The sequence below is a fragment of the Chrysoperla carnea genome, chromosome 1 (genome assembly GCF_905475395.1).
Source record: "Chrysoperla carnea chromosome 1, inChrCarn1.1, whole genome shotgun sequence".
Classification (NCBI taxonomy): Eukaryota; Metazoa; Arthropoda; class Insecta; order Neuroptera; family Chrysopidae; genus Chrysoperla; species Chrysoperla carnea.
In genome coordinates this window covers 62,659,230-62,731,318 of record NC_058337.1, presented here as the reverse complement: position 1 = coordinate 62,731,318, position 72,089 = coordinate 62,659,230, and the positions used below count along the sequence as shown (strand labels likewise).

Here is a 72,089-nt window from a genome sequence, read left to right as displayed (position 1 = left end):
ATTTTTTATAAATATATTTTTATAAATTATATCTCATGTGTTATTCTGAAGAATGAGCTATATTGCTGTACAGTTTCATTAAAAACCATTTGCTAGTTTTAGCGTGATAGCGTAACAAACAAACAAACAAACATGCTTACTTTCGCATTTATAATATGTAGAGATTGATACTCAAATTTACAGGATGGGGATATATTGTAGCTGTGAAAAATTCATGATTAAAATTCATTGAGTGAAGATGTTCAAACAAGACTCAATTTCCTAACGTGCGTGGTTGCAAAATCATGCGTTAGGTTTTGGAATTCACTTTAGCGGTACATTTCGAAATATCTGACAAGGACAAAATGCCGGTCGTAAACCCCACCATGAATATAAAAAAATTCTATTTACAGCGACATACTTTTCATTTTGTGTTCATTATTGCAAGGTTATCATGGTTAAGATTGTGATTTAAAAAAAACAGTTTATGTTTGAAAATATGCCTAGAAGATAAAACCCTCTAACGTGTTTCTTTGTGATTTAAAATGAAAATAACGAGATACTTAATCAAAATAAGAGAGAGAGAGAGAGAGAGTAAATTGGGAAATTCATGAATTGTTTTTCACATTCTTTTAAACAGTATATATGGAAATGAGGGGCATAGATAAATTTTGGTCGAAAAACCTGCCACGCAGAAACTTCTGAGATATTATGAATATTACGACGAAATATTGCATTCTCTCTTCACTCTTTCAACTTTCAATACGAACAAAATAGTAGACGCAGCAACAAATATGAACTTTTTTGCATTAAATACATTTTCCAACTCAATCAATTTGTAATCATATCTTAAATTTTTTTTTTGGTCCAGATTTTTGTAATAATAGGTATGCATTTCCCATATTTGGACGATGGTTGACATTTACGACTTTTTCATATCCATACTAATATTATAAATGCGAAAGTAACTCTGTCTGTCTGCCTGTCTGTCTGTCTGTTACTCTTTCACGTCTAAACGGCTGAACGGATTTTGATGAAATTTAGTAAGGTAATAGATGGTTACCTTAAAACGGATATAAGATCAAAATGATCACGTCATCGTACTTAGGAGGTAGGAAGTAGGCAGAAAACTGAATTGAGTTAGTGATTTTTTTATGGTTTTTGCTGGGAGTTTTGCTCTATCATGCCTAAACGGCTGAACGGATTTTGATGAAATTTAGTTAGGTGATACATAGTAACCTAGAAAAGGATATGGAATATGGGGGGAGGGGTGAAAGTGGGAATGTTGCCCAGCAAAGCGGGTAGTTCACATCTAGTATTTTATATACAACAAATTTTATTAACATTTAAAAAATCTGTTTTTTTCCACCAAATAATAGGGAATAATCATGAAATTTAAATTTGGTTAAAAATTTTTTTCGTAACTTTATTGGCTGGACATTTGAACTAAACTATTATTTTAGTAATTAATGACTTTTTAATTACTTAAAATTAATTAATAAAAGTACAAATTCAGTGAGAAAAATTCAAAATTTCTAAAACGGGAAATTGAAATTTTTAAACGGACGTGACATCAAAGTACTGGCTTGCCAAATTTGTTGACATACTGTGTGGTATCAATTACTTAATTTTGCATGGTATTACCAAGTATTATATTGATTTCTATTATTCTACGGCTTTTTATTAGAAAACTTAATGATAACGAGTGTAAATTTTGTGTTGTAAATTCATTTTTTTAAAGTGTAGATTATACATTCAAATGTCACCAATTGATAGATCACGTACGTATACGCCATCAACAGACAGCGCCAAAAAAACTACTTTTAAATATCTCAAAATTATAATGTATTTTAAATACTTTTTACACTTAAATACAGCATTTTTAAGCAGTATTTATATTTTTTACTTTGTTATAACGTTGTAAACAATGAATTAAAAATATAAAAAAATACATGAAAATTCCCTATTGCTACCAAAGTCGAATCTTTAACATTTATAGGCGTATCCCACGTAGGTACTGGTTGAGGTATCCCCGAATTTCATATAGACTTGTTGGATTAATCTACCCACAAATGAATTAAAACGTAATTATTAACTGTATGTAAATAGCTTACCTACATTTTCTGGTAAACCGTGGGAAGTATATTAAACAAAAGTTTTCGTATGATGTCAAACAATTTTAATAATTAGATTTAAGGTATATACATTATACAGTTTCTAGATATACATGTGCATGCATCTTTTTCAATTTTAAAAACTTTAGCGGTAAACGCAAATCATTTTCATTTGGTAACTCGAATATCATTTTTAATACTATAAAAGGTTAAAAATCAAAATAATTCGATCAAGTCGATTAAGTAATTCTTCAGGTTTCAAACGAAATATTAATCTTTATCGTCAATAACAATTGTTGTTGGTTGGTTTAAAAAATATATAATACATTTATTTTAAGGATCTTTTTGTTGTCTATTTCTAAAAAATTTTAGTTTATATAGTAAGAACTGATCTTAATGATGCATTTTAGAGTTCACACTATTATTGTCTTTTTAATGTCAGTTTTTATTGGTATAATTAACTTCCCGGAGGAAGTTACTGTAATGAGGCCGATTTTCAAAATCTCCAGTTTTACATATTTCCGCGGTTTCAAGGCCGCAATATACGAATCAAATCTTTTTAATGTGATGTCTGTGTGTATGTGTGTGTTCGTATGTGCGTATGTTCGTTTGGATTCTTTCGCCTCGATTATCTCGCGAACCAGTTATGACATTGACACGTGACTGGGCTTATTCAACGCGTAATCGCGTATTTATGAACTGAAAGAGTTTTCAGCAGAATTAGTTGAGCCGTTTTTAATGGTAATAAAAAAACTGCAAAAAACTGAATAAACAGAATCTGAAAAGTGGATAAAACACATAATTTATCTATGGAGATAATGATCGTTCCAGCCTAAGCTGCAGTGCAAGTTCGAAGAATAATCTATGAAGGCTAACAAGACTTTTTTTAAAATTTTTTCCCCCTCTGGAAGTTAGTCGTGTGGGTCGCACTCACACAACTTCAGTGCCACACCGACTACGCACTGCCAATTTATTATATTATGTATCTGGTATTTGTTGGGCTGTAATTGTGTAAGTTCTAAACGAATTGACCGATTGAGGTTACATGCACACCTAGTATTTTTATTGTCGAGATGATAGTCATTGTCTTTTACTTTTTGAAGGAAAATTTTGGAAACTGCATTATATTGCCACGGTGCTATGACTCCAAGAATACGATGGAGCCACGGTATATGAAATTGGCTTTCCACTAAAATCAATGTCATGACGATTGTCATTATTTTTATGTAGTTTCGATTTAAAAATTACTTAAAAGCAGCATCTTATTGACTGAAAAATACTCAAAATTAAAAGTGACTTTTAACGAATCTCTATTACTCCAATGATATGTTAGATAAAGGCTTTTAAATTTAGTTTATCAAATAACGAAGTTGAGATACGGATATGACAGGACATTTTCTACGTTTGTAACATAAAATTCATATTTTTCGCCAATGATATCTACGTTGATTCTTCAACGGATGTCTTTGGGTCCCATGAGAACCAATTTATCACTTTAACACGTAACAACTGTGTAATACGTAACAATATTTGTGGTATTTAACATTTGATTTTCTCCTAATTATACAAGAAAAATAATAAATATGCATTTAAATAATATTATGTGAAATTTTTGATTTTAATAGGGTACAATAATAAAATTCTCAAACATAATGGTTTCCAACAATAAAATAATAATTTATTTCACCTTTAAAAAGTAATTTTTGAATAAAAAAACATGAAAACACATTTTATATATTTAACTAATGAATACAAAACAACAACAACAAACAAGCACAAAGATTTTCAAGTAAAATTTACTTTTTTAAACAATTTTCTATAAAATATCTCACAAAATAAATTTTTGTGAATTTCAATTAGTTTAGACATGTTTAAAATTTAATAGTATTATTAAAATGTTATCCTCCTTTTTCAAAAGTTTTATTATATTATATTTAATAAAATAGGTACAAAAACCGAATTAAACAACCCTAATAATAATATATTTTTCACTATAAATGTTTTCTATCTCATTCTAGAAGAATTATTATTATATAACAACAACAACAACAACAACAATATCAAACAGCATCACCTCCTTAAATGATAAAATTTGTCCACAATACAAAAGTTATTATGCAAACGTGGCAACAACTATATTTAACATACAAAACATAATATTATATTTACTGCTTGTATTTTATTAATGTGCGCACCACATAAAAATTAATGATTTAGCTTAGCTCTCATTTTCAGAATTAGACTTTATCTTATAATTATTGATCTTCATTTAATACACCTGACCTCTAATCTAAGCTTTTACACATTAGTCTTATTAGTCCTTTGATAATTGACCATCTCTGCCTTGTACAATTACTCTCGCACTTTAGTATAATTAGTCTTGAACTTTCGTGTTAGACAAAACTTCAAAACATATAAGACTAAAAACATGAAAATAAGTTTTCAAATACAGTCATGTTTTGGGTCTCACCCTGGGTTTGCTCATCACTAAAACATGATTAAAATATTTTTGTTATAATACATAAGAAAAGCATGTTTCCCCAAATTTGGTAAATAAGGTGGGTTGGCATAAAATATCCCAAAACGTTGGCTAAATAAAAATGTTATATATTTAGATGCTGTTTTTTCAGCATCATTTCACAGAAAATCTACACAGATATAATACCAATGCACTTTTTTATGATCATAAGTTACATGTTTTTCCAGAATTTTAATCAATTCCTTCATTTTTCGAACGTTATCAGAGAAAGTTGAAAATGCGATTTTACTATGGTTTTATTGAGATTTTGATGTTATTTTGCGATGATCAGGGTTTGATGTCGATGCAAAAATTCGAAAGTAGTAGTTCAGTTGGTGAAAGCGTAACTAATTGCATTCGCGGTATGTTTAAGTTAATAATTTAAATAATAGTTGTGATGGGCTGGTGTAAGTGCATGGTATATGCATGAAGGAGGTAGATTCAGCCTTTCAAAATGAATGTAGAGCTGAGAAATGAAAGTATCAGCGGGGAAGGTGGTTAAACACATATATGATATCACAATGAGCTCCTAGCCTAAGTGTGTTCTTCGTGGACAGCCAATATAACATAACCTAACCTACAACGAATGAAACCTTAGCTGTCCTCCAATATTTTCCGAATTGATTATCAAAATCCGGTAGATTTACCTCATACCATTTTACCACTACTATGTAGAAGTATTTTAATAATTAACAATATTATAACATTTTATCCAGATAAAAGACATGGATAACATTAAGTATATAAAACTATCACATTTCACTTATGCTTCACTATTAATTTAAACCATGATTAAATCCATTTATGTTGATGGAAAATTTATTTGGAGCACATTTAAATTTCCATTTAAACATTGATAAGTTCTCACTTTCTAGTACACTAGCGATGGTCTTCTCTCTAAAACATTTAAAGTGAATGCACAAGGTAGAAAACATTACTACTAAAACGGCCACTATAACTTTTCAATATATAACTCACTAGTAATAGTAGGAATTATATACAAAACAGAATACAATAATAATAATAATAATAATAATAATAATAATAATAATAACAGCAGCTAGCAGGTATCTACCACTCCTATTTTGAACGATGCTCAATGTTGCTCCGTGTTGCTCTTAATGTGTTATGACAATGGTGTGCTCGTGTACCTCTCTAGCACAGTGCCTATATAACATTGTGTATTCACATTTATACATGTTCGGGAGAAATGGCCTCAATTCTATTTACTATTACATCTACAAACCGGATAAATTCCTTCTGTATGTTCCCCTTACCCGTTTTGTTACTGACTCCCCTTCACAAACTATACTAATATCATACTAATATGTGTGTTTCATACATCATTTAATAGTATGGGGGTGGTCAGTGCTGGAAGGGGTATCATATATGTATTAGGAATGGGATAAAATAGGGTGAATTAATGTGCTGGGATGAGTTGTATTGGAGAAGGGGTTTGTGCACATGAAGGTTATACAAATATATATTGTACAAGGAGTTTTAGAATAAACGTTTATTCACCTGAGAATTTTCCTGACCAATTCAACGGTATTAGTTGAAAATATATAAATCTATTAAATTCATAAAATGTATAAATCCATTTCTGAAATACGACGGCAAATATTGTTTGGCTTATGCTAATTATATGCCCCTCAAAAAAAGAGCCCGACAACATCTATAAAAACTATCTCAATCCTATCTGAACAAAAAATCGCATTTAAAAGAAAAAAAGGCTGAAGTTTACAATCTTAGCCTACTACGGATTTTAAATATTCCGATGCTGTGATGTTTTGCACTCTAAATATTTTTACAGCGTTCAATGATATTTGGGAAAGGTATTATTCAAAGTAACAATTTTATGTGAGTCCTATTGGCAAGGAGTATAATAGGTGGAGAGCAGAGCTAAATCGTCCGCAGCCTTGTGATTTTATAAAATTTGCAATAAATTATGCGTTTGATTAAAGTTATTGAAATATAACAATTAATTAACATTATAAATGTGAAAATTGCTAAATAATATTTTTAAATGTAAATTAACATAATTATTTATTTAAATTTGTTAGAAAATAGTATTAAATGAAATATATATACAATCAATCAATAGTGTTTCGTTACTCCCTGGAAAGAAACTAATTCGCATTAAGCGAATAGTGATAATCCATTTTTGGGCAAAGCGTAGTATATTTAACAACCTATATGGTATGCCTTATTTAAAACCAATTACCTTATTTTAAAAATATGATATTGTGACGACATTGTAATTGCGTTTCTATCGAATGTATGTACATTCGATAGACACGACTTTGCTTTGTAAACAAACATTACCTTAGCAACGCCTGTTGTTTGTACTCCAGATAATTGCGGAATAAATTCTCAAATATAGTTCTTTTGGTTTTATTTCGTATTTTATTTCAGCATTTTCAGATGTAAGAGCAACCTCTTACAATATCAATAGTGCTGATGGATTGATTATCTCCTTATAAAAATAAGAAAGAAGAAAATCACAACTCTCTCAATATCGCCAAAAGGGTTCCTTTCTTAACATTGCTAATTTATGTTAAATAAAAATAATTGAGAATAAATACTAATATGTCAGGAACCTGACTATCAACTCAACAATATTCTCTCGACTAAGTTCTATGTGAATACCTATAATAATAACTAATTAATGTATTTCGAATATTTAATGGTTGTATCAATTGGCGACTGTATCAATATCAATAACTAGTATAAAGTAGTGGCATGAAAATATATCGTATAAGTTGCTTTGTTTGGTGGTTGTAATGTTTAGGCTACAAATGCCTTAACACTTCTCAAACTTATATATTTATTTGCAGCTTATGCTAATTAAATTTACTTTCTAGGACATTGAAGTTTTCATATATTTTGGGTTAATTATTTTCGATAAAAATGTTTTTTTCGATACTTCTAGAACACTCCATAGAAATACGTATATAGATATCGAATTCGATGACCAATGTAACTAACCATTGAGGCATAATATAGAAAACTATGTACTATATTTGTATAAGTGTACATATAGTGTATAGGAACTCTCCATTGTGGTCAACAATATGCGTCCACAAGTATGCCGCAAGTGTTTCTCTGTATATAAATATCGTATTGGTGGTATATAACATATATTTAAAATACGCTTTTTAGATTGTCATATTTTTATAATTCAATATTCAATTATAACATTATTTGCAGTTTAATAGATGAAATTAATAATACAAAATACAAATTAAATTGACACTATATTATTTTATTGATAGTAGACAGCAGAATTTACAAAATTGAAAACTTATAATTTTCAATTTGATCTTTACTTTTATACAAATGGATACCAGATATTCAAGATGCAATGTTCTATTTGTGACTACAAAAAATGCCCTCATAAATTTTTCCAAAATTTGATCTGAAAGCATAAGGACCTATTCTCCTACTATCATAAAATAGGAAAAGCTCTTAAATCTATTTTACGTAGTAGTTTGACAGATGGCAGACTAGAACCAGAATCAACTTTCACTTATAGGTCAGATGAAGCTTACATATGACGTAATAATTAATACTTAAAAGAAAATAATTTCTATACGTCACATTGATCGTAATGAATCGAACGCCAGAAGTGATCAACCACAGTGATTCGATTAGAATTACCCACAGTGAGATGTTGTAGAAACCTGAAAGTTTCACCATTTTCTAATTTAAGCCTCATTTTTCACCTATTCCGACCTTTGACAATTTATATCTTACATTGGGATAGTAACAGATTAAAATGCAATTATTTTAGTTTACTCTTTCGTATAGATCTGAAATGTATTTCTTGTATTTTCAATTTTCCGCGCTTAATTTAATTTAAATATCAATTATTTTACTATTTTCATATAGTTGATTGATAGAAATTTCTAAAACGCTGAAAGTTTGCACGCTTCGTTAGATCCTACTTTGGTCTAACTAGATTGAGCTAACAAATATCGTAGCTGATCCGAGAAAAGTGCAATGAATTTTCGTTGTATTATCAATCGAAAATTGCGATTAATCCTAGTAAAAGTGGTATACTTCTCAGATTTCTTCAAGACAGAACCGAGAAAAAGGGTTTGGTCTGAAGGGTCACGATTTTACGATTTAATTATGTAACATAAAATTTTGCAAATATTTTACTACTGAACCTAACTCATTCTTATTTACACTTTTCAATTTCACTGATCAATTACACTTTTAATTTTTAACCACCATCAATTTGAAGTGATTCATATCACAATTGGTCGTGATAAGGTTATAGTCATACTGTTTCACTCAATACAATTCATTATTCCTGATTTATTTATACTATCGGAGTAAGAGTTTGTGAATAGACTAGTCTATACAGATCGATCGATTTCTTTTAACTTCTATATTTTCATCACATCATAAATCTGAAATAATAACTAGAAATTGCAATTATCATTAAATTATTTAAATGTAATCTATGGCCTTTGAATCCGTCATGGATTGATTGGCAAACAAATCAAAGAATTTGTTTATTGATTTTCCGACTGTCAAGGAGTGGATATGTTTTTCGCGCTTATCTTGTGTGAATATATGCAAATATGTATGTATGTTTTTAGGCAGGAAAATACGTATACGTACCGTCAGGCTAGGTATGTCGGTCTCAGGCGTTCAATACCGACTAAAAACCTCTTTTTTCCTCTTAACTTTACCTTACCGTGGTTCAACCGCTAGATATTACTTCGCGGGGAGGCATAAACGGCAGCTTCTTCCTTCAATTAACCTCCGCTACTAGGTATTTTTGATGCGTCCTTCCTTGCGCAGCTTCTTCAGTACAGTAGCTGCATAGTTACAGACGGCTATCCATGCAACTTATCCTGATAGCATATACCTTCACTTAAATTGTCTGGTATTTTAGTTTGACCCAGAACTGCTTCTAGATGACTTCGATGGTGAAAAAATCGCGTACAATCGAAGAATACTCCACCTGACGTATGTATGTATGTATGTATGTATGTATGTATGTATGTATGTATGTATGTATGTATGTATGTATGTATGATTTTTACATTTAAGGTATCGTTATATTTGTCTTAAAAACCCAAGTATCCAACGTTTTTTTAGTTCCGGGAAATCAAAAATCAAATGAATAATTTTTAAAAATAAAACACCCGATTGCATTTAATTAAGTTTGTAAAGAAAGAAACGTCCAGTAAAGTCCAGTAGTTTACATAGCAATTTCAACAGTTGGAGTCCATTAACATCTAGATCGGCGCAAATTTTCCCAAAACTGGGTCCCCACTGTTGAAGTCGCTATATAAACTACTAGACAAGTTTCTTTCTTTCCAGATGATAATAAATGCAGTCGGTTTTCTGATTTTTTAAGTTACTTATTTTCGTTATCTTAACTGAGCCACTTTTAAATAAATGAGTAAAATATGGTAAGTTTGTGTAACACTTAGGACTGACAAATATTGAAAAGCGGAGATTACATAGCGTGGACAGGGAAGATTAATAGATATAATTAATATAATTTAAGTTTTAATTTTGAACAGAACAGTTTTTGTAAGTTATAAATTTGTGTTGCTGTAGTTTCTAGCAACGACTACATTCAAACAGTTGAATTTCTTCTGAAGGTATCCCCGTACTTTCAGAGAGCAAGTGCCGAATACACTGTTCCTAAACAATTCAGTGTTTTTAATTATGCACATGCTTGATGTTTTTGGATAAATGAATGACTACGTTTGCACAAGATTTAGTTTCCAAATACCTCCAAAAATCTTTTACACCTATCAATAATGTTCAAAATATTTATTTACCATTGTTTGGTAATTTTTAGTCGATATAATTATTTAAGTAACTTTAATTTTAGAGATATAAAATTACATAACGTTAACTAAATAAATGTTTCACACAAACTTTTTTCATTTCAACAATTATGTTAATAAAAGAAAATCCGTTTGAAGAATGTGATTGATCTGTTTTAATTTAAATGAAGTGTCACTTATAAAACCTTAATTTATAGTATGATGTATACATACAAAGTATTTATAGTATGGTTGTTGACTTTTAATCAACAAATTTTTAGTATTTTTTCACACAAACACCTTACATAAAGGTACAAAAAAAAATGAAAGAAAACAAAATATATTTATTACTTTAAAATACTTTAGCAGTGTGTTTTCACAATCGTTTAGATTAAAATACCTTTTTTCTCACACATAAAACAAACACAACATACACACATTAAAGTTTATCTAAACAATTTTATAGATTAAAAGCATAACATACACGCGACAAACCAACAATCTAAATACAGTTTCCTATACGTTTTAGTACGGAAACTTGTTCGTTTGTTATTTTCTTTTACATATCTATGATTATAGAGTGCCAATTTTTACAAATTTCAACGAAAACAATAAATTACCTGCCATAAAAATCGTCAATTAGTTTTTGGTTTCCGAGATCTAAAAAAAAGATTTACCTGTATAAGTGTTCTATCGTAGTCCTCAACTGGATCAACATTTTCAATACGAGTTTTCATTTCCAAGCTGATTCAATCGGAATAGTTTTCAGTAAATTATATGAAAATTTGAGAAAGAGGGTGTCAGAATAAATTCTATTTTCATTTTGTAAAACAACGGATGTCTTTAAAATTATTATATTTTCATTATAGAAACACAAGGCAAAAATATTTCATTTTAAAGTTTACTTTAATAAAAGTGTCTGTCGTGATATTCGTTTCTCTGTCTGTATGTTTTAGATAATCTTGCATATGGACTTTGTTTTTATCAAATTTTGCTAGTAAATTTCGACGTTCCATTCTTATTTGAGATGCTTTTACCATTATTGTATAATTCGCATACGTTTCAATGGCAATATACCTTTATTAAATCATTTTTAAAATCCATATTCGAATACAAAAAAATTTGACACAAATTATTATAATAACAATTTTGATCATAAGCTCAATTGTGTTGTATGACGTGATGTAATCCTCAGATAAAACGAATTTCAGCGTTGTGGCGAGAAAATCGACAGTTATTTGAATTTATGATCTTTTTTTAAAGAAAAATTTTTATTCGTGTTGGGTCCAATAAATTAAAATTATGTACACTTTGACTTATACAGTTGCCCTCTTACTAATATAAAACTAGTGGCGTAGCTATCATAGAGCTAAGTGGTGTAGCGCACCAGGGTCTGGAAGGTCAGAGGGCCGTTTAACCATTGAAAAGAATGGAGCAGTATGCTCCCCAAGCTAGTACACCTAGAGGCTGCTTACAAAAACCTTTTTTTATGATGTTAAATGAACATTAACAATAACAGAACTCTTAATTTAAGACTTTCAACACATGCACCGAGCGTCTTTGATAAGCATGTGCTATTTTTTACAGTTATTACTGATAAAACATGTATGTAACATGCAGCACAAAGGTATATCTATTATAACTCACAACTTTATCGAAAGGTAAATAATGTTTTTCTAAATTCAAGTGTGAATTGACAAATGAGGTAATATAGAAACATTAATATCAAATTATGAACTGATATTGATTTTAATTGCGATCGAAAACAAGGCGGCATCAACTTTGGATTTGAGTGAAGCTATGAACGAATTTTTAAAATTAAAGTGCGTTAGATTGTGAATTTAACGTTTAGTTTTCAACCAAATTCTTTGTCAAATTTACAGTTTTCATAACAAATATTTTATATTATAATGAGGATCGTTGTTTGGAACGTGGAAAGATAGGGATGAGGCCCCGCTTCTATCTCTATGCATAAAATCTTACCAATTGAAATGTTATTAATTAATATGTATTAAAAGTAATGAGTAACGTAATGATACGATAGTAACGGGTACTGATTATTTTAGTAACGAATACGTACGGTCAATCAATTTTTTGTTCCTTTTACAGCACTATATATATGTATGCGTAAGATTTTCACTTAGCATCCCTGTACACATGTCTTATTTACAGTTTGTACACAAAATATTTCACTATATGAAATGCTTAAAGCACTACATACACTTATTTACCATACATATAGAATACATTCCAGTGACAACTAACAGCAACGACGAACATACGAAGAAACTAACGAACAACCAAACCCTTCACACCCTTTACCAACCATCATCCATCTATAATAGCTATACGAACCAACCAACATATTCGTTTTTGTTGTTGTTAGTAACTGCTTTGTGAAAACAAAAGCATTCCATTCTCAAATATCAGAAGCAGTGCTTTTATATATTATAATACCAAAAGCACTTTAATACTACCAACAAACTAGGTTTACTCAAGACCTAAAACATTATTATTAAATAAACGAAGACGAAGGTTAGGTAAATCCTAAACTAAACATGATTACATAGACAACATAAGAAGAAGTGGTGGAGAGGAGGGTAAAAGGAGGACTCTAAATGAATGAATTGTGTGAAAATCTTATGACGATGAATATTAAGGGTAGTTTACATATTTTTGGGGGTAGTTAAAAAGGATAGTAAAAATAGATCATCTCAATAAGTTTATGGTATGTGTTGTTGATGTTAGTTGATGCTAAACGTGTACTAAAGCATCATCATAAGTGCTGTAAGTAAATATCTTTATGCGGGTTCAAGTATTCTGTACCCAGGTATTGTTGATGTTGATGTTATATTGTTGTTGTTTATGATGTTGTGTTGGCAACCATGCATCCACCGTATCGTTATGATTATTGTGTATTTCTTACGAAGAAAATGTTTGTAAATTATTTATAATGTTATAACTTATGTTTACTCGTATACCTTCCCAAAATGTATCAAGGTATGTAAATTTTTAGAAAGGGTTTAGTTTCTTTTATTTTTAGAACAAGTTGTGGTGGATTTTAACCTTTTTAGACCAGATCAATAACTATACATGCCATTAGGAGTATTGATGAAAGTTATTTTGGTAATAAAAAATTTTACCTTACGTTGAATGTAAAATTTTTGGAATCCGACTTTTTCGATTTTCGATAGACTATGTATAGATAAACAAGGTGTAAGGGTGCGCAAAGTACAAATTTTAAATTTCTTGTGATTTTTTCTCTTGTCGCTCAGTTTTTGAAATAAAGCTCTTGAGAAATTAAAAATGTAATTTAAAAAAATTAAAAACACATATTAAAAAAAATATGTTATTTTTTCAATCTCTGAGGAAATTTGTTTAGCAAACGCAGTTCCTTCGCCAAGTATTTTTTTATTTGAAAACACACCTTTTTTAAACTTCAGGACTTTTATTTACGTAACGTGTAGTCATCGACTTTCGTTAGCATAAACGGTATTTTTGAAAAACGTCCGAATACAAAGGTACTTGTTTTTAATTTCTTTAACTAACGTTTATCAATTCTTCAAAAGGAAAGTAAAATATTGACGCATGATCTTATAGTAAAATAATTTTCCAATTTTATTCAGACCGTTAATATTATAATATTCTATTCTATAAAATATAATCAATATTATTCAAATATTTTATTGTTAACGATTTGCTTAAGAAACGGGTATAAAAAAGTACAAATATCAGTATCCATAAGTAAGTGCAAAGGAAAAAAACATATATGAGTTGACTTAATCGGAAATAACACTGCATTCAATTTAAGAACTATTCACTTTAAGAACAACTTTTGAAAAAGATTGATAGCATTATTCTGCAACAATCAACTTATCACAAGTACCTACAATGCAATAATAAATGAATGCATACAACTACTTATAAACGATTCGTTAGATCTACATTCGATAATAAAAGCATCAAATGCGAACTAAAAAATGTTCAAAAATCTGGTCTTACAACTTCTATATATACATATATAGAAATTTACATAGATTTTGTATGATTTTCTGCATCACATTTTTCATATGGGTAAACATAAAATTTTGATGGATAAATTTGAAAGCGGTGGGCATTTTATTTAGTTTTTCTCGCTGTCTCAATGTTTGATCTACTTTAACGATGCAGACGACCATGTTGGTAACAAATTTTATAATGAAAAAATAGTTCATGGTATTTCGGCACTATACTCCAAATAAACAATGTTAACAGTTTTAGAACAATATTAACGTATAATGATGATATAAAGTGGTTGGATGTGACTCTATAAAAGCGTCTTTACATTAATAAAGAAGAGTTCTCAGCTCAAACTGCTGATATCATCTTTTATGTCTTTCATATGTGAAAGTGGTTCAAAATCTGTTTTTAAAAATCATGGACAAAATTTGAATGAATGAAATTTAGTTATAGTCAGTGATGTTGCGAGACTATAAGAAACGATTTGAGTATACATCTTGGAAAACTTTAGGGTTCAAAATACTATTTGTTCTATCGTAACTCATTACAGTGCGATATATTTTGGGTGCTATGATAAGTAGTTACATCATTAAAAGTTAAAATAAATGAAGATTGAAGGAGTGTTTGGCGATAAAACAAATGGAGGTTGAAACAGGAATCTAATTTTTGTCTCGTATCTTGCTGGATCATTCTTATCTCATCTCGTTTTTACGTTCTCTCGTGCCAATATCTGAAATTTTATTTCTCGAAAGTTTTGAATTTCATTATGGATTTTTACAAACTTATATGGATATTGTAAGGCGACTACTTATTCATAAGGCCAACCCTGACAAAAAACAAAATACGTGAAAAGTTTGAAAAATAATGCAATAGATGGTACAGCATTACCGGTGGGATATATATTTAAACTTATATGAAATAATAGTAGAAGGCCATAATTTATGATGGACCACAATTTTTTCCACCAGTTTTGTCTGACCGGTAACAAGAAATTTATGCGTGTTACTCTATGAACTCTCTATTTTTCCGAACATCCACAGCTTTAATTAATCATGGTCCCAAGAAGTTTAACAAAATGTTCGGTAACAAAGTACAAAATAATTGTTACAACGACTACTTATGCGTATTGATCACTGTGGATTAGGACGTTACATGAAGATACGTGATTCAAGTTACATGACGAATTAATTTTTAAATTTCACATCCTTTAAGTCATGTTTTAAGTTGAAATATGGAAAATTACCCACCCATAGGCAGCAATATAGACTACAGTAGTTAATTTGTAAATAAATATACTTATTAATTTTATTTTACTTGTTGAAAAGCAAACGGGCAAGCATATCTCCATTACTTGCCTCTGATAAGAAAATTTTATCTACATAGAACTGGCATCTCATATAAAAAGTCTACGGTACAGAGGGGAATATGAATTCGTGACTAACATACTCAAGAAACTTGGCTTCATATTAGTGTAACCTACAACATTTTTATTTACGAAAACTTATGAAATCGAGGCGTTAGCGTAATAAAACATAAAGTCGTTAAGCTGACATGTTTAAGACGTAGAGAAAACGGCACATGAAATATGTATGCCAGCATGTACATTTATTTTTATGAATATAATAAGAGAGAATAATAGTGGCCTACATAAATTTAGGGGCCATTTGCTCTCCACCCCCAACATGTCGGAAAAACGGGGGTATGAAAATTTATGAACAACCGGCTAATTTGTACACAATTGTTTAATAAATATATGTAAATGTACAACTGTCTACATATTTCATGAGCCGTTTTCTTAGATCTACGTCAGTTTAACGACTATATGTTTTATTATGCTAACGCCCCAATTTCGAAAGGTTTCGTAAATAAAAATGTTGTAGGTTACACTGAAATGAAGCCACACAAAGTTTCGTGAGTGTGTTAGTCACGAAATCATACCCCCTCTGTATTGTAGTATTATCACACAGGTACAACATTTTACCTTATATTATGTGAGGTAACATGTAGGTATACAGAGGTAAAAATACATAAGTTAACATACTTTATAGACGTCAGCATATATTTTGTTTGTATAAAATAACTATATCATTTATATTGTTCGTTCAACAATTTATTTTATTAGTAAATATTACAATTCTACTTTTACCTATTATATAACAGAAATATTGTTCCCATATGAAACACAAACCTTCACATGACTCTATGAACATAACAAACAAATAGAAAACCCTACTTTCTTAAAGCTTCCAAAAATATGTATTCAATTTTATATTTTATTCCATATAGATAAAATATTCTAAAAAAATTCCATGAATATTAAATAATGAATTTATATTCCGGATTTAACGAATTTTTTACCATATTTACTACGTATAAACTTGATTGCTAATTTTACTTTGACTTTTGAAATACTATTTATATTTTTCGTTCACATCTAAGTTCTTATAATTAGAGAATTAAAACTCTTTTTGGCTTTGTTTTATATAACTACCCTATAATTTAATGTTTATTGGAAAAAAACAGTATTTACAGTATAGTATATATAATCCGAACACTCGATAATAGACTACAAGCCCTTGCTTAAATTTTTCCTGTGAAATGACCCACCAGAAATAATGTAGTAAAATATGCTCCTATATGTAAAAGTAAGATTAAGAGAGAGAGAATATTAATGTCACACTATTTAGTATCTCATCCTTTCAACATCAAATATGTACGCCGTTGGTGGATACTAACTCTGCATTAGCATTCGAAGCGAATAAATCTGGTAACTTCGGTTCCGAAAGTAAAAAAAAAAACTTTTTTATCTCTCATCAATTTTTATGCAATTTTCAGGATCCAGCAACTCCGTACATATTTGTTGGTGCAGGGGTGAGATACCAAGGGTTGTGATATTTATATTCTCATATGTACTCGCCTGTACCGCGCAAAACTGATACCATGGTGCTTAAAATTCCGTTTACATATTGGAGTACTCATCTTTTATTACATGATTCATGGTGGATCATTTCCACCGAAAAATTCCGCATACGCTTGGTGTTCATAATGCGAATGTCCAGTTTGGTTCAACACTTAACGCCTACCCTATTCACACCGCTTCTTACGCCTGTGAGAGTTCATGTATGTATTGTTCATACATGCATTTTTCTATGTATTTTCCTATAGAACTTCATGTATTTTCCTATAGAATTCCTGATACCAAAAAATCCAGTTGCCCGAGCAACCTTGGATTTTATTGAGCTCCGATAAACCAATGCCCTATATTTTGTAACAATTGATAAGGTGCATTTGATAATAATTTCAATACTATCCAAAACTTTTAATTTTTTTAAGTTCTTTCTTAAAGCATTCAAGTCTTTGTGTGTAAAAACTAGTCTTCGGAAACATGCTTTCAACATCCCTCCATACATTTCTTATAAAGACACTCTTTGTATTTAAATTTCTTTTAAATCCTTTTTTATAACTTTTATACAAATAATAAATCTACATAGTTTCATTTTTGCACTCATTTTACCTTTTTAATGAAGAACAACTTTCTTATTGAAAGTTTACTTCTATGTCATAGTGCGTCAATAAAAGAAATTGTTTTTCCCATCAAAATCTAAACATTTTTATAACTATTTCGTAGGCGTAACATACTGTAAACAAATTGTGTAATATATATTTGATTCAAAGAATACAACTTTACCGTTATATATCGAATGTAAACTTTACCGCAGCATCGTCGCTACAACAACAACGTCCTGAGGCAGCAGTAATCATTATTAAATTTTTTTGTTTTTTGACTTTTTTATCATGGTTTATGCTCGCACATGTACGTACGTTCGTATTATGTATACAAAAATAAATATAGAATAGCATATAAAAATTCTCTCTGGAGCTTTGACCGCATTAACTAAAAACAATTTATAATCGTTTAGATTGCAATATTTTTGTTTTCTATTTGTGAGATTTTTTTTGTTTTCATTGTTGTGTTTTTGTTGACAGAATACTAACAAATTAAAAACAATGAGTTTTTATCATGTTAGTGTCTCAACTTAGAATTACGTCGTTTTTTTTTTTGTTTTAAATTTGTATATATTTCAACATTTTTAAACATTTCGGTAAATATAAATCAACATTTCGGTAAAAACAAGCTCGATTTATAGTGATCTGGAGTCACGTCCAATCATGGTGGACAAATCACTAACGACAATTTACTTTGGACAATTCACACGTAAAACACCAGCCCTATAAACACAGTCCAATGAAACACTTCCGCTTTATTTTTGAAATTAGAAAATAAGTACTGTAGTTTGTACTTTTACTAATCTTTATACTTTAACATTAACATATACAAGGAATTCTGAAACATTTTCTTATCATTCTTTACAATTGGATAAATAGCCAAAATGAATACACCTAGAAAGGCAAAGATGCAGTGTCAATGGTTTAATATGAAGACCCCTCTAACTGTTCGTTATTAAATTATACAAGAGTTTAGTACTTTGTAATCGCTCGCGAATGGTATCATATAAAATATATATTTCTAAAATAAAATTATACTTCAATTATTGACAAATATATATATTTTTTATTTAATTGTTCCTCAACAAACGTTTATTTCTTTAAAACATCATGTTGTAAACCAGGATACATGCTATTATCCGCTGTGAAAATATTCAATTCATTTTTTATTTTAAATTTATGAGAAATACAACAAAACCCATCTTTATTAATTTGTAAATCAAACCAACAACGATGACATACATTACATACTTTAAAACTCAAATTCTTTTGAGCAATCTCAAAATTTTCTGCATACATTTTAAAATTAATATCATCTTGATAAAGAAATAATTCTTCTTAATCTTGTTTTCGTCGTTTCCGATCATCACCCAGGAATGATCGATTACGGTCACCCTCTTTACGACCTGTCAACGTACGACGTCGTGTCATTTTATTGCTTTAATAACAATTAATTAATAACTTTAAAATTATAATAACTATATTTAAAATTTTTTCATTACTTTTATTAATATCACTTAATTTTTTTAGTTATTCTACTGTAGAACTGCAAAAATTAATTGTTTATGTTTTGTTATCACGTTTTTTGTATTTTTCATGACGTTTTTTAATACTTGAAAGAATCTACAGATGGCCACTAAATAAAAATTAATATTAAATGTAGCCAATTATATATTAGTATTAGATGTAGCTCATAGATGGTGCCACTGTCTCTGCATATATCAATACATAGTATAAAACAAAGTCGCTTTCTCTGTCCCTATGTCCCTATGTCCCTTTGTACGCTTAAATCTTTGAAACTACGCAACGGATTTTTTAATAGATAGAGCGATTCAAGAGGAAGGTTTTTATGTATAATACATCCATATTATAGTAGAGTAAGGGGTTGAAATAGGGGTTGAAAGGGATATGCTTCAAAAACTAAAAAAGTTGTGCATCGATTAAGCTCAAATATTGACACGATATACAAACAGCTTCAAAGATCTATTGTTTTTATCTACTTTTAACCTTCGGAGGGTAGAAAGGTGTAGCGAGAAAGTGGGAAGGAATTATCGAATATGTATTTACAAATATACCTAAGTGGGGTATCAAATAAAAAAAAATGACGTGTACATTACAAAACTGTTATCCCACGCAAGGAAATTTGGAGGGAGGGGTGCAAGTGGGGATGTTGCCCAGCAAAGCGGGTAGTTCACAGCTAGTATATTGATATATACATTGTTATAAATAAAACATACTGTTGTTTTTTATTATTTATATAATTTTTTCTAAAAATAATAATTGATAACACATCTAGACATAAATATGGAACTACAACATTTCATTTCTTGTCTAAATTTTTTGTATTTTTTTTTTTGTAAAGTTTACCACCAAAAAGTTACATTTTAACCTACTAGAGGCTCGCTTCGCTCGCCTAATTATTTTTGATAATACTACACAATGCAAATAGTAATTGTTTAAAACACTGTTTATTCCTGTCTATTTTGCCGATAACTTAAAAGCTATCGATAAACAAGTATGACCCATGGTACAATGTCATTATGTACCATTGATCACATCTTAACGTACCAAGAATCATGCACATCGATTGCACCTAAGTGTGATCTCTTCAACATTTAGGTAGTTATTACAACTTGTTTAAGGAAACATAATCTTATAAAGTACATAAATGAAAGCCTTACAAGTTTCTATTTTAGGCACACTATTTTCTGAGTTCCTATCGCATCAGTATCGAACAGCATCGATTAGTATCTTTACAGACTCTATGACTTTATTCTATTAAGTTAATTTTGAGACTTCTTTTTCGTTAGCCTATAACGAATAAGCGGAATGTAATTTACATAAATTTAAAAATTAAATAACCCGACTGCGTTAAATAAAGACTATAAAGAAAAAAAACAAGTCCAGCTGTTTGAATATCGATTTTAGCAGTCGTGACCTACCAAACCGGCTCAAATCTCCCCAAAATGTAAACAACTATGGAATTTTTTTTTCTTTTCAGTTTTTATTTAACGCAGTAGGGATTTCATTTTTTTAATATATTTTTTATTTTACACTTTTTATTTAGGATTTTCAATAACTAATCAATAAAATCGATTTGTCCATTTAATAGCTCTTCAATAATACTCCACTCGTCGTCAACATTGCAAGTACCTTAATAAGCCACTCAACTAAGTGGTGGTACTTTGCAACTTAACTAAGCGTTGTGCAGGTTTTTGGACAACTGTTATAAAAAAAAAACTAGCACAAAGGATTTCCCATAAGGCTTACTCAACATTTTTGAAAATTTCTTCCATTGCTATTTAAATTTAGTCGGATCATTGAGTTTAAAACAAACTTAATATTTATAAGAAGGGTAATCGAACGCTTTTAATTCATATTACTATACACCTACTCAGTCAACATATAAAAATATAAATAAGCAGATTTTATAAAATTGAAAAAACCAAATTGTAGAATTTAAATTCCAAACACAATAAAAACTGTATATAAATAAATAAATAAATACGAAAAAAATCGTGTAGTAAACATAAAAAAAACATTTTACATTTACGAGAGAATATACATTTACGAGAGATATAAAAATTTAAATGGAAAAATACAAATAATTTTTATAATTGATAAAAAACGAAATAACCGGAAAATCTAATTGGAAGTCAATAACTTTCTCATTCTTTTGTGAAAAATATGAAAAGTACAAAAAAAAAAAACTGTAGATCGTCGTATATAAAAATGTGCTTCAATAAGATAAAGAGGAAAATATTATTTTCCTTTTAATAATTTTTTTTATTTTTCTGCATACAATTTTTTCTTTAAGGAATTGAAAATCGTATTGATGTGAGTTTAGGTGGGATATCTACAGAGTGTTAAATTAGAAAATCCTTCGTTTAGAAGAATTAACGATATAAGTGAACAACATACACAAGGCCAAAATTTTCACTGATTCGAAGTTAGCTTTCGACGCCATCACAAATACCACTAGCAAAGATCCCTGAGTTATAACTAATCAAAGCAAGCTTCTCCACTAAATGATACCACACAATAATAGCATGACATTGCCACACAATATTGGCATGGCTTCCATCACATTAAGGACTCCAAGGAAATGAAGAAGCCGGCCTGGCGACAAAAAAATTATAAACTAAACGTACCTTTACAACAGGTGGATAACAGTCAACGCTTACATATGGGACAAATGGAATGGAGTTTGAATGAGCTCCGAATCGCTATTACAATAAGTGAGAGATAATGTATGCGAAGTACCCCCGAAGTCACCAAATCGCAAAATGCAAACAATACCGCACCACTGGACTTGTCCAGCTACCTGAGAAATGAGAAAAACTTTCAGGAGGTGTTAAATACATTAAAGTCACTAAAAATCTTATCAAAAATATAATGTAGTTTCTACTATTCATTCCAGTCATTATTGTCCAAAACATTAATTCCATGTATAGTTGCTTCAAACATTCATTACATTTACATGTATACTCAGTGTTTTTGATAATATTGCTTGTAATCCAGAAGTAGCTCATGGCCATGCTGTTTATGCGCCTATTAAATAAAATTTTTTAAAACAAGTAAAACAAATAATTGACTAAGTCAATTGTTGAAATACCATGTATAGAAAGTGTTGAGTACACTGTCACATGAAACATACATACATGTCACACATATAAAACTGATATAGCCAAAATATACATAGGTACTATACAATTTGCGCATAATTTGCGCTGTCACGGGTAAACAGTGATGTATATGAAAAAATGTTGCAAACAAAAGTTTTTTATAAGGATCATTTTTTACTTTTAAACTTTTGTATTAACTCTAACGGTTTACAAGATGGGTCCTACGAACCCAAGACCCAATTAACCTATGTTTCTCATTTACAAACTCGGCCATATTTTTAACGTCCTGAGTGAGCTGTAAAAATTTCAGCTTCATATCTCTTTTCGTTTTTGAGTAATCGTGATGACAGACGGACAGACAAACAACCGGAAGTGGACTAATTAGGTGATTCTATGAACACCTATACCAAAATTTTTTCCGTACCATCAATATTTTTAAGCGTTACAAACTTGGTACTAAACTTAATATACTATGAATATTTCATATGTACATGATATACAAATATTTCGAGTTAATCGTCATTTGTAAAATTTTAAAGTTTTCAATATAAAAGTAACATATTAAATAGGTAGATTATGTGTTCAATATCAGGGTCCTTTCATAGTTCTTATTTACATAATTTGTTCTTGTATCATTATGTTTTATTTTGTCTTATTGATAAATGGTAAGTAATCAGGTGGTCTAAATTAGAACTACTGAAAAAGCGGTCCACTTCCTGTTCAATACTACAAATTTTATCGCCAGTCGGTGAGATTTATCCGACTTGAATTGAATATTTTTATTGGCCATAAAAAATTGGCGAGTACAAGTATTGCCATCTGGTAGTCGCAAATGTAGATACTGAATTCGGGACTGCTTCTGATTTTAATTAGTACGAATTTTTATCGTCAGTTGGCAAGTTGCTACTCCCAGTTATCAATCCCCGATAATAAGTATGATTAACAATAAGACAATGTTAATTATTCACTCTGTATAAATACAAACACATTTCAAATCACATGTAGATATTGAAAGGTGGTTGGTTGAAGTTTTTAATTGGTATTTTTTGTTGTACAGATTTTCATGTTTTCAATATATTCGCGTGAAAATCTTTTAGATTGTTTAACTTGTTTGTGTAACTGAATTCGAAACCTTGACGACCGTTTTAATGAATACACAGAAAACCACATAATTTATTATCTGATTCTAATATTATAAAAATAGATAGATGAATAGAATTATTATTCAATCACGTTCAAACTTAATGAAAACTTAGTTAATTCGTTTATCATTATTTTTAAAATTAAAATACAGTGTGTCATTTCCTCTATTGTGAAGGTATGAAATTCAATGATATCAAATATGTTTATAATTTTATAAATTTTCCAAATAAACTAATGATCGTCAGACGACAATAATCATAATTTGTTTAGGTATATTCCTTACAATTAACTTTCCTTCCAATCCAGAAAAAGTGTGAATATTTACATTTATTTTTGCCCTGTTTGTTTCCCTCGATAATGCCAACGTGCCAACGTTATAATAAAACGGCACTAAGCTACCAGGCATAAGAATCACAAGTATTCGACTACAACCCACTCGAGTACTATCCACTCCCAAATGTAATAAGTGTTTAATAAATCAATATTCAAAAAAAGTAAAGGAGTACTCGCAGCACTGCAAGACAGCCTATTGTTACGAAAATATATTAAATTTAGAACGGGATATCACGCTTTGACTTTTTTGTAATGTCAGATGATTTTTACCTTTGAACAGACAGAATAAACTTGTACAAATATTACATTACCCCCGGATTGCGCCGTTTCCATTCCTTATATATATATATAATATATTAGGAGTACATTAAATACGATAACAGGAAAAATATTCCAAGCTTAGACTGTTAAAGCTTGTTCAAAGCAAAAAAAATGCCTTTTAGTTCGCAAATGAGCAATCTATAAATAAAAGTAGTGCATCTTTATTTTCGTTTATCTTGCTAAAACCGTACGATAAATAAAAAGTTTTTTTATACTTTGCAGGCAGTTTCGATCTACGAGCCCACACGAAATCTACCAATATTAAAGAAATCAAAAAGGTTAATTTTAGCGAAAAATTGTGGCCAAAGACTGTCGGTTTTATAAAAAATAATGCAAACATTGACATTTAATACAGGCGGGTATTTCAACAGTAACTCCGTCAATTGTTATTTTCAATTGTTCTTCTTTATTCCGGTTTGTTTTTTTTATTTTTTTTTTTTAAATTCATCGACTGTTCCATTACATGCAGGCACGATGTTTTTGCCTTTTATATTGAGATTTCTAAACAGCGTCATACATAAATAATAAATAATAATAAAAAATCACATGAAATACTTCGATTGAAAAATTATGATTTATTGTATTGAATATAATAAAATACTTCGTTCGTTCCAACCTATACAATTTATAGAAAAATCACCAACCACAAATAAAAATCAGACTAGCCATTCTCAAAAAAAATAATCATCATTGACTCTGCGATAAAGGGTGTATAGGTACTAGGTAGGTATAAACTATTGACTCTGCGTTTCATATATTCTCATATATAAATAAAAATCTTAAATTGTTTTCATACCAAAAAAGAATGTAAACATACTCTTAGATATATTATTACTGACTGTGTAACGGATTGGTGGGTATTTCTATTTTAGTGGACCTTGTGCTCTTGGTATTAAGTCAAGAAAACAAAATAATGCTAGCCGGCAGTGCATACGAACAAAAATTGTTTTTACAATTTTTGACGTAGTAAATTGTTAACCCTATTTAATGTAACTAACAAAGCAAGAAAAAGACCAGATCCAAGGATTTCTTATGTTTACTCCCCCTTCTTGGGTTATTTTGAATTTTTCCAGATATATAACCATGCTTGAATCTTTAAAGAAACAGCAGTTATCTATTAGTAGACAATTAAAAAAGTAAGCTACTTTTTATAAGACAATTCATATATATCTACTTAAAGCCTGCTGAAATCCAATGTAAGTAAGATATCGAAGTTCTATTTTAAAGCACCGTTTATCGCATGGCCAATTCCTATTCTTAATAGTACGATTTTACAAAAAGCAAACATTAACTACCATTAATGATTGAATCATCACTCCAGCAAATGTCGAACTGTCCCATTTCACTCAACAAACCAGTTTTGCTGGTTGAAAAGTTAATTTGACATTAAATACATCTTTAAAAAGTGTTAGTTATATCTTTGTTTCAGATTTGATAATTTTTTCTATGATGTTATTTAAAAAAAAAAAAAAAAAGAATATTTAAAAAAAAAGATAATCTTAAAAATACTTGTTGTCACTAGTTCCGGAAATATGTACGAAATCGTATTAAAAGTATTTCAAGATCGTTAGCTCTTTAAATGATTTCTACAGCGGCTGGTATAGATTAGATGTTAAGAACGAATCAGTGAATTGACCAAATACCTAAATTAATCACAAAACTTAAAGTTTCAACGCTTAAAAAATTGTATTATATTACTTAAACCACCCGCTTCGCAGGGAAATTTCAATTTTTAATACAAAGGTTATTGTGTTTTAACCTTCACTTCAAATACCGTCACTTACCCTCCTGTTGTTCGCAATTTCGTCGATTTTATTATTTTGGAAAAAGCCCGTGATACTCGCCGATAATGAAGCTTTCTATATGTGAAAGAATTTTTCAATTGGGTTGAGTATCTAGTTTTTCGATTTTTCTCGTAAGCTCTCTCCTATACCCAGTGTCAAAATAAGCAGTTTTTAATCTTTTTTTAAATTAAAGAAGTATGTTTGATAACCTTGGTTGAACAGATTTACAAATTGCATGCCCTTCACCCTGTTTTATGAAATGTCAAAACAATAAATACATTTTTATTTTTAAAATATCTTTTTAAATTATAGCTCGTGTGTTAGTCTGATGTATGAGTTATATTTTTGTACAGTTACATTAAAGCCCATTCGGTAGTTTTTGATTGAAAGTGTAACAAAAAAACCAACAAACAAACAAACAAACAAACAAACGAACATCCTTACTTTCACATTTATAATAAATAGAGATAGACAAATGGATTTAATTTATTTATTTGTTTACTTTTTTCTGAATCTGAAAAGAGAGCTCCCAATCGCATGGTTTTATTTAAATGATATCTTTGTGTATGTTGGTTTAAAGAAATAATATATGAAATCAAATCAAATCAAATTATCAAGCGATGGAGGTAATGAGCTTCACACAGCTGTTTAAAACAAAGAAAAATAGCTCTATTGAGCTTTTTGAACTTGAAAAAAAAAACATTTATCAAACAGTTTGACTTATATTGAGTCTGTATTTTCGATCGTATTATCTTTTTCATATTTTATTGTTGAATGCCATACTTTTAAACTCTCATTCTGTACACACACATATGTATATCTTTATCTAACCTATTCGATCGTACGTCATATTATGAAAATATCGCATATATCTGATGAACCTTAAACTACAATACACATAACAATATTGTACAGTTATATTCATTGGAAAAACATTCAATTGAAATTGACTTCATTGTGAATCAATTCATTTTTCTTTATTATATTGATGCAAGTGGAGTTGGTGTATGAATGTATATGTTTTTATGTGTGAGTGTATAGAATGATGTTCTGCTGCTTAAACTCAATGATTGTGAAGACTTTCTTCTTCATCGTTTCATCTATTTCTTCAGGCTGCTAGCATTATATACAGAATGTTCGATTTACATCTAGGCATATAAATATCACGAGTATGACAGAGTACATGCGTTAAGCAATTCATCTAAGTAAGAGGCATTCTAGTTGTTATAATAAATTGCAAAGGTGACTTGTATGGTGGCTTATCTGTTGTAGTTAATCTGTCATACTCGTGATATTTATATGCCAAGATCTAAATCAAACATTCTGTATATACACATTACACACACACAAACACACTAGAACGAAGTATTGAAAATTTCAATGTATGAGATGTATGTGTATGTATAAGCGAATGTTTTCTTTTCTTCAGAATCGTCTGAAAAAGACATTCTAAGGTCATCTATCATTTGCAATTTATTTATGTAAGATATACAGAATGATTACGCTACATGTAGAATTCATGTATTTAAATATCACAATAATTTGAAGCACTGAAAAATAACACAATTTTTCTCATTATTTCCACCTTTTAATTCATGAGATAATCAGGAAACTGAATGACCTTCATCGGTTGGTCAAATTGTCATCAAAAAGAGCACGATGAACTTGCCTTTTGAAAAAAAATTTAATAAAAAATACCTTTTAAAAGACAAGTCACTCATACACGACTATTTGTAAAAGCTTGAGGCGCACAGTTAAAAATTTCAAAAATGAATCGTAGAGAATCGCCAGTTACAGTTGTCATCCAAACTTAGCGTGCATGCAAAACTTCAGTTCAATCAGTTGACGATAACTGCTTCAAAATTGAGTTGCCAGATTCCGACCGGACAAAAAAGGAAATCCTTGTTGTAGCTAGTACTTCAGAGTAATTTAAATTGCATAGAAATTTCCAACGTGCACGTGCACTCTGGCGCGCGGTTTAACTGACAGCTCTAATTAACACTTCTTTAGCACTATTTGAGCTTACATAAAAATTTACAACGATCTATCTCAATTTAGAGTAGAGATGGCAAAAGTCCTTTGAACAAACGGAACGCAGATATTCTTATAACATACCTTGAAACACTCTCGATCAAAGTTTCTTTCAAGAAGAAAAAACTAAATCGAAATCGTTTCATTTGTCTAGTAGCTACGATGTCACTACCACAAACTGGCACGCAGATACGCAGATATACACGCTTACACATGCCTTATTTTTTAAAACAGGGTCAAAGTTTCCCTCTTTTATTAAATGGTCTTTTAGTGATTTAAAAATCATTGTATAGATATTTTTTTTTAAGATATACAAATGATGTAAAAATATATAGTTCATTGCAAAATCATTCTTAGTGAAGAGTTGCTATCAACATTCAACATATACATCATAGGTACAATATAAGTATATGTATATTATAAAACTTCATATCTATGCTATTCGCAACTGTATGCATAGGTATAGATAGCTATTTCATTTCTTATAATGTTAGATATTGAAAGAGAAAAATCCTTATATAAATGGGAAGAAAATGTAAAAGCTACGGCTCTTTCTTAGCGTCGTTCATATCAATATATGGGTGATAGTATATTCTTACATAAAGTGTTTACATAAGGCAAGTTTATCGAACATTAATAATTCGATGCTGGAGACTTTCAGAATTAAGTGAAAATCAGTGAATGGGCAGGAGAGAACTGTTACTACAATTTTAAGAGCTGCATGTTTGGAAAACTGCATTAGTTGTTGAAATGAAAAATTTAACACTCAAAATGTTGACACAAGTGGCTTTTCTGTTACGAGTTAGTCAAACGTAAACTTTTTGAAGAGTTCACTCTTCTCCTAAATGCTAATGTATCTCATAATTTGTTCATTTTTATTTAATTTCTTACCATCAAGAATTCACTGAACGCACAATTGTTAACATTTTGGGATGTAATATGTCAAATAATAAATTTTTTAGTAACTTTTTGAATTCCTATTTAAAATACTCCCAGATAGTGTTAGAAAAGCAATCTTTATATTGGTTGTCAATTTCAATTATTGATTTTTTGTCAACAAATTGGGGTAAACATATACCTTCAACGTCAATTTAGATTAAAAGAAATTGTGAATGAATAATTGATTTGTTACGACAATATAACTACCTAAAAATTCTTATTATTGAGTGAACAACATGGTGTTTCTTTATAGAATACAATTATAGTATACGAAAGAAACAAAATTGTAATAATATTGATCAGAAATGTCTGATATTAAAAGGAAGAGATTTACAATTTTACAAGATGACCTAAGAGCTGCTTTGCTTTCAAGGAAAAAAGAAAATTTTTTTAAATTAAATTTTTTATATTAATTCAGGGAAATATAACATTACATTCTATGAGATATAAACAATTTAAAAACTCCCGACAGATATTTCGGGTACGGAACCCTAAACTCGCACTAGAATCACAGCAAAGAAAAGACAGACACACATAGTCGGGGCCTATAATTTTGAAGATTTGAGTCGGTCTAGACTTCAATAGGCCCCGCTTGTTACAGTTGCTTTGTTAACAAATGGACTTGTTTTCTTGAGTCGGATTTAATAATTATTTATTTTATTTTAGACTGTTTATTGTTCCAGCACTAAAAAAACCTTCTTATTACACTATGTTAAAACTTTTAAACAAACTTATTATTTCTAATTAAATTTAAACATATTACTTAAACATATTTTTGCAATTGCCTTTTAATTTCCTTTATATTGATACCCAACTCGATAGGTTTTGTTAATTGTTTTAAATTAACGTATTACTATTTCCCTCAAAAATCCGCCATTTTGTTTTGTTTTTTCAAACACCTAACTAAGAACACTTGAGTTTTTGAGACAAATATAATGATACTTCAAATATTGAAATCCATTTGACCGTTTGGAAGATACGAGGCTATAAAGATACATACAAGATACGCGCGAAAAATATACCTACTCCTTGACGGTAGGGGAAAAAAATTGATACGAAGTTTTTTTCCAACTTTAACTTCCACCTTATAAAATGTCATAAAAAATGTAGATATTTAAAAGAGACTGAAAAAAATGTAATAATAACAAACGTGTACAAAGGTTATCTGTATTAGGTATAGGAGTTATTTCAATTTTTTCTATTTATTATACCTACCTGTATTTAATTGTAGAGGTTATGTAACTTGTTTCATACCAATATAATTAAAAATTGTCATCATATTATCATTAACGGTAAATACATTACAAATATTTTAATAATTTTCATTTACTTTTCCATGTAATATATTATTATTAATATGAGTAATAAAAAAACTTTTTCTAGAGAACTTTATGTAGATAAATAAAATATAGCTAATATACGAAAAATCTCATCGAAATGGCAGTTAAACCAATGTACGATATCAGTTTTTTTTTTTCATTTAAACGCAGATTTTAGACCTAAAATTGCAATAAATTGGGCTTTGTTTAGCTCTTTTTTGGGTAAAGCTTGGGTCTCCATTGGTTTGACAAGATTTGGTATGTCAGTCGTCAACCATGCCTAAGTCAAGTCTGATGAATCAAGTTTGTTGTTTATATTTTATATTTTATGAATGATAGAAAAGAAAAGAGCTGTAAGTAAGTAAAAGCACTTGATTTATAGTTGAATAATATTTTTCTAATGTTTTTTTTCTAAAATTCTATAGTTTAATGTTTTTAAATAGGTTTCTTTTGTTGTAAAAAATTAAGAAAAAGAATTTTCCGGTTCCAGAACCACCTACGCGACTTTCTTCACGCAGTTTTATCCCTAAATTATTTTTTTTGGTGACAATTTCTTGAATATCTCTGTTTCTATTGATCGGAGGAAAAAATAATTGTTTGCTAAGAATTTCTGCATCGATATTGTCGGTTATCGAATCCGGAACAAAGCAAAATAACCTAAAAATTTCAAGAAAACCCGTTACATCGGTTTCCACATTTACATCCACATTTACAACTTTCTCTGATAACTTTTTGAAAAATGAAGGAATTGATTTGAAATTCTGGAAAAAGATTATAAATAAATATAGATCAATGTATGCTTTAATGTCAATGTTACTGAGGTTTTCTTAACGTCAAGTGGTTTATAATATTTACAAAGAGAATTTGAATTATTCTTCTTACAAGCAGTATAGTAGAATAAAATCTTTATAAATCAAAATTCTGAAACTATATTTTATCATTGTACGAAAAATCAGAAAAAATGCGGGATGCGGAATAACAACGCATTGCCATAAGTATACAATGCCCATAGGTACATGATTTCAGCGATTCCATTTACCATGTAAAAATGCTCCTGAGTAATTTTTCAACACAATGAGTATTTTCTCTTATTGATCATATAGCCTATACTTGATATATGAAATATTATTATACATACAGTTTTCCAATTAAAAAACTTTTTACACACAAATACATGAATATACTGAGATTAAATTTTCCTCAATATTTATATAGGTATAATCCTTTATTTTATAAATCGAGGAAATTTTTAAGCAAAGATTTTAAAAAGTCATTTCAGTTTTGATCTTTTAAATAATTAAAAGTGTTTCATCATGAAACTTTTAATAGTAAAATATTTTTATTATCATCAAAGTTGTGTTAATGTACAAAAATAAAACTTTTATCATTCAACGAAAATAATTACGTTTTTACTAGGTAATAGTTTTTCAAATTATTTATGAACTACGTTCTATTTATTTTCAAACAAATAAGAGCTAACAGTTTTATGAGAGATTGAATAGCTCTTCCTATTTAATACATTTATCAAACTATTTTGATTATGTGAACTTTTATTTTCGTAATTTGCATTCCTGAAATTTAAATAAAGCAAAAGAAAAAAAAAATTATATTAAAGGAAGGAACAGGCCAATAGGTTTTATTTAAGGGCTTTACAGGTTATATCGGTTAGGTTCTATTAAGGAATTTATAAAAAATTGGTGGCGCAGGAACTGCGTTATTAAGCGAATTCCCTCAGAAATTGCAAAAATTACACTTTTGTCAAAATCAAATATTGCATTTCTAATTTTTCAAAAATTTTTATTTCGAAAACTAAGCGCCTAGAGAAAAAATCATGAGTAATTTTTTGCTTAAAAATAATCAAAATGATTTTAGTTTGAAAAAATTCAAAATTTAGTACTTTGTGCATTTATATTTGAGGAAATATTTTCAATATTCTATCATCAGTACAAAATCATTGGCTCCATTTCTTTCGGAATTTCGCTACATAGATATTCTGTACTTTTTATTATTTTAAATCTTAGTTCCAGGGAAATTTTATTCAGAACAAACAAATCATTGTACTATTTACACAGAGTATGCAGGAAGTTCCTTTTTCGAAGCTCAATTTTTTATTGAGTAAGGAAAATTCCATCAATTTTGTGTCCGCCATTATCAAAGCTTGTATGGTAACGGCGACTTTTCAATGTGTGTAGAGGCATCCTGCTCTCAATTCTTGATGACTTTCACCTTCATGACTTTGAAGGTGTGATAAATAATGCGATGCAAATAGCCAAAGTGGGCGTGAATGATCTCATTTGAGGCCTTAACGATCTCATTTTTCGATTTATTATTGATGTTTTTTGTTCAAGGGGCTTTTTGGTTTAAAACAATTCATTGTTTATTTTATACAAGAAAATAACTTATATGTAGATCATGCTTAGTTAAAGACGAAAATTTCGCGGGTGATAGATTAAATTGCCTTTTTAAAAAATTGCCCTTCTTATACAAAAAACAACGTAGCTTTACCAATAACATAATATTTTTCGTGTGAAACTTCGAATGACGAAAATTTTCTTTTTATTTTAAAAATATAACCAGGGGATTTATTTGAAGTAGTACATCTAAGAAGTTTCTAGGGGCTAAATAATAATTTTCAACAAAACTTCAACGATTCGCCAACAATCTTTTGAAATCAAGCCTGAAAAACTTATTTCGACATTGTTTTAGACAATTTCTTACAAGTGGATGTCTTGAATGAGTTGTCCTCATAATTATCATATATCTATAATAACCAATATGTTAATATTAGGTTGGTTGAGCAGTGATGAACCCCCATGCAATAGATTCATAAAAAATTCCGTCTCCATAATAAACTGCAATTCCATTAAACAGTGAGTATATTATCTAACATATGTAATTTTCGTTTCGAAATAAATAATATATTGAAAATAAATGACCCTCACAGGCGTCATAGTATAATGAAAATGTAGGTGTACCCGTTTTTCTTCTAGATATTACTTAGTAGCTATATACAGTGTGTTGCATTTAAGATGAATACGCCTCAATATTTCTGTAATATAGAAAAATTTCAGATTTCAATGTTTGCACGAGCATACAGTATAGAGGATGGGTAACATTAAATTGTCAATTTGTCAAGTCGCAGAAACGATGCAAAGAAGACATTTTGAATAGTAAGCCAGATTTGAATATCGTTTTCGGCATTCGATTCGTTAGAGTGTCAGGAAATATCGTGACCTAAATTGATTTATAAGAAATTAAAAATATGAAATTTGCGTAACAGGTAAATATACTAAATTCACAATTCGGTTAAAAGTGATGAAAATGATTCCATACTTGTTACTCGGGGTTTCTGGTGCCCAAGGTAAACTCTATCGCGCGGGTTGAAAAAATTCGTTATATAATTGGTCCAAACTCGTAACACGGGAGTTTTGGGGTCGTTGAACACGAATATAGCGGAGATCAATTCTGTCGCGATATTCGTACTCAGCCCAACCCCCTCCCCCCAATTATCCATTTTTGACCGATTATTTACAAAAAACCGGGATACCGTTTATCCTTGGCATCAAGTACCTTGGATACCAATTCTGATGCAATATTTGTGTTCAATGACCTCAATAGCAGCCGAATAACATGTTCGGAATCATTTTCATCACTATTAACCGGCTACCATTACTTATACCATTTTTTAAGGCTATAAAAATATTCAAATTCAAATCCGATAAACCCAGCCAACTGGCGGAAAAAATTTGTACTATTAAACAGGAAGTGAACTGCTTTTTCAGTAGTTCCAATTTAGACCACCTGATAACTTACCATTTACCTATAAGTAAAATATGGGGATGTTTTTATCTTAAATGCGACACACTGTATAAATATAGATAAATATTATCAAATGGAGTTTTGATCGAGATAGAAAACTAACATTGAATATTACATATTTTCTAACTTGAGAGAAAATATTTTCACCTTATTTTATATATATATATATATATAGATTTTCTTTTAATATTTTTCAATCCATACCACAATATTATATTCATATAATTCTTGTAGGATATAGATAGCCTTTTTTTGTTCATATATAAGTCAAAATCATTGAAATTTATCATATTCGATGGTATATTTTCTGACATCTATTTTCTTTTTTCATTTTGATGTCAGTTTTCTATTTCTGATTTAAAAATAAGGATTGTTTGTCTAATATTTCGAACAATTCTGTTAAGTAGTTATTATATGGTTAGAGACTAAGTACGCTTTCAAAGAATCCATGCTCCTTTACTTAGACTTGAAAAGGCGCAAGAATCGAAAAAAATATGTTGTAACTAAATAAATTCAATGACGTTAAGAAAAACTATTATAACGTAGAGAAGTAAGTCGATTTTATCTATAAAAGTTTGAGGACTCCTTTTTATTTGGATAAATTATAATGTTTTGTGTTAGTTTTTTTTAGCAGTAAAAGTTTTTTAAAAACTATGTTCCTTATCGCACGTTATAAGTACAAGGAAATTTTATGTTATCTTATATTAAATATCCTTATTGAACAAATTGTGGGTAATCTACGGACATATTGGGTTGACTACTAAATCAGTAATATGTCTTTTTTAAACTATTATTACAATTAATTCATAAAGTATTAGAGTATCATAAAGTAGAGTTAAAGTACCCAAAAAATTTATTTCTTTAAACAATGGAACAAGTATTTGATGAACAGATACGCAAACAGCATCGTGCAAGTAAAAAAAAAACAAATTAAACCTAAAATTCTTAACGCAGAGAAATGCAGTAGAAATGAAGTATCAAACGAAATAAAAAAAAAATCAAAAAAAGTAATTACACTAAACCAGCAAGTTAACGTATCCCAAACTAATATTTATAATTAATTACTAATACAGTTATTTGTATTTTCAAATAATTTTTACCCTGTTGTATGTTTTCATGTATGTTTTATCTTGCTGTGTGTTTTTTTTGATAGCAAATGGAATACAAGTCACGTTGAATTTAAAAAAAATATGGAGGAAAAAATAGCACAAAGTGATCTTAAATAATTGAACATGTGCATAATTAATCATTCAAATCAGCAAAAATCGACAAAAAAATTTCTTTACATATTTTCTACCGGGTTTCCCACGACACATCTATTTTTTTATTTGATTATTAGTGTTTTCATTTACCTGAAAAAGAAGTCATTGTACTCATAATTTTCACTATCCTCAAAAATAAGTAAAAATTTGTTAGAAAATGGAATACAATTAGAATAAAATAAATAATTACAATTAATATAAAAAGCTATAAAACTATATTATCGATTTCGATAATAAATATATAAATAATAGTGGCAGGAAATTATTTTTCAACAACATATAAGATATTTAAATATTTTTGATTTTATCAAACATTTTGAGGGGTAAACGGTAAAATTTGAAATTATAAAGAATATTATTAGTTAGGTCATAAAGTCACTAAAAACCATAAACTGTTTTTTCGATTAAGAGAACATTTAATTCATTTAATTATATCAAAATATGATATTACTGCGAGGTGCATGAAAGAACCTTTACAAAAACTCTGTGTGCATCCACCTTTACATCGTAATGGAGATTGAACGAGATTAGATCCTTTAGCCAAACTCCAGACATTGTATGGTCTGAGGTAAGTTTGGATCTAGGTAAAGGATCTAACCTCTTCAATCTCCAGTCGATGCACACAGAGTTTTTGCAAATGTTTTTTCCTGCACCTCGCAGTAATATCATTTTTTGATATAATTAAATGAATTAAATGTTTTCTTAATCGAAATAATAGTTTATGGTTTTTAGTGACTTTATGACCTAACATGATATTCGACTGCCCCTCTTCCTTGGATGACTCCTGGCTGCACTCGTATATACCTTTAAAACAGATGTTTCTATTCGGCTAGATGTGCGGTGACGAATTTTCATAGCTAAACTGATAACTCTATTAGGTATGGCAGCTTTAGAGCATATATTGACTTTATAATAATATTTATTTCTTTTATTTTCTGTAACCTGCACGTATCTGTGTACACCTGTAAAAATACGGTATCAATTTTTTTATTGAATTTAACTAACTTTTTGCACATAACTTTACTTGAATTTGCTAATAGTGGAAAAAGTATAATTTAATTCAACCTTAAATATTTTATGAATTTCCTTTCCACATTTTGTAATAAAAAATTTATTAACACTAATCGATAGATATATAATAATATTACGTCAGTCAATTTGTTATTTAATATTGATAATTGACATGCTTTTATGAGTTTTATTAACCTTTAATGGATTAAATTTTTACCATCAGTTAAAATATATACATTGTTTGTATAATAAATACAACATAAAAAAGGTATAATATTCTTACATTAAAATATACATTTGTTCCCCTAAGACCTCACAGTGACGTCAAAAGTGTAAATAGAAATCACACCTCATTTATAAATTAATCGTATAACTGAAATAGATATTTTTTTATCAATAACTAGCAAGATATTTTGTTAAAATAGTTTTGTGTTATTTATTAAAAATTTCTTTTTTTTTATGTACAAATCTAAATTTATCGAAAAATGAAAGTGTGATAATTGGTTCGAAATGATTATCCACTTAAATCGTAAGAATTTCTTACATTAACTGCTATCTTACTAGGGATGCATGCTTCATTTTTTGAAAAACCTAATGAGCTCTGATTTGAAAAATCTTAGAAGCTTGAGTATTAAAAATACATAATATTTATCAAGCAGAACAAAAATACCTTTAAATTTTTAAAAATTACAATATTCCATCCAGGAACAAATTTTTGCAATTTTTAAAATAAGCCAAATTTAATTAATTTAGGTATTATACAAGGTATAATAAATTAAGACAGAATTATCTTTTATGCATTTTACAAAAAAAAAAAAAAAAAAAATTGGTTATACGAAGATCTTAATGAAAAATTAAACATTTTCACGACACATGATGCCAATAATTGTATCTTGACTTGAATTTTATCTATAAAGAATAAAAATAAACACTATAAAAGTAAACAAAAATATTGAACTTTGATAATCAAAAGTGTTAGGCCTGCCCTTAAAAAACTTTGTTGAAAATATTTTCGAATATAATAAAAGTACAAAATGAACGGATTACGCCGGTCAAATTCTACATAACATAAGGTCGAGTAAGAGCATAAAGTCGATCTTCGCCCATCTGATAACCAGATGAGACATATTTTTTTGTGAAATATTATTGATTTTTAAACATGCGTATCATATGTTTTCTATCGAAAAGTGTTCATGGCTATTTTTAATTTAATTAATTTTAATGAACGGTTTTTTTCAGGCAAACCTATACCATTAATTTCGTAATTAAATTATTTTTCTTCTGATGCTAAATTCGATTAGCTAACAGATTGGTGAATAAACAGATAAGTCAATAGAAGTAACTACACTGACCTGTTAGCCAATCGAAATTGGTATCAGAAGAAATATAATTTTATTACAAAAATGATGGTATAGGCTTGCCTGCAAAAAACCGTTCATGGAAAAAATTAATTCAATTAAGAATAGCCATGAACACTTTTCGATAGAAAAAATATGATAGGCATGTTTAAAAATCAATAAAATTCCATAAAAAAATATGTCTCAACTGGTTATCAATTGGGTGAAGATCGACCTTATACCGTCTGTTGTACCTACTATAAGAACTTACTCCATAGAACCTAAAATCCTACACGCTTCTTATTACTTCTAATTATTACATATCAACCCTGTAAGTATCAAAATTAATAAAAAATAAACACACCCACTATTTTTTGTTACATTCAAAAGCTAAAAAATTTATCCCTACACTGCCTTTTGTTTCGCGTAACTGAAAAAAAAAAATTACATATAAGAAAATATTATAAATTATCTAATAATTTTCACTGTATACAGAAAATAATCTATGTAATAATTTTTCACTTTTCGTGCTCTTTTGTTTGGAATAATATCCAGATAACTTTTATACATTGTACCCCTTTGCCCACTTCGTCTTTTAAAATAATACAACATACCTATCTGCTCATAGCATACCGAATGTATGTATGAATTTGTTAAAAATGAATTTCTAATTCAAAATATTTGATTCTGCTCTGAGTATGAGTAAAACCAGGAATGATTTACGATGGAAAATTTCAACCTCCAATAAGTATCAAAATTTTGAATAATTTAGAGTACATAATTTATGATGCTTAGATGTAAATTTTATGGGAAACGAGCGCTTAAAAACTTTTATGTAAATGAGCCAGAAAGACGTTTTACTACAGCCAATAGAAAATGTTTTTCCAGAAGTAGTATCATCAATTACTGTTAAAAGATAGAGCGCAATCCTTTAAAATCGTCATAACATTGAATTACGATGAGCACAGACCAAAAAAGGCTATCTGACTGTCTTTATCTTACACACTTAGACTTGGCTCTGTGTCTTGCACATTTTGTCTTGGTCCTTTTGTAATTAATTGCTTCTGTCTAGGATACTTGGTGCTGTATTTTGATCTTTCTCTAACACATATGCAAGACCAAACAAGATTTGAAGGACCAAGGCTATTGAGTTAGACAAAGGTGATAAGCCCATTACACTAAATCGTTAAACAAATACAGTCTTAGTTTTGATCGTGGTCTTGGTCTGGCTACTATAGAATAATTAATAATTAATAATAATTCAGAAACACCTAATAATATCCGAAATCAATAAAATCTCGTGATGGTACTTACCAGTTAAAAAATTTTTGACTTGAGATCTTATAATATATTCAGATTTGTTCAAGTTCTGATATCGGAAGTGTACTTACATATACACTACCAATTTTTATAATATCTAGTAGTACATTGTGATTTCACATATCAGAAACGTACACCATGTGATGCGCACTACGTAGCATATACAATAATAAATGGCTGAAAATCTGTGAAGGGAAAACGCAAGAAAAAAGAAAAACAACACAAAAATTATAATTCTCTGGCGTTGAAGAATACTGATAATATTATGTAAAAAGAATAATCATTAAATACAATCATTGTTTAAATTAAAAAAATTGTGGATTTTGTGTATGAAAAATTATGCTAAAAGATTGTATGTTTTGTCACTACTAGATGCTACAACGTTTTGGCAAAAATCATCAAAAGTTCAAAAAATTTACATCCATGAAATGTTTACAGTATTTAGAAGGTTCACATCATTGAAGCCTCCTTTAAAGTTAACATTACCAGTTTGTATAACAACTCAACTTGCACTCTACTCAGAATAACACTTTGAGTAGTTATAATTTTCATGAAGGGGTTTTGAGCTGTTTTAGTCTTCCGAAGGAGATTTAAATGTTCTCGCCTTTTATCATAAACACTTTCGTGAATTCGCCCAGTTGTGATATTTTTTTTTAATGAATTGCAAGCTTTGTTAGTTAAAGCTAGTTAGTTAGTTAAACTTTTTGAGCCGTATGGGTTGTCGTAGGTCAAATTTTGAGGGTTGAATCTAAAACTCAATGAAACCTCAACTGCTACTTGGTGAACTGAAACCTTTCTTTTTTAGTCATTTTTGTATGCCAACTCAACTATTTCACTTCAGAATTTTTGTATGTACTTTATATTTTTTAAGGGATGTGGCCGACAATATTCATAGGACATTTGAGGCCATAGCTATGATGTATTTGCATTTTCAATCTTCTCAAAAACGGTCTCTTGAATAAGACAGCTCTTTATCATGTATATATCACGGCGAATATTATTATTCAGAGTATGGTAGGCTGGAGAACAATGGTCATTTTATCCAATTAAGGATAAATCTTCCTTTTTCAACGAAAATCGATTTTGAATGATTTTAAATAGCTAAGAGGGTATCACATATTGCTTAGAAGAATACCTTAAACTTTAAGAATAACATTATATAAAATCCTCAATGCCAATAGTTTTTTCGGGGGTTTTCCAAATTCAAGAAATAATCTTGAACAAAAATATGGATAGTGATTTTCTTTCATTAAAAAACTTTTTATACACATTAAAACCCAAAAATCAGAGTAATATCTGCAGAACGGCTGTAGTTTATCATCTCTACACTTAAATTCGATTAATTCGATTGTATAACAATGGTTACGATGAATACTTATGCATCAATAACTCTGATACACTCTGTAAACTTTTTTCGTCTTGTCTTCTTTCGAAAATTTATTCATTGTGTCACAGTGGATATCTATAACCGTATATAACAAAACATTATTATATATCTAAACAAAGATTAAAAATGTTTACAGTAGGAAAAAAAAGGTAAAATATTATCTTAGATTATTCTTGTTCTTTTTTTTTTTTGCTATGTGTATTTTATATTATTTGGCCTTTTGAATATTATTATATAAATGAAATTAATTGGTGTATATCAATTTTATACCAAGAGAATTTTTAGTTTGTTTACACCCTCTTAAATAAATATTCATTTATATTTCACCTCTATGTACAGACGCATGGCAAGTAATTATTCGTTGGGTGGAGAGCCGACTGAGGTGCCGTTAGAGGAAATATTTATATCGTCTAAACCTTTCATTATACAATTTATTTGAGTTTTGATACCGTATGATTAATGTAATACTATTGCGGAAACGAAATTTTTGACGTACCTTTCTTGGTCAGGAGAATGTAAGAACACTACTTTTAAATTAATTTCTCTGTGAAGTATTTATTTTTTTATTTTTAATTCGCCAAATAGTTGAGTCAAATTTTTCAATTTAGTGAATTTTTTAAAATGGCTGTCATTTTATGTCATTATGTCCTACGGAGTTAAATAAATTTTCCAAATTACACACGATAATAGTGGAAGCCATATTTGCTATGGTACTACATTGGATCCAAAAAATGTGAAGAAACTGTTTGAATAAAAATTCAATACAAACTTATTAGTAGTCGAGGTCTGTAGTTATCTGATATTCTCTGTTATGGTGTGAACCCCACCATAAATTTATTTGTCTAAAGCTATAAACGGAAAATGGTTTACTACATACTTCCACTCAAAAAGATGAAATGTCTTCTACGCCAAGTTGTAGATTTTGACTTGTAGAATATAAATTTGTACATTCGCAATAATTTTTCCACGTAGTTTTCGGAATTTCTGAAAACTATCATGTTTGCGTGTAGTATGCTCGTTCTGAAATAATATTCCTACAGTATGTTAAATGCTGTTCAAATGTGGACTTAATATGACTTACGTAGTGATCTTTAAAATAGAAAATAAACTATTATGATGTTTTTAAGTTTTGGTGTATGCAATACTATAATTCTCTATATAAAATATGTGCAGGTAATCAAGAGGTATGCCTTCAATGTAAGGTCTGATTCTATGACTGGCGGTGTAGTTTTATGACAATAATATCAAAAATATATTATATTCCGTGTTTATTTTCAATTTTTTTCAATTTACTCAAAAACTGTAGATACATTTAATTTAAGAAATACTGTTCAGATTTGTAGAGTGTAAAATTTTATAAAGATTTCGAAAATTGTTATTTTATAAGACAAAAGCTACAACTTTCATTTTTTTATTTACCTGAATATATACTTATTTGGATTCTAGTAACATGACATTTTGAAATGTTGTAGATGTATTTCCCTGTCATTAGGATAGATTATATGGCAGTCAGATTAAAAAGTTTATTTTTACTTCTACATAAAATGTAAATAATTATGACAATTATTTTGAATTTCATTTGGTACAAAATTTATTTATTTATTATTTATTATAAGCATTTGCTTGCAGCATCATTTATGTAGATGACATATTTTCAGCTTACTTTTATTCTTTCGATTCAAAGATCATTCATAATATAAAATTATATTTTTATTTATTCTTTTGGTTTATAAATTTTTATAGCTCTAGGGTAATATTTTTTTTTTGGGTAATAAGTATTCATTTTATTGTAAAAATTAAGTTTTTTTATATTAAGTTTTTATATTTCAAAATATATTTCTTCAATTACAACGTTTTGTATAGACAATATTCATTTTCTCCCAAAATGGTTTATTTGCAAACTGCAGAACAAATCAGGAAACACAAAGCTAGACATCATAATTTTGAAAAACAAATTCTTTATCTTGTTTATAAAATAATAACTGAAAGTTAAGTAAATTTAAAAGTTGCTGCCATTTTTAGTGATCACAGAATCTGGAATAGATAAGACTGTTTTTCTAAGAAATTCATGACTAGATCTGTCTTTGAAAATGAACAATTTTTTACAATAACCAAAACTGCCTTTTGCAACCTTTGACCATGAATAATTTTTTTTTGCAAATGATTTTGCAGTAGAATTTTTATAGATCATTTCTTGTAACTTTACTTTGATTTTTAAAGCAGATCGGCTGTTATTTTGTCTTTTTTTTCTGTGTTATATTCTCCACAAATCAGATTTTAGGAAAATAATCTTATGATATCAATAATAATATAAATATTATAAAATTTCTAGCATATATTACACTTTTTTGTAAATGTGTTGTAGTATTGCGGACACCATAACTTCTAATCAAAGTAAAAGATTTTTCTTCTTTTTTCGAAGTTCAATAGAAATTGCATTAACCCCAGATTTAAACAGTATTTTTTACATGAAACATTCTGTAGGAACGTAATTTTAGATTCATATTACATCTAAACATTACATGTTTCCACATTTATAGTACACGGATAACAAATATTTCGACTATATTTTACATTACATAATTCATCTTATTTTGAAACGTGTCCATTTCTCAACCTTTAACCTTCTGATAACCTCACCATGAAAAATATATAATATATTAAATTAGTTATATATTTTTAGTGTTCATTCGTACGAAAATTGAGAAAATTACAAAATAATAACTTTAACCATGATACCAAGTTATTTTTCAATAACTATACTATATGAGTATGTATAGTTAACTCATTCCATCGACTGTTAATCAATAAAATGGGCTCAGATTGGGACAGAAATTCATTGAATTCCATTTATAATATTTCTAGAGACACACGAATTGAATTGTTTATTGGTGACCTTGTCGATTTTTTACTTTTATATACTTCCATTTTCATTGTTGCACTTCGCTGACTGGAAATTAGATATACTGGGAGTTTATATCTACCAGTGAACCTCGTCTATAAGCTGTCGCAGTAAAACGAAGGAAGAATAGATAACATATTTCTTCCATCATTCTCTATAGCTGTATTTTTGTACTATTTACATCCCAAACTAGTTATTCCTATGCATATGCATAGTCACATAACTAGAGTTGAATGTAAATAGTAAAAAATTCAAAATCAACTATGAAAAATAGAAATATAATTAGAAGGTCAACATATCGTGATTGCCGTGGATATGCTCCGAACAATCCAAAGGCATATTTCACACTGTTACGCGACGGTTTCTGCCAGTTTGCTCATCATGGCAAGTCACGTTAAGGAACTTCGTTCCAAAAACTATTATAATAAAATCTCTAAACGCTGCTGAAGAAGTTTTCACAAAACAAATTTTTGCTCTTAATTAAAATTTTCTTCTTTTCAATTTCCTTTTATATGCAAGGTGTATACAAGTGTCATATTTTTCCCAGGCGTTATTCAGCCAGCTGTTAAACAAACAGAAAAAATAACTTTTACAGTTAGAAATTTGTTTTATTGGTGGTATGTGTTTAAAAAAAACTAAACATTATATAGTTTTATACATTCTTCGAGATTGGATCAAAACTGTCATAAAGCAATGATATTAAAAGTTACACAAGATTTATACAATTAATGTATAATAAATGTTTTATGAAAATTCGTTAAACAGTCTCTGAAGGAAAACATACGTTCTCCTTCCAAACACAGATTTAACAAGTGCTAAAATAATGGGAGTAAATCTGATTCATTGCATTAGATGTATAAGGTACCTATATACATATCTACCTAAAACCTACAACTAACTTGTTATCAAAACTATCGTGAAAGGTATTAAATCCGTATAATAAGGAAAATATATCATTTTTGCTTGGCTGTCTACCCGTCTGGACAATATATATTGCTTATTTCATACATGTAGGTATACCCTAAGTTTTTATGTTATGTTTGTATGTTCGTTTACAGATTGAGTTTTTTAAAAGTTTCCACCTTTATATTTAAAAAATTAAATTGAAAGCTGGTAAAACAGGTACCTACTCAATTTTAAGGAGGATTGAAAATTAATATTTAGTTTTTTTATACGAGGGTTCCCTCATAGTCAAACAGGGACTCTTTTTTTTTAACTACATATTTTTTGTAAAAGTTTCTAGGCATCTAACCTCAAGAAATCAATTTTTGCTTGAAACTTTTTCTTACGTAGACCACAATTTTTGGCACCCGATTTTTGGTGTTTTCTATTTAAAAAGGTTCCACCAAGAGACTTTATACGAGACGAGACTTTATACTACTTATATTGATAATATTGCCATAGATGTCCAGACGGGTAGACAGCCTAGCAAAAATGATATATTTTCTTTACTATACGGATTTAATTCCTGTTATGATAGTTTTGATAACAAGTTAATTGTAGGTTTTACGTAGTATTGTAAATACTAATAGTATAGTAAATGTATTAAGGTATTTTTTATTGACATTTATTGCGATGAATCAGATTTACTCCCATTGCTTTAGCACTTGTGTTAAATCTGTGTTTCGAAAACATACGTTTTACTTCAGAAACTAACGAATATTCATCAAAATTTTATCGTTTATTAATTTAATAAATCTTATGTAACAATTAATATCACTGCTTTGTGACAGTTTTGATCCAATCTAGAATGCATGAAACTTTTTCCTGAATATGCTTTCAGATTTTAAATTTAAAAACCGTATAAAATAAAGTATCGAAAGTTGATGGTTAAAACAAAATCATGTTGTTAGCTACAAATACTGTTTTTTCTTACCACCTAAATAGAACTTGTTTTCACGTTTTATGGTTTTCATTTAGGTTTTTGAAACAGAAAGTCGGAAAATTTTTCTGTATATGTCTGTATACAGAGAGACGAAGAATTATTTCATGGAAGTTTCATTGCATTTCACTGCTATAAAAATGGATAAAATAGACTTTTACACTTTGTATGTTGTTGTAGTCGTATAAGGTCAACAATATTTATGCAATAAACTTATACAGAATGGTACAAGAACTCTGTATATTGATATCAATTTTGTAATTTACCGTCTAATTATTATGGACAACATACTGTTTTTTTCACTGTTTAATTTTCATAGGATATTTCTATAGCTTCAGTGCTCGTATGCATACTATGTCATTGATAAAAATACCTCTAGAAATTATTGTGATGCTCACTAAATGTGGGCTTTCTTTTAGAAGGGAAAATCTTGAAAGTGAAGCATTCTCTTTCCTGGAGCTCAAAAATTTTTTATTGTCCAAACTAGCTTAAAATTGATGGAAAACCGTTTAATTCTTATTCAAATAAGATCATTGAATAACAAGTTGAAATATTATTTTTTTTGTCAACTTGTTTAATCGTTTGCCAGGCAAATGAATTTTTGCTTTCTTTTATTCAATTACCATTCTATTAAAACACAGATTTAATACAACAAGAAACCCGTTATACATCTATTAAAAACCTAGAACAGAGACAAAAATAATTTTAAAACTAGGGATATATATAATAGTGAAGAAATTTCAATTCAATTTTATAAATAAAAAATTTAAAGTTCAAAAATTTTGAAACACCCGGTGAAATATTAATTGAATACTCCTTGAATATAATTTCATAGACATGAGATATTAAACTCTTTCATAATAATAATATGTTTTTAAAATACTAAAAATTTAAACACGAATTTTATATGACATGCTATAATAAAAATTTAAATTTTAGTTTGGTGCAAATTTGAGTTGTACCTGCTCAAAATAATATAAAATAAACCGTTAATATGAACCGTAATGTATTTTATTTCAGTATAGTTGTTGTGAATATAGCAACCATTATGTATAAGGTAGAGTGTTGTATCTTGTATGGCAATTAACACGGGCTTGCTTTTGAAAGCCATTTTTAAAATATGACAAAGCCAATAGCCGCCTGGACAATGTCATCATTCAACATTTTAACATATATCGATAAAAGTTATATTTCATTAAAATATGATGAATGTTCACTCCAGAGAACATGACTTGCTTGAAAAAATGAAAACACTTCGAGTTTGGATTATGAGCATTCTCCTTCTATGAACGTCTGTAAGTAACAGCTTCAACTTCATGTTTCTTAACCTCAGAGTTAATAGTATTTGTTTTTTCTACTTGTGCAAAATAATGCGCTGATCGACAAGAGATAAAATACTTCTATTTTAATGATTGCTCAGTTTCAATCCGGTAGCAGTTTTTAAAGTGAAAACTTCTTTTGACACTTTGAGCACTTTTTGGGTGAACAAAAAACATGGAACTCGTATCATCGCGTGTTTGTAATTGAACTCCTCCTAAACGGATCTACCGATTATGATGAAATTGGGATGGTTTAGATTCACAATTAGGTTCACAATAAAAGGTTTTTGAGGGTTCCCCACCAAAAATTAAAGCCCACGAAATAAACAGTGAAAACGCATAAAAATGATATATCACATTACATCTTACAATTCAAAAGTATTTATTTGCGCTTCCACCATATTTATCCAGAATTATAAATCGCTATTTAGTATTAAGGTATTATTTATTATTATTCAGGTAATATGTACACGTATTTATTAAAGCTATATGTGAGCGCAGCAAACTCCACCACCGAACGCTCCAGCCAGGCCAATGGCCAATTATTTCAAATTTTTAAATATATGTAACACGGTTCCTATTGGATGATGGTACCAGATACATTGTCGCCAAGGTACAAAACTTTACCCTATATGTACATATACAAACATACCCTATAAAAATGCATCTTTATCTAGCAGGTTTCCTATTGTAAATACAAAAGTAAATTTAATGTTTATTCGTATATAACTTTTCAGTCTGCCTACTTTCTGCCACCTCTTTTGATAGCTGCTCTGGCTGGCTGCTCGTTCTTTTTCACAATTTTCTTTTCACATATACTATAAAGATATGCATATACAAGGCTGTCAATTACATATGTGAATTTGCATCCTGCTGTTTTTAAATATTATAAAGGTTACTGAACTGTGTATTCCCTTATTGTCAATACAAACAGTGTTATGAAAAGTAAAAGTTTTATGGTTAATATTATACTAAACTATATGTAAAATCATTTTCTACTAATATTATCAAAGATATTTTAGCGGTAGGTATTATTGATTTCTGCATACTCGAAGTAATGTCCGTAGCAGTTTTTGTTCGCGCGATATCTATCAGGATAAAAATGACCGTATGAACGTATATACACACACACACATACAAACATACATTTTCTCCAAATTGGTGTTAATGCCATGAAACGTACAGATTATGAATCACTACAAGTTTCTAGACTGTGAGTTCTGGTTAATTAAAATAAATGGAAAAATAAAAAAAACATAATTCATGGTTAGTTTTAATTTAATGAAATTTAGTCCTGAATCGCTATAAAATTAAAAACACTGTCATAAAACATCTTATCGCAAAAAGGCATTATTAGATATAATAAAATGTATTATCGGCTTACTTTCAACCTTTGCTACTAAACAAAATCTTACAACTAAATTTTTGTTTTTTTGCATGTTAGGTTTTCTTTCTAATTACCTGATTGTATCCCATTATGAATATTTTCGTAGCCATATATTATTATAACCTGTATTTACTAATAAAATAAAAAATTTATTCATTATTTTTATATATTCATTTTTAGAAATTATGTTCTTTAAAGTGTACTGGTTTAATTTAAGTTAGAAGTCTCGCTTACAACTCGATTAAAAAAATGTATGTCTATATACATATATAAATGAACCCCTCTTTCTTCTCGTCATCGAATTATGCTTGAATAAATGGAACAATTTTGATAAATCTTTCTTTGTTGTGTTAATTAGTGTCAGGAGAAGTTGAGCGGAAAATTAGTAAATTTAGGAAAAAATATTAAATGCAATAAATGGTGGAAACTTATATAAATAATGCATAAGAATTACCTTTTTATGTACTTATGTATTTCATTGCGCTTCCACCATATGTATCTAGAATTGAGAACAGGTATTTGAATAGTATTACGGTATTATTTATTTTTATTCAAGTATTGTTAAAAGGAATTTATTAGAGCTATACGCAAGCGTAGCAAGCTCCAGTGCCGAAGGCTTTTTCCATGCCGGCGGCCGAATACCTGCCCAAGAGATAATAGTAAAATGTGTGTTTAACGGGAGAACTAAGCAGGGGACGAGATTGCGGTTGAACCTAATGGACTAAGCGGGCAAGTGTAGTAGATTATACCTATTAATTAATTGAAACCGCAGGTTAATTAATATTAATAGGTGAAACGAAATTCTCCAGGTCGTCTAGAGGTATCGATATCGAATGCAATATTCATATTTAAGGCAAGACAACGTATGCTGGTGTCGTCCTGTCATTTAGTTTATTCCATTATAATGGTTTTAGCAATAAAATTGAGTTCTGTAACCATTTCTGTATAAAGAACCTATGCTACGCGAATGGAAATTTTTATTTCCATTACCACATCAAAAATCCGACATGGAAGCCATTGAACATCCCGTATTTAACATTTTCTATACTTTTCGTATTTTACACTATACTACATACACATATCTTTTTTCAGCGTCAATGCACATGGAATCGCTTAACGATGGAAATAGGTTACAATATTATTATTATTATTATTATTATTGTAGAAAATAATAAGAGAGATAAGAATAACATATGTTTTTATAACAAACATTCATATATATACACTACTTCATATGTGATGATTATTGCCATCTTTTTCTATTAAAATAAGCACTTTTTATTTTTCTTTAAATAGGAGCACACCATTTTTTTTTATTTTTTTTTTGGAAATTTATATCTTATCTTTATTTATGACTATATATTTAAAGTAGGCAAAATGAAAGGTAGCAACATCCGCGCACAGTTTATAAGTATTTTTTGCTGTAGGTATATTTGTTTGTGAGTTATCTCACATCTTTTTTGTCAAGGTTTACATTTAATTGATTTAAAGTGGGTTTTTATTATTTATTATCGTATTTTTTTTAATTGGAATGTTTAGGGATTTGCATAACTAACGAACCATTTGACATACCAAAGTGTCAATTGAAGTAAATGAAATTAAGTTTGTTTTTACGTTCTTTTCGACTTTTTTGTCAAATTAAGAACTCAATTGTTTCCAAGTTAAATACTGCGCAACATATTTATCAAAAATGATAATGAACACGTAATTTATTCGAAGAAATAAAACCGAAAAAAACAGTCTAAATAAGGAATCGACTCCCCGTCAGTAGATCTTTATGGGAGTGAAAAATTTTTGCATGAGTGTACTCAACAAAATTATATTCATGCGAACTGATGCTTTTTCAAGTTACGCCCTTAGGGTAGGGACAGAAGTACCCTACTTCCGGACACCACATTCTCTTTAATTTACATTAAAATTTATTGTATTTTATATTATTAACAAGAACCAGCATTTTTTGATTCATGACAGTTTTTACTGGCCCTTAAAGAGGCGTTTTTTATTCAAACGCTTATATATCAAAAATATAAAGGTAATATTATTATCGACGTTTTAAAGTTAAAAAATATCAAAGCTCTTTATAATTGTTCGAAATATTAAATCATTTGATTTTCAAGTCAAATTTTCGATTGTAATCACAAAATAATCTTTGATTTAACGTCAAATGCAAATTTTCTGATAAGGTAAAAACTATCAAAAATCAAAAAGTGTGTCAAAGTAAACATTCCAAAGTAAAAAGGAATGTCCAAAAAATAAAAAGGCATATACTTTTCATATCAAATTTTGGACCAAATTCACAAAATAATCTTTATTTTCATCAATAAAAAGCTTTCGGCGAAAATCCGCAAATCAAATTTTAATACTTCGACTCTATGTCGCTCATTAACAAACCCAAACTCACTTTTTACGTCTTGAGCACCCAAAAAAATTTCAGATTGATATCTCTTTTCGTTTTTGGGTAATCGTGTTTACGGACAGACAGGCGGACGGAAATCCGGAAAAGGGCTATTTAGGTGATTTTATGAACACTTATACCAAAATGTTGTTCGTAGGTTTAATACTTTTAAGCGATACAAACTTGGGACTAAACTTAGTATACCTGGATAGACTTTCATATATACATGGTATCATTTTTCACCATCATAACTATCTATAGAGGATATTTCAACTATTAGCTCCAATTGTTTATTTTCACTTGTTTCACATATAAATACTGTTTATTTTGAATTTTTTTTATTAATTTATATAATTACTATATACTTTTTATAAAGTATTCATTCAAATTTTCTTTTTGTTTTAGGTAAGTGTATGAATTCGTGTATCACAGCTAGTTTTATCCATCATTTTGTAAGTACGCTAGTATGTAGTAGCAAGAAATATATAGAGTTTCCCACATTATATTCTTTAGGGACGTGGAACAATTTTTTGACATCTGCAAACATTTAATAGTTTTCTTGGCTCAAGAATATTTTTCAATATTTTGATTTAAAAATAAGATCAAAATCTTTTGGCATGAAAAAATTATCAGCAACAACAAATTTTTCGCTCGAAGTTTACTGTCGCTCCAAGAACAATTTTTTATTGAATTTCTTGTGTTCAAAATTTTGGTTTTTCGTGTAAAATACTAGAGGAAATATTCAGGCGGTTAAGGCACTCGAAATATTGGGCGAAAGCAAAATTGCCCTTGTTAATTTTATTAATAAATACTCAAATTTAAATAATATATTATAAGAATCCGATAGTTAACTTTAAATTCCCCTTGAGAGAAAGAGGTGAAGAAATTAAATTAATTTTAAACATTGTAAGATTAATTTCTACTCACTCAATTACACATATGCACCGTGTTCATAAAATGTAGAAACGATCGAAAAAATTTTTTTGGAGATATTCTTTTTAAATCCCACAGAGGAATGAGGTATAAGGAAAGAATTTCCTTAACTTGATACAATCACATAACGATGCTAAATTTAGGACAACATTACCTCTAGAGAAACTCCGATCTTTTAAAATCAATTATTATCTAAAAATTAATAAAATGGAGTTAAATAGGCTACTAAATGGGTGGTGAATAATGGTGTAACACAAGGGGGTGGATGCTGTTTTCAAAAACCATCATTTTTTGTATGAATAGAAATTTTGTTTTTCAAAACAAAGCGTTTTCCTCGAGTTCTTTTTTTAACACTTTATGAAGCCACTGTATACAAAATGTAAAATAAAATTATGCGTAGTTGACTTAAATATATGAAAATTACTTGGTTGTGAGACAACATATAAATTAAAAGTTTAAAGAGACCCCCGACATTAAATCAGATCTGATCAATTCGTTTGTGGCAACGTAGCTCCAGAAAGGAGGAACCGATTTTGATTTTTGTTTCTTCGAATAATTATTTGATCAAGAATATTCTTAGTTATTTTTCAAGAAATTTTGCTCAGCCGTTTAAAGATCACCACCTCTTTTTAGTTGTTATCGAGCACGGAATTCTAAACTTGCACTTAGCTAAGAAACATAGCTTAAGAACACCCTGGATCGAATAAAATATACGGTCATCCGTTTAGGAGCTACGATGGCACACACTCAGGTCTAATTAATTTGCTTGTGGCATCCTAGCTTCTAAACGGATGTTTGATTTTCGTTTTTGTAGAGAGAGTGTTTTTGACTATCTGTCAAGAAAATCTGTTCAGACACTTGAAGATCATAAGCCACAAACTCGAACTTGAAATAAAGCAAAGAATATTTTCCATCATATTACCTTCCAAACAAAAAAAAAAAAACCAAATCGGCTCACCCGAATAAGAGCTACGAATCCACAGACTGACGAACAGATATACAGAAACATAGATACATACATACACGTACCATCCCTATTTTTAGTCGAGGGTTCAAAAGCAAATAGATTTTATGACGAAATAATATTTTGTTTGGTATTCATATTATAATAATTTGTTATTGTTAATAATAATAAGTTATTATAATATTCTATCTGTAATTCCGTATATAGAAGTGTGTTCATATGACAATTAAAATCATTTTATAAAATTATAGTCTAAAATATGTTATTTAGTAATTTATATTTCAAATCCATTTTATTTAAAAGACATATCATACACAGAAATCTGGTACAAATCTAAAATACTTACATCGTGTAACAGAAACAACCCCTAGTTGAAGCAACACTGATGTATATTAATGTTTGTAAGAATCAAAGTTTCGACTCGATACTTTTTATTTCTTAATAATCCTCAAAATCGATTCAGTTTAAAGAAAGCTCTGAGGAAAAAGGTAATTTAATGGACAGTGTTCTCAGATATATTTCATGTGAGAGTTAAGGGTTCCGTGCGCGAATGATTTGCCGAGGGTTTTTTAAATTTTGCAAATTTCACTTGTTCCTAATGCAGTATAAATATTTTCTTTCATGCAATGAAAATGAATTGTACAAGTTTCAATCAACCTTTCATGCAATGAAAATGAATTGTACAAGTGATACTTTATCGAACTCTTGTTTGGATAAGGGAAAGGAACCAATAGGTTTAAAAATTTTAAGTAAACTTATTTTTGCATGGTCGTCTTAGAGTTATAGTGGTGGAACTGTAATAATTGCTACAAATCTTAAGGTGGAATTGTAGCAATTACCATACCAGAGGAATATTAAAAATTTTCCTAAAATAACTACTTTTTACATGATCATGATATATTTAAAATATAAGAACAAGATTTTATTCGGTCTCAGAACTCGTAAATTTTCTAGACCTGTTGTAAACAAATCATTTTGAAAAACTGAAGAAACATTAAAAAAAATAAAGTTTAGGAAATTTTACAGGGAACAATTAAAATTTCAAGCTTAGTAGCAATTATCATATACTCATTTGGTGTTTTTGTCCTTTTATAATTTGTTGTTTCAGGCTTTGATCTTTCCAAATTTTGCTGTAATTCCATCGCTTCCTTAATTCCAAGTGACTCTCCGTTTTATAAAAGTTTTTCATGCTTAACAAATGATTCTTCTCCATTTTAACGATCTATAATCGGTAATAATAAGAAAATGGTATTGTCGTCGATCATCAAAGCCGCTTACCTAACATTAAATATTGCTTTAATGATGATATTATCTTTAACGATTATCTTTTTATTAAGAAAGCAAATTTTACATTTGTTTCAAATTATTATGCACTTGGAATGAGTCAAAATTTGTACACGCTGATTCTTTTAATAGCTTTTTTCATTTCAATTATACCACTGAACGAAAGAGGGCAGGACTGTACACTTCAATGGATTAACGCACATTACGATTAAGCGGATCCTACTGGCACTTTTTTTTATGTTTAATATTTTCGACGTCAAAAGGCTGATTTCAGAACTTGAGTTCAACGAACTACGCGGTTAGAAATGTATTGCGTTGACTACAATGCTGGTACGGTATAGAGACAGATACTATATTATCTATGTTAGCACATATAATATCACAGTAGTTCACAGAGCTATTCACTAGAGGTATTGTGATATCGCCAACCAAGATGGGCTTGACGCGCTCACTGCATTGACTCGTCCGCTATAACTATTGCTAATGTTACTATTCCCTCAATACAATATACAGTCTGCCGTTCACACCGATACTAACATAGTGATATCCACAAAAAATTTCTTATCATGAACTTTAGCAAAATATGCAATTACTGGAGGAACTTCAAACTAACATATAATTGCTATAATAATATCTAGCTGGGAATATAAGATGGCGTTATATTACTAATGTAACAAATAACTCGGTGTTATAATAGAAATACATCTCCCCTATACCAATATTTTTATAATAAATACATTACATATTATGTTGCTTTCGGTACATTCTGTATTTTTATAATTTGTGTTTGTTGAAAACTAAACGAGTTTAATATAGTATTTTGATCTATAATATGATTAAATCTTGCGAATAATTAATACTTAATGTAAATAATCATAATTCTATGATTTTATTAGCGTTTAGAAAATCATGAATTATATAAATATATGTTTACATATTATATGAAAACAAAATAATACATTTAAAAGCCATATTAATCATACATCTATTGTTATTGTTTGCTCTTTGCGTTATTATTTGCAAAAATATCCGCTACTTAATTTTTTGTATAAATCGTAAGATTTATATTTTTGAAATATTCAGAAATATGAATTATTTAATCAAAAGTATCAAAAAATATAATTTTCATTCCACTTAATTGTTTTGCATGTCCCCAAAAAGTTACAAAGATGCAAATTTTGCACTGGAATTGATTTTTGAAACTTTGCTAGGAAAATTGAAAAAAATTTTTCAAGAAAAAGTAAAGTACGTTTTAAAATCAAACAGGTGGTTCTTTTCAAATTTTGTCAATGATTATCTTAAAAACTGAGAGTTTGGTGAAAAAGTCACAGACTTTCTTTTTTATTTAAAATTTTTCAGAAAATTCTTTGTTTTACAAAAACGTGTTGTCGAGGTTTTCGTAAGTTTCTGTTTATGACTAAATATAAACGATATTCGAACCAACATGCACACAAAAACATTATGTTTAGGAGGTCTTTCATGTAAATATCTTGAAGAAATTATGAAATGAATGTTGACTATTGAGAAGGTCCACGTTTCTGTACCATAATTTCCCGATTTAAAAAAGAAGAATGTTGAATTTCAGTCTTATCGCTTTCTAGCTAGTAAAACAAACAATACTATATGAAGCCATATTTTAATTGCTGTTATTCTATATTTTGATTACTTCCCTCATTGTTTATATATTGTTTCATATTTGATTTGGGCTATATGCTGGCTATCGCAAAGTAACACTTGCCAAAAATTTAATACTGCTTAGTTAAAACTCAGTAATTGTTTTTATACCACAACAAGATTTCGCAAAATTTCTTGAAAAAATGTCAATCCTAGTTTTAATGTTAAAATGACCGACATTAAATAATATACCTATTTTAGTATTACAATTTAATTTAATTTACACTTTTGTGCATGGGCTTGGCTTATCCAGGTTTTATTAGGATAAAACATAAAATTTTGGTCTAGAGGTGACTGAAAATGAAATTTTTTGCCTCAATAATTGATTAGCCTAACTTAATTAGTTCAAGTCCCGAGTAAGAGATATAAAATTTCGTACCCTGTTCATTTTCATATCCAGGGTTCCCTCACTACGCCTGAGTTGAAAATTTAAATAAAATTAGAATTAAACTTGATATCAAAAATAATTTTGTAATTATAAAGATTAAGTTCGTCAATGAAAATAATCGATATTTATATAACTGGCAAAAGAAGAAGAATTTCCTCGGTTTAAATAAGAAAAATATAAATTTTAATTAATTTTAGCAAAAATAATATTTATTATAAGTTAATATCTAATAATTTTTTCCGTTTAATCTTTATTTAGTTTAAAATATTTGTAACTATAAAATTTCGATTTTGCAAATGTTTCGAGAATCAATGTATTCCAAAAATCGTTGTCATGGAACCTAGTTCATATTTCTTTAGCATGTTTCAGAAAATTGATTAGGTTGAAATAAGGTTTAAATTTTATGTATATTAAAATTCTTAGATAGATAATGCAAATCTGAATCAAGATTATAAACAAAAACACGCACTGCAGAACAATAACGTTAAGAACGCAGATAGTTCAAAAATTGAAAAAGAAAATTACATTCATTTATTGATTTTGTAAGCAATAGTAAAAGACTTTACGTTGGCATAAATGAGCTAAACAGACGGTCGAATTCAGGTATAGGAATTACCCTACTTGATTTAAAGAGAAACTAAGGTTGACTTTTGTACATATTAGAATTCAAATAATAGCCAATGGGTTTATTAAAACATAAAATTATGATATTCATCTTTACATCACATCCATTTTGAACTACAAAACACTTAATCAAAAGTGCTTTATAGTACAATATTTAATATAAACGATCCCATTTGGTGAATTTTACAAAAGATGTAGATGATGTAGAGACACGCTTGACGCCATTTAAGGATGTTTGTGAAATAATAATATAATATGCAAATCTATATGATATTGTTGTGTACGTATATTAATATTATCTATCAAAACATATTATAAAGTTTAATAGAACTAGGAATTATAAAGACAACAGCAAACACAACAAACAATTTTCTCCATGACAATGGGGGTACTAGTATTTTATATTATAGTTTGGTAGTAAATATATATTATCAATGGAAACTTGTTGAAAAATCAAATTCATCCCAAAAATCAACTTAAATTCTTTTTAATCCTTCAATCTACCCTAAAAAGACTCATGTTTTTATCTACGAGTGTCGTTTACGATAATTTTGTATGTATTTTCCAGAAAGTGTCTGTGAGAAATTCTTGGCTAAACAGTTTTTTGATTATTCTGAAAAATCTTTAATTTTTGAGAAATTTGGAATTTGTTTAGCCAAAATAATTCTTATATGACTATGCTTTCCTTTTCAACATAAATATAAGTTCCGTATGTGTAGTAGTTATTCTAGTATACACTAGGGTAGAATGAGGATTTTAGAAAATTTCTTAATAGAAAGGATCATAATACAATTGTAATAAATATTTGTTATTGAACAAGTAAAAACAAACAATTTATAGAGTTAATTGATTAAATACAGGGTAAAAAAAGGAATAGGAAAATTTTGAATGCCAGTGCTTGCATTATTGCTTCTTATAAATTAGAATTTTTTTTTTTAAATGTCAAAAATTTTTATTCGAAATTATTAATTTCGAAAATTATTAATTATAAGTATTTTTGATATTTTTTCGAGAATGTTTCTCAAGACCACTAGTTAAAGCTGCCTGCAAAATCAGCACCCCATCTTTTTTAGTTTTGGAGAAAATGGACACCAAAGTTTCAAACCAAAGCTGTTTATAAGAAACATTTCTTACCATGATCACGCTAACTTAAAAACAAAAAGAGATATTAAGCAGAAATTTTTATACCTTGCTTAAAGTAAAAGAGTTGGTTTGTTTTCGAAAATGATCAACATAGGTCACTTAGGTGTTCATCATCTCGTAAACCGTTAAAAATAGAACAAAAGCTTTATATAAAAGATATATATAAAAAATTTTTTTGTGAGCATCATTGCTTATTCTCGAGAGTCTAAATAATGTTAAAATTTTGGTATCTATTTTCTCCAAAACTATAAAAGATGGGGGATTGAAAATTTGCGGGTAGCTTCAACTAATAATCTTGTGAAAAATTCTCAAAGAACGAAAAAAAATTCTAGAAATTAGTTTTGAAATTCTAGAAATTAGTTTTGAAATTCTAGAAATTAGTTTTGAAATTTTTCTAGTTCATTAAAAATATTGCAAACACTGAAAAAGCTGGAAAATTATTTGAAAGACAGCAAATATTTTACTAAGCTCGTCGGTGCAGCGGATGTACCTGCAATGGTTTCGTATAACAACCGATTGTGTTTGGAATATATTATAATCATTTTAATCAATATCATAAGAATTCTACTAGTTCTAAAGGTCTAAAGGTTTTAAATTATTATTGTTGTCAATTGTCTGATTATTGTTTAATAAAACCTTTAGGGTTCGTTTGTTGTATATATCCAAAGGTAGATAGAGGCACTTCACTTTTACATCACTTTCAATAATATAAACATGTATGTAATTTAATTTTATTTCTGTATAAGATGTTTCATAACTGTGCCTTATTCGTGATATATACAACAAAGGCTTTACGCTAACAGTACAGCAATCAGGGTAAACGATTTACATATATTACGGATGATAGCTTGTTTTGTTGTTACGAAATTTGCAGAGTTTGATGGAGGAACATCAGGTTCTGATTTCAGATTGGTCCAAACTGATATCAGAACATGATGTCCCCCATCAACCCCCCCCCCCCCCCGGTATTATACACGTGTTCTATACTTTGAATTCTTTATGGAAGTAGGTAAACAGCTAGTGTATCTACTACAGTATTATTTAATAGTATTTTTATACAAAATTTGTCCCTGGATGTACTTTTAAATAAAATGAAGGCTTAGGTTTATTATATGTTTATTCTGATGCTTACATATCGGGTCTTTGTAGCTGCAAAAAACAGTTACTCTGAAAGGTGTTATTAAATTAAGATAGTAAATTAATTTACGACATATGTATTATATATGCATGTTTTTTTTATTTTGTGTAAGCAAACACATAGAATTGTGCCAAAAATGCTGGAACACCTCTTGTATATACCTATGCATATACTCTTGATATATTTATAAACATTATAACACAGTATTTACATGATTAAAATACATTATAACCCCTTAAGGGTAGAAATATTATATTTCAAAAACATAGGTACGTTTATTAGTTAGAAAATGTCGATTATATAATTAATTATGGTGGCAAAACTAATTTTATTCATTTGTAATTTTGTTGTTATATAATTTGAACAAATAATAGAGATAACACATTTCGAATATATTTCTAATTTGATAAACATGTGTTACAATACAATTGATGATTTGAGAACGTGTTGACATGCATTGGAATTTTGGAAAATATTTTACTAATCGTTATACATTCGTTAATCTGCAATTCGATAATTTTACGGACGATCAATTGTAGGCCTATAATAAACAAATTGATGAAATCTCTGTATTATTGGATCTTTACTGGAACCATAACTCGATTTCAATACTGATGAGTTTTAAAGAAGATAACCGAAACTATTACAAAAGTTTTAAACGAAACTAAACAAATTCTTTTAACACGGAAGTTACATTTGAAATTTAAATTCAGTTCTTCCAAGTTTCTTATGGAATATTTCCAATGAAATATATTACTATTATAATTCATATTACAATAAAACATTTTTCTCTTAAATATTTATTTTATACTTTTTTGCTCACTTTTCATTAAAGCATGTTTTCTCAGTTCTTAACCAAAAATTTTTGAATGCAAAACTAACAAAAACTATAACTCTTGTTTATTAAATACAAATCTTCCCGTCACCATTCAAATTTTTGTTTCGTATCATATTTTCGGATTACGATAAGACATACAGTTGATAGTACCGTATTATCATGGAATCGTCGTAAAACATGTGCAGAATTTCAGTTGATTATTCAGACCTTTGTTGGTAAGTGATTACTGCATGAAAAAATACATTATGAACATCCATACATATATTTTCAACGCTGTTCAGTAAGGATTTACTACTTAATTTATCTTCAACGAATGTTTAAATATAAATTTTAAAGAAATAACTAATTAGTCGCCCATATAATGCAAATAAATACTGTAATGCAAATATTTTACTTCGGAATTTTTCGAAAACTGAAACTTCCACAAGACCGCAATCACCCGCACCTTGAAGGAGGAAATTTAAAGCAGCACTCAGTGCTGCGTGAAATTTAAAGCAGGTATATTTCTTTGATACCTTGCTCGATAGGTTTAGTCAATTTTTTTTGAAATGAGCGTATTAGTAATTCAAAAGTTTGCCACTTTCTTAATATATATATATATATATATATATATATATATATATATATATATATATATATATATATATATATATACATGCATAAGTTATATGTATAATTTTAATTGGTTTGACAAGTTTTTAACATAGTTTAACAGGTTTTCTTGAGTGTCAGGATGTCAGGACACAAAAAGTCTTAAATATAAGAAGTTATAAAAAAAAGAAACATATCCAGTAGTTTACATAGCGACTTTAACAGTGTGAGATTATTAAAATTTACACCAGCTCAAATCTTTCCAATAATGGACCCTAACTATGTAAATTGCTGAACTTGTTTCTTTTCAAATTTTATTTAACGCAGTCGAGTTTTTGATTTTGCTAATTTTTTTTTTTTTTTTAAATAATAGTCATAAAGGCTTATATTTGAAAGTTTAAACAGAAAAAATATGTCTGACAGACATAAAGATTGAACAGATATACAAATTTGACGCAAACATTTCACAGGCACATCAAAAATTTAAAATGTGTGAAATAACATTGATTTATAAACTGTATTTAATGATTTTATTTTAATCCAAAATTTATATTCAAATGAAATGAAATCTAGTCGTATAATAAATTATTAGATTTTTTATTTGTTTTTATATTCGCGTTACATTTGAAAGATTAATTTCTGTAATAAAATATTTTCGTTAAATTAATTTAATTGATCAAACTGTGTCTGTTTTGAATTCAATAAACGTTTATTAAAAAAATGATGATTAATAAATAAATCTAGCTCATGTTATAAAGATAGTACCTTTCTTTCGTCGTCTAGAACTATGATAGGTTCAACTTCGAAGAAATCGTAGGAAGAAAGTGGTGGAGCGCTCCTTAAGCTAAAAATCATTAGAATTTGAAGCCTTATTGTCTTAATTAAAAAGCGCTTATAATTCGAATATCTAACTGGTATATTATACAAAAAATATTTAATTTAACTGGCAGATAATTTTTATGTAGTTAAGCGGAAGGAATGTACAGATTATATGAAAAATTCTTGGAAATTTTTTCTGATTTGCATTTTCAGATTTCAAAAGTGTATTTACTTTTATGTTTGCAGTTGGTTCATTTCTGAAAAGCTTTATAATTGTTCTCATTAAAAATCAATATAAATAAAATAATTTTTGACAGATGAGCAACATGTGATAGTATATGTTACAGCGTTGTCAGGTTTAATTCACTTTCTTTCATGTTGTTAGAAAACCTCAATTACTTTAAAAACATTAAAATAGTTAAATTCATTGTCAAGTATCATTCGTCTGAAGTTCGTAAAAGAAAATTAACTGGAAACGTTACCAAGCACGGATAATTCGTCTTTAAGTATTAACAGTATCATAAGCGTTTTTAATCAATCAACCACCCTATTAAAACTGTTCTTGCTGGGACTCAAACCAGAATTCTTCCAGCTTCACTTCGCTGACAACATTGCATTTTTTGCGTAAGTAATTGTTTTATCATGCGTTTGTCAGATAGGGGCTAGGCAACAGAAATGTACTACACAGACCTACACTTCTTTTCTATTTTATTATCTTAGAAATGTTAATAGTATTTTCAAGAAAGAGGTGGTCTTGCAGTTACGATACCTGCTCTTCATGCGGAAGGTGTCTTAGTGAAATCCCATCCACGTCAATACTGCCGTACATAGGTAAAAGGCAGTAAGGCATAAAAAGTAAAATCAGATAATACTAAAATCTAAATTTCAGAAATTTAAAAACAAAATTAACAAACAATATAATCATTTTACAATAACTATCAAATGGTTAAAAATATAACACAAAATCCTGTGGCCTTTAGTTATGCCTTTTTTACGTATGAATTTGACTCCTATAGATTTGAATAACTGCGCAAATGTTACTTGCACAATTAATCTTATGTTTGTTTATCCGATTTCTTTGATAATGTGAACAGGGCAAAATATTCTGTAAGGAAACATTTTATCATGGGAACCTTTACGATTGATATTATAATTAAGGTATTTGTCTGTGTACAATATTGTAAAAATAGTGTACTACATTATACAGCAGTGGTATGTACGTATAGATATGCTTAACACACTCAAATTAGTATTAATTTTAACATGCTTTTAACTCGACTGTCCATTTATCACGTATTCTGTATGAAAATAGCATGATAATCAACATCTGTAATTCTGTATATAATAGACATCTCTCTTACACTACTTTTACTCTAAATATAAATGTTTCTGTATACAAAAAATTTAAATAACTTTGAGTGACTATATCTCAAGAATAAAGTGGCCAATAGTTTTGGTTGTTTTAAACTCACATGCACAAATTCATGAATGTTCAGTTAATTTTTTGAAAATATCCTAAATCTAGTTTTTTCAAGAATTAAAAAACTTGCTAAAAACACAATAAAACGCAACCTTTCCTATGCTCTGCATGTTAACTATCCGAACTTTAATTGTATTTAACTCGAGTTGTAGGCGGTCAATCGACTTCAAATGTTTTTTGGTTAATGTATTATTATATTCCTAATAAGTATACACAAATTCAGAATTTTCTGTCGATATGGCCATAGCAAGACAACTACTTAAAGTATGGTTCAGATTTTTCTAGACAATATATATCGTATCACATTGTATCGTTATTATTTCAAAACATATAAAAAACAAAATCATTGTTGTTTTTATACACTTTTTCATAAAATAATCACATATAAATAAATATATTCATTCTGTATTAAAAAGATATATGAAAGTAATAAATTAAAATCATAATTTTAACAAAAGTAATTAAATATTTTAATGTATATTATGATTATTATAATATTTTAATATAATATTGTTATACTATTCATGCGCTGTACCATCGCATCACTCGGTCGTGTCGCGTCGTACTGTGTGCCGTCATGCCATATTTAAAATATGTATAGTGGCACTAATTTAATTTTGGTACTATTTTAAATAATAAATTAAGAGTGAAAAGTTAAATATTAAATAAATAAATGTTTATTTTATAATGTTAAAATTATGTATATTTATTATTATAACATTATAGAATGGTATAAAAAATTATATGTTCCAAAAATATTTGTCTCATGGGAGTCAGTTCTTGATCATGATGCTCTTGTTATTTATTTAGTTTTAAAAATATACTTTAAATAAAATAAACTAACCAAAGAGATTATCATTGTATACCTCTGAGATTCGTTATCCTTGGCATTTTCAGATTTCAACTGTGAGTATTTGGATCAATATTAGATAAGGACACCAGAAAAGACTTCTTCACATGCTGATAAACTAGTCCAATTTCAACATTATATAATTAATTTTTGAGTCCTTTGAAATACGTAGATAGAGAAGAGTAGCGACAAAAAAATAATAAAAATTTGTCCTAAGAATTTTGAACATTTTTATTTAGCTATTAGGAATAAAGATACTATAATAGGGAAAGATATTTTTCTAATTGTTCCTACACTTTTATAGAACTACGATTAGTCGAAGGTCCGAATAAGGGTCGATCTTCATTCATCTGTTTACGGAATGGCAGTTTTTTTTTATGAAATATAAAATATTTACGAATATCCCTGTGTGTACGAATATGGGCTGCTTAAAAAATTTGGTCAAGACTACTTTTAATAAGACTACTAAATATCAGAAATTGGAAAGTTTGTAAGTTTTATTTTTTGACCGATATTCCGTAGACCGTCCATTACCACCGTATTTGCAATAAAATTGTCGTTAGTTAAATATGAGAGTCAATGAATTAACAGATGAACGTAATTACTATTATCAACATGTATAAATGCGAGTTACTTTCATCAAAATTCCTTAGATATGCAAGTGAACTTTTACTTTTGGTATTTTCATTCAAAGTCTTGACCATATTTTTTTAGGTAACGAATTGCAGGCATATTTGTAAACATTTTATATTTCATAAAAAACGGTCTAGGTGCGACCCGAATGGTCCACACGACCATTTTTTTTCATTTTTCCTTGGACCCCCCAGCGGGGGCATTGCCCCCTGCACTGTTTATTATTATCTATATTATCTAAAAGACAAAGTTTGATCTTAGACATCGATCAGGTCCTTATATATTACCACACCTTTGAGGGACACGTGAGTACCATTTATGCAACTGGTTGTAAAAATGCCATTTTTTTATACATTTTAGTACTGGCGACTGACAATTAATTATAATATGAATGACAATTAATAATAAATATATATATATTGCTCGGAACGTGTGGACAATAAATCAGTACCCTCAAATAATTGGGGGTACAAAATTTTTTTTCTTTATAAATCTGATTACAAAGTAAAAGTTAAGTAGGCTCTTACACACTACTTCAGCTAACAATTTCTCCACCTTATATTAAAAGCTCCTTAAAGTAAATATCTGTTTAACATGTTAAATAAGGGTTTTATGAAACCCAAATTGAATCTATTGCTACTTTTTTCTTATCACAAAGGTAATATAAATGATAAATTTTTAAATTTTATTGATCACAAAAGGGAGAATCTATTAAGTTGAAAGACCCCATTTCCATTGAAAAAAATTTTACGTGATAAATCCATTTCCGATTGTTCAAATAGCTCAAAAATAAAAAGAGATGGTGTAGTTTTTATAGCGTATTTTAAACCTAAAAAGTAACTGTGACTTCGTAAACGACCAAAATCAGCCATTTGGGTCATGGAATATGACCTATCTTTTAAAGGAGAAAAGTTTAAATACATAATTAATAGTTCTCTGAAAAATATAAAAATTTTGTTTGTAATATTTACTTTATGAATTTGCGACAATTTCAGGTCAAAGTAAATTATATTACATCGCATAATTACATGTTAGATATATGTATTTATCTGTATGGATATAAAACATCAAGCATAAACAGGATAGTTAAACAATAATCGCATTTCGTTGTTTTGTTCACTTGCTTTAACTTATTTATGATTACTTTTTTTGGTAGCATGAAAAATCGATATCAATGAAGTAAACTGTTTAATGATGGAAAACCATAAAACATTGTGAGAAAGCTGTATTTGCTACTTATTTCCAAATCGTATAAATGTTCCTATTCTATAGCAGTCCAATTAAAAGTACAAACAACTGCTGAATAGCCTCCACCTCTCTTTACGTCACTTATCCCCCTTCCATAACACTCGAAAGGATTGTTTTAAACAGTTATAATATAAGCACTAAAATTTTTTAAAGTGTAAAATGTCATAATTCATTGATTATATCAGAAAAGAAGGTCATGAATTGTTTTATATTTACTAATTTAAATTTAAATTTTTTAAATCTTTAATAAATGGTTTAAAATGATTATCATAGATAGAGCAGTAAAATGTTAGAATAAATTTTATTATTTATTAATTTTTTTAAATACATTTTAATAAATTATAGCTCATGTGTTATTCTGATGTATGAGCTACATTGTTGTATAGTTTTATTAAAATCCATTCGCTAGTTTTTGCGTGAAAGCGTAACAAACAAACAAACAAATAAACAAACAAACAAACAGACATCCTTACTTTCACATTTATAATATATAGGGATTACGGCAAGAACACATTCTGTTTAAATTGCTTTCAAATTAAATTCAGGTTAGCATTATGAGTTTTTTTATTTTTATCTTTGAAGACTTGTATGATAAAACAATCTTTGTTGAATATCATAGTGCAAACTTACATTGCTTCTGTATCTCATGAGAGTGAACGAATATAAATTGATATTTTTATTAAAAAGAAATGCAAACTTAAATTTAACAACGATAAATTTACAAGCATTATTCAATGCAAATAGATTTAATACTATAAGAACTTGTGGGTTAATGAAAAACTGGATCCAAAATCATCCTATTCATTTGTTACAGTGTTTAACGTAAATGCTGGTTGTTACAGTGTAACTTAAATTAGGTTCAATTGTTAAGTCAGTGTTGTACTATTGAAAAAAGTGTAATGTTTTGTCCGCCACCAACTTTTTTTATTAAAAATTTAAAGGTACTAGACATGAAGTACCTACTGTGAGTCTGAAGTCAGACATATTAGCCACTCAATAATCCACATCATTCTTATAGCTATCATTAATTTAATACTATTACTGTTGGCTTTATTGTTTTTCATTTGATTACTCTCTTTCTCTATCCCTTTAAAGGATTTAAAGTAAAACGGTGTGCAGCTGAAAATAATAGTTCTAAAATTTTGTAACAAAAGGTGTTCGATGTGAATTTCTCTAACCTGTTAAAACTTACACTTTTGCTACAGCAGTGCCACCAATTTTCTACTTTTCGGTAGACACGTTTAATATAAATAGATGTTTGTCCTTATCTCTTCCCTCCAAAAATTTAAGTATATTACTGAGTATGCAAGCGTATATATGCATTGTATTTATATTATGAATAAATTTGGAAAGTGATTCAGTACAAGTTGGGGATATAATAGTACATTTAACCAGTGCACAAAAACAAAAACGTTGAATATATTTTATCGTACTTGTTATTAATTACACAATGTATATTGAAAGGTACTTCGTTCCTATCTGGTGTCCTACGACACTTTCAGTCTTTTTTTTAAATTTTATTGGTTCATTAATATATTGCACAAAATTTAATCAAGATTTAATCAGGGGTAGAAAAGAGGCTGGCGTTTGTAATGGAAGGTGCAGCATAATTTGTCAAAAAGTCAACGAGATTACGTTACGTTTTACAGAAAATGGACAGAAAACCGGATGAATTGTTACCCATGTAACAACAGTGTATTCAATTCCTTTTGTGTACACAGACAAATTGCCACTGGCGAAATTTGAAGCCGTAATCTTTCACTTCCAAACAAGAAATCACTAGGACTATTTTACGCATAAGCGCTTGCACCCCTGGACGTTGGACTATCAGACACTACTTACAAGTCATGACCATGATTGACACGCTATATATTATTTTATTTATGTGTAATTTTGTGAGCAGTAAGCAATACAATGTTGATGTTATACATACATGTATGTATATATATGATGGTGTTTTATGGTAGCCAAATAAATTTTCCTACAGATCTTTCTAACTAATGCTGTTATTTCGTTATTTAACAAATGATTGCTGCTGCTAGTTGCTATAGTTGTTGTTGTCATGACAACCCGCATAACAAATATGTTTATTATATTTTTGTTGAATATATTTAATGTGCTTTACTAACACTGCAAAACGAATGGAACGAACTAACTGTTTGTTACTGTTGACTACTGTTAAGGGGATTTTAATAATGATGGTGGAGATGTTTGTTAGTGTGTGTATGATGGCTATGTGTATTCTAACTAGGTGCTGAAAAATGATGTTTTATTATTATTATGATTATTATTTGTTGTGTAATAACAATATTATGTATAATACAGCACCTCTTTGGTATAGACAAAGGTAGATAGAGATTTTTGTATTTTAACAAATTGAGATTATTTGTACTTCATTAAGTTTTAATAAGAAAAAAACGAAATGTCTAGTGGAAATTTACAGTTAAAACAGTTAGAAAAATTTCCGTTTTCATTATTATTTATAATGGATAATATAATTATTTTTATTTCCATTATTAAATATAAAAAGTTATTATTTAATTTTTTTATTTTAAATTGAGTGGACCATTTAATACATCAAGTGGTTTGGGAAGCTTTATTTAAAAAAATCTTTATTTAAACAAAATTTGTTCAGTTTAGACAGAGGAATGCAACAGGAGGTTCACTTACTCCAAGACATTTAAAAGTAAAATATTGCTAATAATAAACAAGAAGAAAATTATTATTTTGCAAAAAAATCAAATTATGAAATGATGCCAGTGTATGCGTCGAAAGCGAGCCCCTAGAGGTAGAAAACCCCACATAATTATATATGAGAAAATTGCAAATTTGTAAAGTTATTTGAAAAAATAAAAAAAAATAAAAAATGTCGGAAAAATGATTAAACTTCATACTTACATATTTTTATGTGCATAATATTAAAATATAGACTCATACCTTTAAAAGAGTACATTTAAGTACAAAAATATTATTTATTGGGCAATCTACGGTCGTTTAATATCATTTTTGTTTACAACGGTCGGTAATATCATTTTTGTTTACAATTTTAACCAAATCTCTGGAAATATTTGTTTTTTCATATAAAATAAAATAGTACATAATTGTTTCCTAAAACTTTCAATAGTTTAGAAGCTATGGTCCTATAAACAATTGATTAGTTTATAACAAATTCCCGTCCCCCCTCTGAGTGACGAGCAAGTTGAAAATTCGGATTCAACGGGTCAAAATACGTCGAAATACACGCCTTGTTCGGTAGGACCTGTAAATGCACACGAAACCCACTCAGCACCTACACTAATTGTAATACCAACTTTTTCGACAATATTTCAATCAATGATCTCTATAGACTAGCTAGACGCTTGATTATCGATGTTTATATTACACCCAGATCCCTACATATTTAAAAAAAGGTTTTATCATGTCCATTTTTGATAATTAAACATGTTTTACTGTAAAGTAAAATATTTTGATGATCATATAATTACCATTAGAGCAATGAGCATGTTTTAATTAAAAAATGTGTAATTTGAACTTTTTTGTATCTTTTTTTTCTGCCTTCTATTTAAGTTAATTTGAAAATCAAGCCAGAGTGGAATAGATGTTATATTTTTAAAGCAAATCTAGATTACAGATATCTCTCAAAAATATTTAATTGGTGTTGAATATGGCCCTAAGATGCCAGATCAATACCTTTTGGGTTAGTTAAATTATTACATCAAATGTAAGTATTTTTAACATTTATGCGTATATCTAAGCTGTTTTTCCTAAGACTAAATTTGAATTGTTTTGTAAATAGTAGTCGTTAATGATCTCGCCGTTAAAAAGCGACTTTAAATAAATAATAAATAAAAATAATAAATTTGAATTGAAGCTAAATGGCCTGTATGAGCGTTTCTGATGACTACACTTCAGTTTGATGGAAAATCAGACCGTAGTGATAGTCAAACGGTAATGATGTAAGATGTACTCGTCAATGTTGTTAATTCACTCTTAAATGATTCATAAAACACACTAAGATTTACATATATTGCGAATTAGACTAGCATGTCTATATTTTTCGACTGGTGAAAAATATAGACATGCTAGTCTATATTTCGGCCGACTAGGATGAGTGAGTGAACGCTACGCTTCGATTGGATGTTTTAAATCTTGTGTTCAGCTATAAGGCAGTACCAACCCAAACATATATGAAGTTACAACTGCAATAAAAGGTGGCATTGTTTTTTGAGCAGTTTCGTTCTTGACGCATGTTTGAATGGCTTAAACTCTAAACTCATAGTATAAAGAAAAAATGTTTGATTTTTTGTATGGTTGTATGTCGGTAATGGATAAGCTCAAAAACTACTATACCAACTTAAATAATTCTATTACCTACAAAGTTTAATAAGAAGGTATGAAATTCAACTGTGTCATATTCGTTATGCTTTAAACTTTCAAATATATCAAAATTTGTTAGTATCAAATGTAGGATTTTATTTTAGGTAACTCATTACAAGATATTTGCTATCATTTTATATTATATAAAAAGTATCTTTAATTCAGCAAGCAGATGTGTGAAGGCCTTAATTGTATTATCTAGGCAAAATTATAAAGTAAATTCAAATGTTTTTAATTTTGTTTTGAAAATTCACGCCATTCAACTAGAGTGAAGAACTTCTTCTATAAAACGCATATTTTAGAGACAATTGCAAAAAAACTACGGAAAATCATAGTAAATTTCATTTAAGTTTTCCCGTAAAAAAGTAAACTGAAAAGATTAAAATAAACAAATCAAAATACAGATAAATTGAAAATTGTCGTTCTGCAACTTCGAACTCTATTCCTACTAACTTTTTTCGTGGAATGCCTAGATTTTAAGTAACTCGCACTAAGCTGTGGTAAAACGTGGAAAATTGTATAGTTTTCCGAAAGTACCTTTTTTTCTGCGTATATACAAATTTTAATCTACAAGTTCAAAGCTACGGCATGGCCTGGTTTTTTCTTCTGAATAACAACGATATTTTATCTAGGTTGAGTGGAGTAATGATGTATTAAAATGTATGTGAACCCATTACTGTATAGGTAACACTACAAACCGCGCCATGTTGATCAAGAAAGGTGCTTGCTTATATGCATCAAATTTTTGTTAAACCGGTAAATATTTCGTATCATAATATAGATTCCATACAGATATATTTATTTATTCGTTTTACGTAACATTATTCCCAATTCTGATCCTGTTTAGTTTTTTAGCTTGATCATGATAGTTTTGATTGTTCGTAATGAGAAAAATGTGGATGACAAATAAGAAGTAACAGGTAAACTGCTTATATTTAAATCTGGTATTGGAAACAAAATTTAGTTTTTACTTTCTAGTGCAATAAATGGTAATACACAGATTTGGATTTTTAAAATAAAACGAAAGAAAGGTAGAAATAAACTAGTTTTTAACGATTCCAACATAAAACGTTCTGTTTCCTTCATAATATCGTATTGCCATCCAATTTTCATCTGGAAGCTCTCTATTGGTAGATACTATAATTTTTAAATACATGATTTGACTCGGAAAAATAGAATAGTTATATGAATGAATTAAGTTAAGTAAGATCGTATTCAAATTAACAAAATTAGCGAACCGTTTATAAAGGGTGTCTAAAAATAGTGAACAACAGAAAAGTAAATAAGGGGAACCGATAACGAGCTAGAGCTTTGTATTAATTATTGCTTTAATTATACAAATTTTTTTTACTTATAGTGGCAAAACCAAAAATTTTTTTTCAAGAATTTTCTATCATACAAGTTTTTTATTAAATTTAATATTTACAGAAAAAATTTACGTTTAAATTTATTTTGAATAAATAATATTTTGAAGTTTTTTCGAATTAACAGTTTTGTTTTCGATTAAGTATAATTTTTCAGTTAAAAAAACCTGGCTTTTGTCCGCAAAATCTTTATCTATCTTTAAAAATACTAGTCCGAAAGAAATCTAAGTTGGGAGTGCTTTTTCACCCCCTATTCCTGCAATCAAAATTCGTTAACGCCGCAGTTCCTTATTGCCGTGTCTTTTAAGACACAATCACTAGCTTAGAGTAGTATTTTTGTCAGTATGTATTAACTCTGTTTATAAAGAGCTAGGAAGAGGTAATTTTTTACAAAATTTATTATAAACTTTTCTCGAGCTATATTCATATTCTTAAAGCTCTTGGTAAACGGAAATAGTTTTCATAAAACAAATTTTAATAATAACCTCCTGCTGCGAAAGTTGATAGAAAATATTTTAAAATCAACATTTATGTAGTCCTTTGTACAGTATTTTATATACATGTATATAGCCTTGGGTATGATGTTTACGTCTCCGGTACATAATAAATTAACAGTTGTTCTATTACATGTGGTTTTCTGGTTCCCGGAAATAACTGGACAAATCCGGCTCCAACTCATATGTAGAGGTAGATACATGAGAGAATGTTTATGTTACATAAGCACAACATTCAACAACTCATATTACCACAATACATTTTAGGGTTGTATTCAACAAATCTGATTTAGAAACTGACTCATTGAACTATTAATAAGAATCATCTAATCAAACGAGTAATAAGAATTGATTCATTGAACTATTCTAAATAGTAGACTTATTAAACAAATTTGAAATGAAATTGGAAGTATATTCTGTACATTGGCATAATAAAAGTTAGATGGTCTTGAAGGCAGTGTATCAAAATCGGCCTTTTTTTGTCAAATGTTTATGGATAAAATTTATAACGAAGTCGTCGAAACCAAAACTTCATACTTTTCCATTATTTGGATACCTTACCCCATTTGGAATTTGTCAAACGACCATCTTACATTCAGCATGGAACAATAATGCAATCTACGTGGCGTCATCATCATTTGCAAAAATTCTGTGGGACATGATTCTTAAAATCATATCAAAAGCTAGAAAAGGAGTTTTTTAATTGGGTACGGTAAAGGTGACACTGGAAGTTCAACATATAATGTACCATTGTTAACAAAACAAATTTAACTAAAATCGCATGGGACATTCACTGAAAATGTATCGTTTACAAAA

At 28.8% G+C, this 72,089-nt stretch overlaps 1 long non-coding RNA gene across 1 annotated transcript; it reads left to right on the top strand.

The window, feature by feature from the left end:
* The first annotated feature begins 29,615 nt into the window (after window positions 1–29,615).
* LOC123290865 lies at window positions 29,616–43,855 on the top strand. Its single transcript, XR_006534904.1, has 3 exons — window positions 29,616–29,628; window positions 35,436–35,441; window positions 43,784–43,855. It is a non-coding gene; the product is annotated as an uncharacterized LOC123290865 (long non-coding RNA).
* Window positions 43,856–72,089: the final 28,234 nt, after the last annotated feature.